Here is a 60,678-nt window from a genome sequence, read left to right as displayed (position 1 = left end):
ATGTGAAAGGATGAATACTTTCATTCTTGGTGTGTATGTGTGTGTGTCATGCGTGTTGTTGCATTCTTGTGATCTGCGATAGATTCCTATCTGTCTGTCAGTCTGCCTGCCTGACTTCTTGTCTGTCTGTCTGTAAGCTTTAACTATCACCACCTCTTCCATTAAAATCACTGAAGCGTTACTGCCTGTCTGGTCTGTGTCTGTATTCTGGTTCACCCTCCATGTAGTTTACAAATTTAAGGCTAATTATAACATTACATTCATTCCTGATATTCCACATATATATATAAAACACCTATTTTTTTGTTTTTGCTCCTTATGAAGAGTAAAAGATCAATGAATAAAAGTCGGCACATCCACAGCGGGTTGCCAGGTTGTCCGCCAAAACAGCCTTTCAGAGCTGTGGACCGACTGAACACACAGCCTTTGTCTGGCCCATTGATAAAAACCCAGAATGCTGACTGGGCTGAACTGCAGTCAAACCGAATCTACGTCTGGTCCGCGGCACCTCGCAAACCCCGTACCCCGACAAACTCCCCAAACTGCCCCTGAAACCGCCCCTGGTGTCCAGCCCAGTTTCTCTTGGCCTGCACATGCATGGAGCGGCTAAGCCCCCGTGCTAGCCGGCCAAAGCCCTGCGGGATTAGACTAATGCAGGCGGCGGGAAGCCATTGGTGGTGAAACAACAGGCATGGGAAGTGAGCCTTATCTTAAATTAACTCTTTTTTTTCTATGCGACAGCTCTCATCTGTCTTTTACTCTGAAATGCCCTTTTATCATTGTCTTTTGGTTCTGAATCATTTTTCATATATCCCTTTGGTGAGAAAATGGGCTGACACTAATAATGGATGGTCTGGTTGGCCGACAGGTGAGGGCGGGGGTGTCTGCACACTGACCATCATGGTTTGAAACTGCTGGGGTAAATGGTAAATGGACTATAGAGCACTTTTCTACTCTTATCAAACACTCCACAACTTCATAGAGCACATCAATAAGCTGAGCTATGCAATTTGGGGAATCAGTATTTTGCCCAAGGACACATGGGTTAGTCCCATTGACCCTCTGGTTATAGGCAACCCCCATGAGCCACATAATGGTAGTTTTTAATTCCATTGACCTGTTCACACACATATTCATACAGCACTTTTTTTGTGAGGAGCTATTCAGGGTTCAGTATCTTGCCCAAGGACATTTCTGGCATGCTTTCAGCCGGGATCGAACCACCGACCTTCTGGCTGGAGGACGATATTAGTTAATGGACAGCTGCAGATAGAGGTCAGAAGCAGTTCACATCTGATATCAGATAATGAAAAAGAATCATCTGGTCTGAGAGTTTGGTCATATGCTCAAAGAATCATTCAGAGGCCCCTCATATAGATGTTTCAACTCTGTGCTCCATCCCTCATCCTCACCACCAGTGTGGGAAGTCTCCTTCAGATCAGAAGCTGCTAGTACATAACATCTCTTCCATGGTGTTCTACTTCCTGCCCAAGTCCAAGCGCCAAAGACTATTTCACAACATATTCTTTTTTATTTTATTATCTTTCTCATCAGTTTCTCAAGTATCTCCTGATTGAAATGCTCCACACGTGTGTATGTGTGTGTGACGGATATATGATCACTCAGGTAAAATCCCTCTGTGTCTTTAGTTTGGCTTCCCGACCTCATTGTCTCTGCCATGCTCTCCTTCGGTGCAGTTTGTTTTGGCAGCTCCGGGGTGTCTGGTGCGCGGGTGGCACTGGGTCGCAGCAGGATCTGGACCTGGCCGTGCCCCCCCGCCCCCCATCCTCAGCCCTGATTCTGCTGACAGGGCCCAACCCACCATGAGATAATGTCATTCCAGAGGGATCGTGGCTAAAGCCCCTCTTTCTGGCTCTCAGGTATATAAAGAGGAGGCGGCTGTGGAGCAGAGGACAACGCACCCTGGGAACACACATCCTGCTCGCTCTATCTCTCCTCACCTCCCTTCCCTTCACCTGCTGGACCCCGAGCTGAGCGAGTACGACAACCCGAGCCGAGTCAAGCCAGATCCAACTGTCTCCTGCAGTCACTATGGATATTGCCATCCAGCACCCCTGGTTCAGACGTGCCCTGGGCTCGGTCTACCCAGCCCGACTCTTTGACCAGTTTTTCGGAGAGGGCATGTTTGACTACGACATCTTTCCCTACACCACCTCCACCATCAGCCCCTACTACAGACAGACACTGTTCCGCAACTTTTTGGATTCTTCTACCTCCTCCGGCATGTCTGAGGTAACGTGACTCATCAAGCTGTATTTAAGTTTATAGGAGAAGAACCTTTTCAGTGATGTTTAACACCAAGGTTCATAATTCTAAGTAGTAGCCGCATTTACTATCTTTATAAAGTTGCACTTTGTTCGTTACCAAAGAGAACGATGCATAGTTTGAGACTTTAGGATGGATTTTATCACAAGTATCTTTAATTATGATAGTTGTAAGATTCTTCTATCTTTGTAAGTATACTTTGTATCTTTATTCTGTTGCGTTTGAGTTTAAGCAGAACTTTTACTGAACTTAACACACAAAACTACAAAAAGTAGTCAGTAGTCAGGGCAGTTTAGATTCAATAAATATTAAACATGTTTTTTTGAAGTTGACACTGTCTCTGCTTTTGTTTGTGTGTGTCCTTCAGGTGAGATCTGACAGGGATAAGTTCTTAGTCTACCTGGACGTCAAGCACTTCTCTCCTGATGAGCTCAATGTGAAGGTCACTGACGACTACGTGGAGATCCAGGGCAAGCATGGAGAAAGACAGGTAGTGCTACACACTCACACACAAACACACACACACACACACAGACACACATTATTGACGTTTATCAGTATTGTAGAAAATTGTGATATCTCGCAATATTGAAGAAAGTGAAAAGAAACACCCTACACCCAAAAAGTAGATTTTGCATAATCCTGCTAACAATAAAACAAAGGCAGATGAATGTGAATGTGCCCTGTGATAGGCTGTCGACCTGTCTGGGGTGTGACACGCCTCTCAGCCATATCTGCTGGGATTGGCTTTGCCCTCCCTCCCTCAGAGGGTGTGTCTCACTTAGATTCAGACATAAATATTATTATTTCAGCTCTTGTTTGGGCGGGTCCTTTGTTTCTAGCAGAATGATGGATAATATTGAGGTTAAATGTTTGGGTCCCCTGCTGGTTGGTTGGGGCTGGAGAGGCCTCTTGGATGGGAGGTGGGCGTTCATCTTCTGATTGTAGTTGCCTGTGGTCACTTGTCAAAGTCCTGATGGTCGGTGAAATATTGTTTTCCTCAGTTCCTTCCACATAAGACAGTTCTTCTAAATACAAATCTTACGGTTGCAGTTATATTTTGAAGCACAACTGTGACATCTATGGCGTTTCAAAGCATCAGCAGTGAGTTAGGAGGAACATTTTCTCCCTGTGTGCTCCTGGAATAAAAAAGGTTATTTATCTAAAAAAGTGAAGTGTTCCTTTAAACCTCTGATCCCACCCTGCCTGTGTTAATCCTGGTTTTTTTTCAGGACGACCACGGTTACATCTCTCGCGAGTTTCACCGCCGCTACCGCCTCCCCTCCAGCGTCGACCAATCGGGGATCTGCTGCTCCCTGACAACTGACGGTCTGCTGACTCTGACTGGGCCAAGGGTCGGCGGGGGGAGTGAATCCGGCCGCAGCGAGCGCAACATCCCCGTCACCCGTGACGAAAAGCCCAACGCCGCTCCCTCCTCTTAAGAGGCCCCGTGGTTGACCAGAAGTCGGCGACCTGCGTCTGCTCGCAATTCTTCCTCTCTGTTTCCGAGTCCTCCTCGCTTCACTTTCTCCTCTCTAGATTCTGCTTAGCTCCCTCTTACAGTTTGAGTAGCATTCTAGTTTAACAAACCTCTGCCTGTGAGGGCGGGTCGGTGAGGGGCGGCTGGAGTGTTTCAAGGAGAAGAGTCATCCGAGGGACGAGACGTTCACACGACCTGACGCTTCATTCCGCTGATTGTTGTTGATTTGTTTCCGAGTGGTGCCTCTGATGGTGCAGAGTTGAGCTTGGAGGTAAATGTCAAACACCTCCGGCCCCAGATTTGCCATCAGTGAAGTCCTCTGAGCCCTGGCTGCTGCCGTTCTTCTTCTTCTCTCGTCTTGAATATGTTCTGGTACTGTAGTCGAAGGCCTTGTTCAGTGGAGACCTGCTCGTTACTGAGAAGTCCATACTAAAGAAACATATAATAAAGCTGTACAATTAACAAAAGGCAACTCCTGTGTGGATTTGAATTCTTGTCCCAAAGCAATCTACAGCATAAAGGTTCAAGTGGAGGGGTTTGTATAAAATATATCATAAATAATCAAATTGTATTAAGTGATCTCATACTTTCAAATAGACAGTGCTCTGAAAGTATGCAAACATTATCTTTTAATAAAACTTGTACAAACAGGTATCATCATATTCACAATATGTAATAGTAACGAGAGATAACACAAAACAAATCTTAAAGCTGAAAAAGTTTAAAATTTAAGCTTTTAACTCGAACAAATTTAATCGAGACCTATTTCCCTCACTTCTTTGGACATGAAGAGTTAATAACAAACGTGAGAGTCTTTCACACAGAACAAGGACTTGGCTGAAGACGCTGAATCCACATCAGAGGCCATTCTGTTTACATCCCTGAGCCTGGAAACACACAAACACCGACTGAGTCAAACTAACTCACCAATGCTTTTGAATCAAGTCTTCAAACCTTTATGTTTAAATTATGGAGAGACGTCTTTCCACACTGAGACACCTGAACAACATGAAAACTAAGCTGCGTCTTCGCACACTTTGCAGGTGGAAAACAAAAAAACTGAATATTGAAGCAACACAAGACTAATAATACTATAAGGATCTAAGACAGTTTTAGATTTTTAGATTTTAGAGCTGAAAGATTGACTTTTACTGGCAGTTGCCCGTCTTGCCACAATTTAGGTCAAAAACCTACTGTCCTGCAGACTGAAACTTGTATCTGGACACTGATCCCAAAACAGCCTTTGCAGGAGCAGATGGTTGGACATACAATGTGTGTGTGGTACCTCTTGGAGGGCGTGCAGATCCTCCAGGGTCTGCTGGGCGGCCGCTCTCAGGCTGGGCTTGGCGCTGGACGTGAGGTGGCTGACCCGAGCCTGGAAGTCCGGGTCGAGCAGAGAGGAGCCCAGCAGGAGCAGCGCCTCCTCCTCCAGCAGCACCGACTGCAGGAGACGCAGAGAGTGGAGACACACCTCCCATTCTCCATCTGTCCAACAGAGATCAGAGGTGTCTTGTTTTGTCGATAAAATGAGATCCAATCATCTTTGAGATATGATGTTCAAGAGGCCGTAAACTTGGTCTGACCCTTACAATCCTAATTAGGTCATCCTTGAGTCCAGGTGATATATATAGATATTTACTTTATTATCACGTGACAAAGAAAAGCATCAAAGCCATTTACTTGATGGATTAGAAAGAGCATATGTTTAAAAAAAATTATATAAAATTACTGATTTATAATCAAAATAGCTGCTAATCAATTTTTCTTGATAAAATAATTGATTCATTGTTTTGGCTCCAGAACTTTGTGATGTATAGAAAGTAGTAAATAAGGTCAATGATATAAATTCTCCTCACTTTTCACTGTTCCTGTACCAGCTGTGCCTTTGACGGACACACTCAGTGTATATGATGAAGTTGACCCGTGTTAGAAATTACACTGTAACGTTGTAATGTAATGTAACTTTGGCGTGTGTGTAAGTTGATAGCAGAGCCCAGTTGTTGTGAATGAGACTGATGCCTCTCCACATGCAGGGTGTCCTTACCGTTCAGCAGGCTCCAGATCAGAGTTATGAGTCTTGGGTTCTCACTGATGTACCTCAGCCCGCTCACACTGATACTGACGTTATACAGAGCCATCAGCATCAGCCTGCAGGACACAAGCACAGTCGGTTAAACAAAACAAGAGAACAACACTGACACCTGCTGGCCACATCTAGATACTGACCAGACTGACTGAACCGCAAAGTCATTTGAGTTTATGAGAACTAGTTGCTGGTGGATATGCTTATATATAATGTGATATGTACGTTTCCTTATTCTGGTTCCTGTTTTTCTGTGCTTTTTACTAGAATACTGCTGTCATTGCAGCTATGAAGCTTCCATTAAGTCATTCTTTAAACACCCTGGTTATGAAGTCTAATTTTAATATTGCTGCCTCTTTATGACCTAAAACAACAAAAGAGATAATCAGGGAGATAATTGGCTTTTTCTTTAATCTATTCTCAATGTCAATTCTCAACAATTTACAACAGTCTGGCTGGAAAATCCTGGCTGTTCTGTTTACACAGCGGACCGAACCAGGGACTCAGGGAAGAGCAGAGGAGGGAGGGATGTTCCTTTATCCACAATAAGAGGAGGATTTCTTGTACCTCGTTCTTTCTGATTAGAAAAATGTTTATGAAGACAAACCAGAACTGATACGACAGTAACTCCCAGTGGTTTGAGTTTGTACTCTACCACAGCTCCACGTACACTTTGAGTTTGGGGAAGACCCCCGGCTTCATCTGCTCCAGAAGCTTCATCAGAGTGTCCAGGAGGATGTGAACCGAGCTGGACAGGAAGTTCCGCCCACATGGTAAAGCTGCTATGTCTGATTGAATGGGAATAAAGACAAGGCAGGTGACGTCTGGCCTGCAGCCACGGACACATTTAAATGTGTGTGTAATAAAGAAAAAGATGCACCCAAAGAACATGTTGTGATTTATTTTGATTTAACAACAAGGGACAACGTTTAAAAATGGTTTAGGCAGCTAATTGTTGAAAATCGGGGAGAGTGGGAACCAGTGGGAAGTCACACAACAAACACACTGTGAAAAATATCAAGACAAGTACTGGAAACACATTTTCTACTGGAAAGTGGAAACACAAGGGAAAACACACAAAGACCACACTCACTGGTGATGGTTCCAGCCAGAGCCAACACAAACTGGTGCTCCTGGGAGTTGTGGTCCTCGGTTTTCACCTCCGCGTCCAACGACCCGACGAAGCTCTCCAGAGTCTGAGCAGCTACAGCCAGAAAGGACTGAAGCTTCCCCTGCACCATCAGCACAAAAACACACACACACACACACAACCATACAGCTCCACTAATCAGTTGCCCGATATTGTACTGTGTCCCAGTTAAAGGCCATTTACCGACTTTTACAACTCACGTCAGCCAGCCAGTGTGTGATGGTGTCCTCGGAGGCCGAGCAGCTCCACAGCAGGCTGCAGGTGGTGGATCCCAGAGCAGAGCAGAAGTCGGCCTGCTGCTGCAGCTCGGTGCCGCTCTGCCACAGCTGGTCACGCAACAGCAGCTTCTCCTGCAGACACACAAACACACACACAAGTGATAAGTCTCTGTTATTTTGTTTAGCTGAAACAACCCTTTATAGGTCCAGTGTGTAAGATTCAGGTGAAAAGGATCTATTGGCTACCACAGGCAACGTGCAACTTCACCACTAGATGTCACTAACTTCCACACACTGATCTTTTAAGGTGCGATCACTGTATTAAGGAATATTCACACACACAGTTGTTACACTGCCGGCCCTCTCTCACCTCTCTCTCTTTCTGACACTCGGTCTGCGCTGCGTCCAGTCGCGACTGAAGGTGCAGAAGCTCCTGTCGCAGCTGCTCTTGCTCCTTCACAAGCTGCTCCTTCACTGCATGCACACACACACACACGTTACACACTGACAATGCACATGCAATACACTCAACAAAAATGTTTAACCGAAGGTGTAGATTGGGTTAGTTTGGCCGTTAAAGGTGTTTCAACTGCACCACCTGCATTTCTACATGCAAATATAACAACATACTAACCCTAACACGTTTAAATGGGTGAAACATTTAGAAATACCACATTAATTTGTGGATTTTTTATGATGTAAACGTATGGAACATCATTGATTAATAACGTAAATACAACTTGTAAATAAACACAATAAAAATCCACTTCTATGATATAAATTAACTTAGTGGTGAGCCGCATGGGTCAAAGCTGATAGGCCAAGTGTCCTCAGCTGTCATCACTTCCTGTCTTAGTTATAACTATAGTTATTATTGACACACGTAAGCTGTGACAGGTGATGTTTGAATAGAAGCCTACCCGTCTGGGCTGTTCGAGCTTTGTGCAGCTTCTCCACCAGCCCCCGGTTCAGGACCCTGGGCAGGAACTCTCTCAGCTGCATGACCTCGGTGGTCAACTTGTCCAGGTCCCGTTTCCTCACTCTGACAAAGTCGTCCTGGAGGAAATCGAGAGAAAATAGAATGCAAACATGAATCTGGTGCTTTTGCAAGTTTTCACTAATGAAGACAGTGCTAAATATTGAGGTCTACGACTTAAAGACCACGTCAAGCCATTTTGATATTTACAAGCTAACTTTATCTATCCTGTTAATACAGATATTGTCATTTTAACTTATCGCAATTACCTTGTGACTGGTAAATGGTTAATTATCAGTTTTTTGCCATTAACCCATAAACACGTATGTGCAACGTTTTATTCTTTGAGAAGAGCACGCGGAATTGAACTTGCCCGGGATCGAACCGCTGACACACCGGTTTGGAGGACGACCCACTTTAACCCCTGAACCTCATTTAAATAATCGAATTTTGAATTGAGGGGAACTAGATTGAACTTGAATTAAGACTTGTCGGAACTAAATGGTTGAAATCTGAAAGTATAAAGAGGGAACTCTATTATTTGCAACTGAATTAAAGACCCTGTTTGCATGAACGACAAAAGCTCTTTGATTCATATCAGTCAAAAGCTAATGAAATAAATCTTGATCTTTGATTCGGCCTCGTGAAAATATAATTATCTTGAATTAGTGATCTGAACCAAGCCGCTAGCCATAGCAGAAACACCTGTTATCTACCTGGAGGGGGGGACTTTAAATGGCTCAACCACACATGTTATTGATTTTTCCGTGATTCATCATCATCGACATGATCAATACTCGACATTTACCTTTGCTCCATAACTCTGAGCCACAGTTTTACCGCCTGACATCTTCCTCCTGGTCTTCCTCGTCTTCCTCCTACTGTCTCCTTGTGCCTGTTAGCATCGATGCTACAAGCAACAGCTAACCTAGCTCCAAATGTCTCAGTGTTTACTTGTTCGACTCTTTTATTGATTCCCCTGAGTTACAGCACCGGAGTATCCCTCCGACCTCCAGAGGGGGCCCGACGGGGGGATGTAGTCCCCGCCCGGCTCCAGACGCCGCGGTGAGCTCCACTCCAGTCCGGGTTTTGCGCTCCCCCCGCCGGCCCCAGCAGCTTACCTCCGCTCCCTTTGTGCTCGAACCCTTCTCTCTGTGGTTCACGGTTATAAAGGAGCCGGGAAACCTGCAGGGAAACGTCTCCGTCTGCCGCCTCCTCCTCCGCAGCTCCCTCATGTCCGCGGGACACGAAGCAGACTTCCCCGGCGATGAGGTGCTCATGGGCCGGTTCCCTGTGCACCTCGCCTGCCGGGATGGAGACGTCGGGGCTCTGGTGTCTCTGTCCGAGCAGCACCGGTCCCACCTCTCCGCGGAGGACCCCTGCTACGGGTGGACCCCCGTGCACTGGGCGGCTCACTACGGACAGGTACGAGAGAGATGAACCGATCGCCTCCATTTTGGCTCAAACTGTCTGTGATGTGATCGATTTATTGATACATTCGCTCCCCACAACTTTAATACAGTTAGTTTCCTAGCAACACTTATATAAGATGTAATAATGGCTTTGTTTGATTCTTGTGTTAAGTGATTAAACTTTATATTTAATGGAAATAACGCGTAGTTCTTTATTCCTGTCGCATGAGACACGAGGGGTTTTCCTGTCTGATCGCCCACTGTTATGTTTAATTATCACTGTGTAATAAAGTTTTACTGTACAATAAAAAAATTCAATAAGTGGATTGCAGGATTTTCATTGGTTCCGTGTAGCCAATGGCCGCTCAGGCGCCAAATCACCTGGAGGTAAACAGGAAATGTAGAAATATACACACAAAATATATAAACACTTAAAAACTACTTGTGCCATGATTCAAGCTTTCAAAGTGATGGATCAGTAATAACAACTTTATTAATATATAGTACATTTCTGCACAAAGAACTACAAATTTGTAAAGAAAATACAGAAGGAAGTGCATAAATATTAATAGCAATAATAATAAATCAGATAAAAGAACTGTGATAAACTGGCTCCACAAGTAAATTCAGGAATTTGCCCCCTGAAAAAAAGTCTAGATATAAATATCTTTATAATCTATAGTGTATTAACCACACATTTATTGTAAAAACACACTTTCTTAAATATAACTCTTTCAACAACACAACAAAATCTTATTTAAATCTAAATTCAGCCCTGTATCCTTCAGCTCTGCGTTGACTCGAGCTTCCTGGTTGTTCGACGACTCTTGTTTTTCAGTATTTTACTTGCCACTCCTCACCTTGTTGCCCCGCCCTGTGTGTTGCAGCTGGAGTGCGTGGTGCGCCTGGTGCAGATGGGCTGTGGCGTGAACGTGGGGACCAGCCGCTTCAACCAGACACCCACGCACACCGCGGCGTTCGGGGGGCACCCCCACTGTGTGGTGTGGCTGACCCAGGCCGGAGCGGATGTCAACAGGCAGGTCAGTGGTGGATGTGACCTTTGACCTGTGATTCACACAACAGCATGTTGGTTTGTTTGGGCTTTTTGCATCATCGTGGAGGATTATGCTGTAGCAATCGATTATCAACATCAAACTTCACTCCAGTGGAGAGCAACACTGATATAATCCTGTTCAGCACCAGAGGAACCTTTATTGTGGATTGAATGGATTTATTAGTCCAGTCCAATGCGGCACCACTCACAGTTTTCATCTCATTTCATCCCTCAGACTCTGTCCCTTGAGATTTGTTTAAAAATAGTCACATTCCTTTTTGTTCCTTATCCAAACCGCCCTCGCTTCGTTCCAAACTGACAACAGTGATCTGAGGAACCTCATCAAAGCTGCAGCGACTGAACGTCTGACAGCGACAGTCTCTGCAGGTGTTTTGGATCCACGTGACATTTTGGCTAATCTCTATTAAAGCTATCTGAATATGATGAGCAGATAAATTACAAAGCAACCGTTGCATTTTAATGTGTTCCTCCTGTTTTGCTTCCCTCTTGGTCTGTTTACCTAGAAATGGATACCACAAGGCTTCCATACCCAAACCCCCTCTGCCTTCTTGTTTGTGAAAGCCTTGAATAACACCTTTCTCCACGTTGTGTTCCCAGGACTTTGTGGGTGAGGCCCCCATCCACAAGGCGGCTCGGTCAGGTAGCTTGGAGTGTATCCAGGTCCTGCTGATAGCAGGTGCTAAACCGCAGTAAGTACCCCGCAGTCTGAGCCGTGTGTGCAGCAACACAGCAGTGCTGTCACGCTGAGTGTGACCCACAGCAGCAGGTACACTTCTCTTCTCACGGGGGTTTGTTAACGGGGAAAAATCAGATTGCTGTTTAAAGACACTGTGGGGTTTTGCACTGCCGCTGTTGTCAGATGTGAGTATAGCTTTAAACTAACAACAGTAATGATAAATACATGCAATATACACACTAATTTGAATTTTTTCATATATACTGAATAGGGGTGGGAATTGGCAAAAAATTGACAATTCAATAGTATTGTGATATTTGGGCCACGATTCAATAGTATTGCGATTCTGCAAAAAACTGCTACACTGCAAGTATTGCGATTCGATTCTGCGATATATTGCGATTCATGTCCCCCATATTATTCAAAGGCATTACAAAAAATGAGGAAAATAAGACTGCTCAACTCACTTCAAATGTCACATTTAATTCTGTGAACAACATTGTCTTCTACACATTAACTGAAGTGCAAAAACTAAGAAAGGTAGTGCAAAAACTTTGTCCTTGAACATTCAGGACACAGGACCTTTGTAATTATTTTCTGAATAGGAGACCTCTCACATGAACACTGAGCTCAATCATATAAATAAGAGTAACCTAGAGCTTCAATCAAATTGAGACCTGCAAGGTCATGACCCAAAATGTTAAATTCATTTGGGAATATTGGCATTTTTGTTCAGAAAAAGGAGTTGGTCAACATGCTCAGATGTTAAAGTTCCTCTGGGCCGTTACTATATCTCCTGCAGTGGAGAACATCCTTTCCTCATACACACTAGGTATCTTTTAAACTCTGAAACTCTCCTCATCATGCTTTGCCAGCCAGGGGCTGTTACATATATAATTGTAAATAAATATAAAAAAATATAATCGCGGGCGCAAAATATCGCGATACTGAACAGAATCGTTTTTTTCCCCCACCACTAATACTGAACTCTAACATCCACAAATTCAATGTGACATAGATAATGATAGTCCTGAATAGGCAACATAGGTTTGACATCTGTGCATTTACACTGTGTTTCCTAACATTATAGAAACGCTGCTGCTGTGGTGTTGATATTTATTGCTCATGTAACATCAGCTGGTTTGGAGGAAACCGGCCACACTGGTTTACTTTCCCTTATTGTCATCTTCTTCTAAGTAAGAATTCCTTACCAATAAACCATTAATACTAATAAACAAAAATTTGGAAAAATCACTAATGATTTGAAGCCTGCACCAACCTAAGTGTGCATCGTAAGTTTCTAGGATTAACATTGTATTATCTGCAAAAGCTTACAATAACATTAATACACCAGCTTTAAATCCCCATTTTGGGATGTTTTATTTCTATTTTTTTAAAAAGCTACCACTCCTTTTTATTTTTCCAACGTGTAAGTAGTTGGTAACTCCGCAAAATGTCCATTCATGTCTACGTAATGCAATAAAGGTCAGAATACTCCACATGTCTTAATTAGCGTATTGATTAGTCTGAGTATGACCTTATTCTGTGCTGTTGTGACCCACATCTACAACCCCACCAGTCAGAATACACTGCTGATGCTGGTATAGGGTTTACATATAGATATCAGCACTGGTGTGTGATACTGAGCACACAATGTGACATGGAGTGTTAATGTCCCTTAAGAGAGTGACTCATTTCTAGAAAGTTTGTGAGGAACAGAAAGCTGCGGCGAACACTTGAGCTTTATCTCACTTCAAAACATGAGTGTTAGATTCAACACTGCCTCACATGATCGGCTCCCACACACCAGGGGGTCGGGGGTGTATTCCAGATTTCTACTGGCAGCTCTCCTCCAAACCAGCTGATTTGAAAGTGGGCTAAGATTTAATACAGTCTTATAGTTCACAATGATAGAAAGGTTATTTGTGTGTGTTTTTTTATTTTCCTTCAGGTAGAAATGTTCTTATAGTCAAATGTTACGAGTTTATTCTTGAGATTGTTGAGATGATGCAAAGGCTGAAAAGCTCACGTGTTTCCATTTACATGTGGCCCACTGACAAAAAGGCGTTTATATACATATAAAAATATAATAATATAACTAAAATTTTTCAATTGTTCTCCTCAACTTACATTATATCATAACATCTGAGAGGGAGAGAGTGAGATCAATTGTTTCGGATGATTTTGCTTTAGAAAATGAAATTTAAAATCAGAAGACAAGAACACTATGACCGAAGCGAACAAGCTAAACGTTTTAATTTGGAGTTACTTTATTTTCGAGCAATTTGATCAAAAATCCCTCATGTTGAGCACATATAAGAATAAAGTTAGTCCACAGACGGACAGATGTATCAGGCTGCTGCTGATGATGCTAAGAGTAAAAGATAAAACTTCAGATAGCTGCCACCAAGCCTCTGTCCTTACATTTTACTTATATGTGGACAGGCTTTGGATTTGTCTTTTATTTCTCTTGAACAGCAGATGGCCCTCGTACTTTGTCATATTTAGTAAATGCTTATTTTCTTCAGTACAGTTGGTAGAGGATCGAACTGAGAACGATATCAAACGGTTCCTGGTGGATTTGAACTCGGTGTCAGTAAATATACATCGTGAGCTTTTCAGCCTCGGGGGCTTTCACAATCAGCCCCAGCGAATAGGTTGTGTAGAAACGTTGTGCTACTTGTGACTTTTAACCTGACACTGTTTAACTGGTATGTTACATTTTGTTGCTTTTGCACCATGTTCTCTATTGTGTAAAGAAAGGATGGACTGTGCTGGCCGAGACAAACACCCCTGCACGTTCTGATGTTTTGCAGCTATTGAATTTGAACATGATTGTCTCAAGTAATCCCAGAAAGAGGGAGCAATCCATATAGGCACTGCAGAATCTGGCACACGTGCATCAGCGAGCATCTTTACAGTTGTGGCATTGAGTGTTCACTATCGCTTCCTACAGTTTCTGCAGCTGGCAAACTGGCGAGGTATTTCCTGCAGTGATTGGTTTCCATGCTAAGACAGCACTGATGATGATAGCCATGTCCAGACATGCATGCCATAGCTTACCACTAACTGTTTTCAGACTCTGTGCTAACAAACTGTACTGGACGTGTCTCAGGAGTCAGCGTAGGAGTCTCAGATGGAGGATTAGTGTGACCGTGAAGAATCGCAGCAAAGCAGGAGATCACACATGAAATGAAATGCCTCCTTGAACTGTTTACTGAATCAAGATTATGATGAATTATTAATTGTTTAACTGATGGATGTTATTAATACAGGGTTTCTACACAGTCTGGAAAGTGTCATATTATATGTGACAAAATAATCCCACCTCAAAGGTCCACTTGTCTCGACTAATAACTGTATATAATATAAAGAGGGATGATGGCTCTTAAAGTCAAAACATCAAGATCACCCCCTGGGGGCTGGATAGAGGAAGTCATGAACCCTGCCTCCTCCATGTTAGTAAATGGGCAACAGGACAGACACTGAAGCTGTGTAGGAACTCTGAAGCTTCTCTCAACACCAGACAAGACACATTTTTATATACACGAAGAAGAGGATCAAATAATAAATATCGTATTTTTATCTATTGTGTGACAGTAAACCAAACGTGTGAGTAACTAGCCCTAATCTTGTAGTGATGCTGCTTTCCCTTTAGATGTGGGGGTTCACCCTGGACAGGTTGCCAGTCAAGTTGTAATTGTGCTGATAAAATAGACGAGCACTAATAACAAAGCTAAATAAAACAGTACTTGACAAATCTGGAACTTAATTAAGAACCTAGTGAAAGAACTAGTTAATGGAGAAAGTGCCTGAGGTGGAAGCACAGCAAAATATTCTCATTTACTCTTATTACTTCAGAGAGTTTTTAGTTTCCAGTTTAACTGAACTGTATGTTTTTGTTCTGTTTCTGCACAGAGAACTTTAGCTGGAACACCCAATCATAAATCATCATAGGTTCCGCCCAGTTTCAGTGTATTTCACTCAAAATAGAGCCTGATCTATTAAGCAATATTTTTTGTCTGTGGTTAAATAACCTTCCACAGATCGAGTTGTTGAGAACAGAATAATCTGAAAATAGATCTGAAGCTTTTCACTTACAGCTATATTTGCCCTGAGCTAATAACCATGTCCCACTTACAAATACTAAACTTTACCAGTTTAGATTTAAAAAAGTCCAATAAAAATATATAGGTTTTGGCCCTCGTTTAAATTTTGTCTGGTTTTGAGGAAGACTAATTAATTACTGAATTTGATTTTCCCAGATCCCAGTTAGGAGACATTTCATTTGATGTAAATGACCTAGAGTGAGGATGTTTCATTTACCAGGACAGTGTTATTTAAAACTGAAATGTACTTGATTATCTTAGCCCTTTTTTTTTGTCATAAACCCTGAGATAGCGTTGATGTTAGACTTTATTGATTTAGCGTTGCGGAGGGAGATCGTCCCGACCGGACCACGTTGAGGAGACGCTGTGTTGTCTCAGCTGTCTCTCGTGACCACGGCTCTGGTTGATGAGCACAGGGTCCTGGCGACCTCTCTCTGCAACACGTAGGCCTGTTACATGAGAGCCGGTCAGAGACGAGTGCAGGATGCAGTCAGACAGTTTGAGATGAGCTGCTGTGACACCTCCACAGGAAGTGGTTTTTGTTTGACTCTCCCCTCTTCTCGTTCAGTGTAAGAAATGCCAGCGGGCAGACGGCGGCGGACCTGGCCCACGCTCACGGCTTCCTGGACTGCTTCCGCTTCATCTCCAACGCCCAGAAGCACCTGCTGCAGCTCGGCGGCGTGCAGAATGGGGGCGTCGCCTGTGGCGTCGGCCGGCTCAACAGAAAGAGGCTGCCGACCACCGTGGAGCCCGGACACCTGAAGAAAGCCAGGAGAGCAGAGGGTGAGAAATGGGATGGTTTCTCATTTTTTGTATTACAAGTTTCTTTGAAAATGAATTTATGTATGTATTTGTAATACATATGAATGGTGTTTGCCTATGCAAATTAGGACATATTCAATAAGTGTGGAGCTCATGTGCTTGTCAAATTCATTTCAAAAGGAACTTGTAATACAAAAAATGTTACGTTTCATGGTTACTTTCATTGTGTAAAGTTTTATTTTGATTGGAGTAAAGGAAAAAAATAGTCTTTTTGGGGTGTATTGTTGCGGGGCCTTATTGGCACACATTGATGAGAATTAAACATATTTCCTCAACTAGGATTTCTTAGGACTTTTAGTATGTTGTTCTGGACACCTCATACAAATGATCTATGCTGAAAAAAATTATTTTACAATTAGTCGGTCGTAAAACGCTACTTTGCCTGGACTATTGTTGCAATCGTTCAGTACCTTAAGTTCAAAATACTGAAAACCACGTCACCTATAATATATATTCCCAAATTTAAAATACCAGTACACTAGTATTTATTTGTAAATAGCCCTAACCACATAAATCCAGATTCCAGACCATAGACTGTTTTTAAAGACGAATAAATAAAATGTGTATTTTGACTTTTCATTTTGATCCCTGTCCCGTCCACTAACCTGTCCCTGTGTCTGTCCCTTGCAGATGTATTGGCGCAGATGCACAGCAGTGGAGGGGAGGAGGTGGAGAGCATGAACATGGAGTCTGCCCAGAGCCTCAGCTCAGGTGGGACTGGAGCTTCTGTGGCTTTATAACATCTGTATTTGATTTTTGAGCCGATTGAGCTTAACTTTATTATGTAGAGATCACAAATAGAGAAGTGCAGTGTTGCTGCTCGTGAAGATTTACTGTGAGATTTCTTTTTAAAAGCAGACGATGACACCAAAGGCGTCGCCAACGGCCATGACCACGCGTTGCCTCGTGCGGCCCAGGATGAGCCCGAGCCCCCCAAAACCACCCCCCCGCCTCAGCGCTCGTCGGCCGACATGTGCGGCTCCCTCCATCAGAGCGGCAGCCCCAGCAGCTGCGTGTCCCAGCGGCCGGCCTGGTGGGGCCTGATGGGAGGCGAGCGGGGGGGGGACTTCCAGCAGTACGGACACTACCACGGCTTCGGGGACACGGCGGAGGAGCTGAACGACAGCATCCAGGCGGAGCTCCGATACAAGCAGGCCGTGGCCAGCAGCGTCCACCTCTACCACGGGTCCTAAACATGGAGTCAGCGTCCCGAGCCCGGCCCCCTGGAGACATCCTCTCCAACACGCTGTCCTGTAACCTTAAAGGATCTGTTATATTTTGGGAAAGATCCTTTAGCCGCTAAATCTAGAGTCACTACTACAGATAAGTCATTTTTGGATCATCTTTAAACAAAGACCCCAGTTCAGACCTGGTGTAAACATCCGTCCTGAGAGATGCAAACACACACACTTAACGCTGACCACCTAGGATCAGATCTCTCATGACAGATGTTAATACCAGGTCTGAACAGGGCCAGAGAGGGGGGGGGACCATTCTTACTGTACCTGTCTTGAGACAACTTTGATGTTTTGTATGTTCCTTTAGTGACCACTAGGGCTGGGCAAGTTAACTCGTTTTAATCGAGTTAACTCAAGTGATGAGTTAACTCTATTGTTTATCCGCCAATTATTTTCTTTTTTCCTGTTCTGCAGCAGTCAGCAACAGACTTTCACAAAATAAAAGCCTGACTTTCACAATAAAACAATAAATAATCAAACCTGAGTTAATGGGAGATAAAATAATTAATCGAGTTAACTCATAACTTGAGTTAACTCGATTAAACGAGTTAACTTGCCCAGCCCTAGTGACCACACATTGCACAATATACCCGACTTAAGTTTTATAGCCTCTACTGCTCTCCAGGGTTTTTGTAAGAGTTGACCTGGGACTCGGTATCTAAAGTCCTGTCCTCGTCGTGGGGCTGCCAGGTCCGTGAAACCAACAACCAATCAGACAGCTTGGATTTGGAAGGTTTCACACACACGATTTCCTATTTTATTCCACATTTACAACGTTGATTATTTTTTTTTTGTTAGTGTACTGCTACCGCTGGCTGGTTTTTTCATTATTAAGAGCTATTTAGTTTGATTGTATGCCGTTTTGTGTGTGTGTGTCTGTGTGTGTGTACGGTGGTCAAGGTGTGTAGGTTGAGGCTGTCCTCTCTGAATTTGCCGTCCTTCAGTCGGTGAGGAGCAACCACACGGGAAACTGAAAACCTCCCAGCTCGCCTCGATCCACCAAAGGGAATGTGTTTGCATTAATTTGAAAAATCATTGGTTTGTTGTATTTATACTTTAGAGCAGGTGAATGTACTGTCATTTTTTTATAAAGGATACTGTTTGTTGGGACATGTTGGGAAACTGCACTAAGTGCCAAAGGCTGTTTTATACTCGTTCTGGTTTAGCCTCTTTTCCTATTAAAACTTTTTTGCAGTTTGATAAAAAAAATATTGACGTGAGTGAGTTTGTTCTTTTACAAATGTGTCCATCACAGCCAGGAAAAATACTGTCAAAAAAAGCTTTATTTCTTATCTTAAATATCACCTCAAATAATACATTATTAAAAAGAGCAAAGTGCAGGTTACAGCAGTTCTTGATGAGAGAGCAGCTCACGTAACAGCTCGTCACCGCCTCAGATCCAGCTGCATCGTCTTCTGCAGACTGGCGATGCTGGCGTCCAGAGCGGCGAGGCCGTCCCTGAACGCCGCCTCATCCCTGGTGTCGAAGGTCGACCCGGATCTCATGCTGCAGTCGGACCACAGAGACTCCACCTCGCAGTGGGACTCGGTGGCGTTCAGCCGCCGCCCGCATGGCTCCGCCTCCCTCAGACGCTGGGACTGGTCGGTCCGAGGGGCTGGGGCGTTTGAAGGTTTGTCTGGGCTGCTTCTCTCCCTGTCTGCGACCACGTGCTCGGCGTGGGCGGGGTCAAACCGGTCGAGAGACATCAGGTACTGGGTGACGCGCTCGTTGGAGGAGTGGTGGGGCGTCGTCGGAAGAGACTCGACAACTGTAGAACAATCTGATGACCCCTGACTCTGAAGCATCCTGAAACAGACGAGACGTAGAGAAGAGAATCATAGAATCCATTGCCCATGACTCAGCACTGATATCACACATCAAACACGCACCTCTTCAAGTTCTCTATCTCCTCCAGTCCTTGTTGAGCAAGGGACGCCAACTCGCTCTTCTGTCGCTCCGTGTCCACCAGCCGGCTTCGAGTTGCTTCCAGCTCTGCACACAAACACACACATCAGCACAATAAAAGCACACGTATCAGGCATCTCCCTCACGTCAGCCACTATCAGGTGAATCTATTTTGTCTGGTATATCTAAACGTTGCTGGTAGGACGAACACGGAGGAGATCACAGAACCTGTCCTGACGGCCGCGCTCTCTGCCTCCCGCCCTCTCAGCTGGCTCTGCGTGTCCTGGAGATCCCTCCGGAGCTCGGCGAGGTCGTGCTGCAGCTCTCGCAGCCGGCACTGAGCTGTGGTCACCTCCTCCTGCAGGATGGTCACTGTGGAGACACACGGGTCAGATTAGTCACTATACCCCCTTGACTCCCCATCTGTGATCGTGACAGAGAACCCACACACAAATCACCTTCTGAGTTACTCTCCGTGTCCTGTTGTCTCTCTTTCTCCATCAGCTGCTGGTTCAGGATCCTCACGCGCCTGACACACAGAGACCCACAGTTTAATGGAGCCTACTTATGTGAGGAAACACACAAAAACTCAAGAGTCGGTGAGGGTCCGTGTGTTGCTAAACCTGCGGAGCTGAAGGTTTTGGTCGTGCAGCGACGACGGGTCTGCAGCGCTCTCAGTGTGGATGTTCAAACCACCGTCATTCAGCAGTGGTGAGGACACAGCCTGCTCCAGGTGGTGGAGCAGCCTCTCTGCTACACTGCCTGCACACACACACCGAACACACACACACACACAGTGGATAAGCTGTCAGCTGTAACATCTCTCTCTCTGGGTTAGAGTGTAATCACCACTAGACAGACAGGCTGAGTCTAAATGTGTGGATTTCAGGATGTGTACTACAGTTACCTTGTCCAGTGATCAGAGCCTTGAGTTCTCCCAGCAAATACTGAACCATCTTCTCCTTCTCGTCTTCTCCTGCGCTGCACATTTCCCTGCTGTGTGCGTCCTGAGGAACTTCCTGCACCGGACCGGGTTCCAGACGCATGTCCGACACCTTCGCGGTACAACTGTGTGTGTATGAGGGGGGGTGTCCGACGGCTGCATCCGTGGCAGCGCGTTGGGTGTCGGTGTCTCTCACCGGGACAAACTCCTGCTCGTCACTGGACGGGCACTCTGTCTGACCAGGAGGAGGCTGAGAGGACGACTGGTGCACCGACAGGAGGACGGAGGTGTGGGGCGGAGGGGTGGAGGCCTGGGGAGGAGGGGCGGAGGGGGAGTGGTGGGCTTTGGTGTGAACTCGCCTCAGAGTCGGATGCAGCTTCACCCCCGAGTGTGCAGCCGGGGTGGGGGACTGGGGGGTTGGAGCAGAGCTGCCTGCTCCACGCTGGCCTGACGGAGGATTCTTGTGCACTGGAGGTGGAGAGAAGAGAAATGAGTCAAAGTTGTGAGAGGACTGGGGAACCCACTGGTTTCTAAAGCATCACCACTGACCTTTCTGCTCCTGTCTGGTCCCAAGGTTAAACTGTCAGAACACACTCACACACACATCTCCTTATTATATACCAACCCACTGTCCATCCCTTTACTGGCTTTACCCCATGCACGGATTTTACCACTACTTATCCTTAAATATTTATATATTCATATTTGTATATATTTTTGTTGCTTTTTATATATATATATATATATATATATATATATATATATATATATATATATATATATATATATATATATATATATATATATATTTTTTTTTTTTAGTGTACTTTCCACTCCAGCAGCACAAGAACACTTCCCTACCGGACACTGACACAATCACATCATTGCATCCCATTCCTGTATCTGTATATATATTCTCCGTATGTGATTTATGTATGTATGTCAGTGAGGTGTTTTAAGTGTTTACTGTATAAGCTACTGGATGTTCTAAATTTCCCTCGGGATTAATAAAGTATCCATCTATCTATCTATCTATCTACCTGTCTTTTTAAGTACTTTCTTCATGGGCTTCTTCCCCAGTGAGGTGGGAGGTCTGGATTTGGCTGCTCCACACGTCCCTGCTCCATGAAGTCTTGGGGATGCTTCTACAAACACACACACACACACACACACAAACACACACACAGTGTCATAATGACAGAATAGGATTTCTATACTTGACTAACACCCATCAGATTAATGAAACTCCTCCGACCTGTGGTGTCAGCCTGAAGGATGCCGCTGAGCAAGGCAGCACAGCGGTCCAGACCCTGGTGGAGGTTGGTGACCTGAGAGAAGAGGACACAGCTGTGAGCATCACATCTGTACCGACTCCGTGCTTTTCATTATCCGTTCTCTCTCATGTCTCCTTTATTGTTGCAGATCCACTCACTCCTCTCACCTGCTCCTCTGGGTCTGTGGAGTACAGGGAGTAGGCCGGCTCGGGGGGGCGGGCAGGCGGCCCCGGATTCACTCTGAAAACACAAGTAAAACAACATGTGCTGTCGGTGCACTGAGGATGAAGAGTAAAACGTCAAAATAAAATTCAAAGAAAGGGCCGACGTGCTCACTGTCGTCTGGGCGGCTGAACTTTGGCTCCTCCCATCAGCCTCCCTGATGTCACCGCCTGCCAATCACAAGCCATACATTTCAAACTGAGTCTTACTAGTTCAGTGCAGGTGAGACACTGAGGAATTTCGAAACACAGTAGACACCACCCTCCAGCTTACGAGTGGTTGAACTAGATATATGATTTAATGATATTTAATGTGTCATGCAAAAGGTGTGCCCCGCCTAGGGCAAGACACCACGGTTTCAAAAAAGAGAGAGTACAAAAAAAGAGAAAGCAGAGACTAGCAGCAACAAACACTGTTGTCAGGGATTTTATTTAATCTAACTTTTCAGTGCCAGAGGAAGGATTCCTGTTTTTAGCAGAGACCCCTTGATAAATTTGCTGCAACATAAGATTCAGTGTCATAAGTTACACAGTTAGTCATTTTAGTTTCTTTAAATTCAGCAAAAAACTTCCATCTAGTTGTGTTGAAACTGCATGATAAATTATAGCTCTGCATATATTGTATTTCTGCTCTTTAGCACATGGAGAATCTTGTGATTGACTCTTATTGATCAACTAGTCAATTTGCATTAAATAAAATAGTTTTCCTAAATTTCAATGATCCTATTTGCTGTTAATGCAGACAGTGTTTATTGTATTTTTAACCCCAGGCGGCTCATGAAGTGTCCCTTCACCCAGCCCTACATCCCATAATGTGAGTTTACAACCAGCAAATTCACTATATTATTGAAAGTGGACGGATTTAAACATGCAAGTCCCGGTCATGGGATTTTTGTATGTTATAGATACGTTTGGCCTTCATCATTTTACTGATAACAAGTAGAAAGTAAACACACAGACTCTTTAATCCTCGTCAGTGGTGTTGACAGCGGTCTGTCGTCACTACTGACACACGAGTAGCAAGTGTTAGCATCCAGAGGCACTGACAGTTAGCTCTGTTAGCTCACCTTGTGTTTAGCTGTAGCTTTCATGGTGAACGACGCTTCCTGTTCCAGCTGCTGTTCCCTTCATCCACGGCTCTGCTCCGTGCCCGCAGCTTCCGGTTGGTTTCAAAATTGGAAACATGCAGTCAGCCAATCACAGGGGAGGAATGCGTGGGCGGAGCTAAAGAAAGCAGGAAGCTGTAGTTCCGTTGGTTAAAAAAAACGTGCGTCTGTGACCAAGTGATTCACGAACAGCTCAGACTTAACGTCACTTCCTGTAATGCGTTTTATCCGTTGTTCATTCCACGTTAACTCAGTACTGCAGTACGCATGCGCCACACTGGCAGTGGCTATGGAGACACCGCCAGGCCTTTCTTCAATTATATTTTTTCCAGAAATCAAATACCATTTTTAGAATATTAAACATTCTTTATTGGAACAACGTAGTGTTACAATAGATTCAATATTGTATTTAAATTATAACCATGCAAATACAAATGAGCCCTCAGATAGTCTGTCCCAACATGACAGCTGAGTGACAACATCAGTGCTGAGGGATGGAATGTTCAGAAACTTTTAGTTTACATTTGTTTCATGTTAAATTAGTTACGTTGAGCATGAAGACTCAAAGAAATGTTTTCATTCTAATTAGAAATGGATCAATAAGAACACCTTTGATCAGTTGAACTTGTTTAAGTCTTAGCTTGGAACACAATCACATGCAAGTTACAATTAAAACATAATAAAACATAACATAACATAATAAAACAAAACAAAAGCTCTCCACAACATGCACAACAAAACGCTCAGGAGAGATAACCAGGTCAACAGGTTTCTCAAATGCAAGCTGATTAGCAAATTAGAACAGGTCAGATGTGTGGGAGGCTGCGCTGCACCAGGTCCTTCTACCCCCAGTTCTCCTCTGCATCACCACCCGCTGGCACCTGGCTCTGCACTGCGCTGTCCTGAGAGAATCCTCCGCCGGGACCCTGAGGACAGAGGACAAAGTGAGTACACTGAGGACATACAGCCACACTCTCAAAGATTATGAAACTGAAAAGTCGGGCCTGATACCTTTCTGGAGTCTGTAGTGGCAAAGTTCCTCTTCTGAGAGCTGAAATCATTGCTACCGGGAGCATTGAACGCATGCTCCTCCAACCACGGGGGCACGACTTGCTGGGCCTGTAATTCCAGATCATACACAGACAATAAGGGCCAACACTGTACGTCAAGTCCACCCACTTGTGATGCACAACCTCTGTACTGCGATGCCATCTTACCTTGGACAGGATTGTAACCAATGAGCGAGCCAACTGTCCATCTACACCTGGGTCGAAGAAGGCCACAGCCTTCCCAGTGTTACCACAGCGGCCAGTTCTCCCAATACGGTGAACATACTCGTCAACGTTGCTGGGAAGGTCATAGTTCACCACATGCTGCACATCTGGAATATCCAGACCGCGTGCAGCTACGGAGGTCGCGACGAGGACTGGACAGGTGCCAGAGCGGAAGTCACTCAGGGCCATCTCTCGCTCGCGCTGCTCACGGTCACTGCCAGACAACACCACACGTTAACCCTGTACATTAAAACAAACTATAGAGTCCTGAACACGTCACCTACCCGTGTATGCTGGTGGTTGGAATTTGCTCCTGGCACAAGTAAGCAGCAATAAAATCTGCTTGTCTCTTTGTCTCCACAAACACCAGGGTGCGCTCCGTTCCTGCAAGCACACCAGGATCACTGATCAACACCAGAAGAGACAAATTCCTCCCATCATTCGTAAGCCGCCAGAGATAAATTACCTGTGGCCTTCAGGAGGTCAAAGAGCTGATCCCTCTTGGCGAACTTGGTAACCTCAATAAAGGTCTGCTCTACATCAGTGCAGGCTCCGCCCACCACACCCACAGCTAAGAACAGGTAGTCTGGCCTGAGGAAATCAGCTGCCATCCTGTAAAAAAACATGCTTTAGGATTCATAGATACAAACCAACAATCCAGCTCACGTAGAGAACAAGTAAAGCAGTAAAAGTTGCAGCTGATTGGGGTCCAGACCTCTGGATGTCCTCAGGGAACGTGGCACTGAACATCAGAGTGTGACGGTTCTCTTTGGTTGGCATTCCAGGCGAGCCCACCAGACGGCGCATGTCCGGCTCAAAGCCCATGTCCAACATGCGGTCAGCCTCATCCATAACCAAGTACCGCAGCTTCTCCAACCCTACCTGAAGCACAGACATTGACCACTTATGTGTCTGAGACCTTAGCTGAAGACAGAAGAACTGAAAAATCTTAATTCATTTACCTTCCCTCGTCCAATCATGTCCAACAGTCTTCCTGGTGTTCCACACACTATATTGCATCCGTTTAAGATGTCTCTTATTTGGTGTCCAGTACTGACTCCACCATAAACAACCACTGGACGCACACATGTCCTGCAACATTCAACAAGCCAGGAAAAATGCATCGTTTCATTCATTAATGTGTGTTGGTGGCAATTGTAGCGTTAAATAATTGTTTATCAAAATCTGAACTATACCCAAAGGCAAACTTCCTGGCCTCCAGGTATATCTGGCAGATGAGCTCCCTGGTCGGGGCCACAATGATGGCTTCAGGCTCCTGCACCTCACTGAAGCGACTGGCTGCCACACCGTCGGCCATCAGCTGCTGCAGGATGGGGAGGAGAAACGCAGCCTGGTGGAGGGAGGACACATTAAAGCTCCGTCCACACTTACAGTTCAGGGGGTCAATTCACTCTCATCTCACCGTTTTACCAGATCCAGTCTGGGCACAGGCCATGAGATCTCTGCCAGAAGAGATGATTGGTATGCCGTGCTTCTGCACAGGGGTCGGCTTCAGGTAACCAGATTTCTTGACGTTTCTTGCCAGGGATTCGCACAAGTGTGCCTCTTCAAAAGTCTGAGCAGAACACATAAAACAAACCAGCTTCACGATTAATGATTTAAGATTAAATTATTTGATATCCATTCAGTTTAGACTTTGTTTGCTGTATCTTTAGCCTTTACTGTATCAGGGTGGCAAAGAGGCATTCATCTGCTGGTTAACAAGACATTTTGCACCTGTGTTGATCTGTTGACCCTTTTTTTTTTAAATCAAACTTATATTGTCTTTTAACTGTTGATTTTGTTAAATAAACCCGTTATCAGTTATTAGAATTTAATCAAATGATTAGCACTTCTTACCATGATTGCCTGCGGTGGGTTGGTCCCACTGATTTCCACCGTAATGTCATCATACTTGTCAAAGTTGATGCCTTTTTCATAGTGGGCAAAAACAGCCTCTTCCGCCTCAGAGAGAGTTGGTGGAATGTAAGTGACCCTAGGTCCTGAGGGTGAAAAGACATTCAACAGGTGGAGAAATCAAACTGCTGGACTGTTACAATACATTTACAGGGAAACCTTCATCAACTTACTTTCCTCCTCAGTTGGATCCGTCTGTTCTGAATCTCCACGTTCACCTGTATCTCACACACACACACACTCACATCAGTGAAATGTTTAAAACTATATTAAGCAAATTATGGAGAAAGAAAGAACACTGATGTAACCTTGAGAAAAGATTGCTTCATCTTTTCCACGGTAGCCTGCACACACAAATCACCCAATATTAACAAACATGAATAAAAAATATACATCACTTTAACAAAAAGTTTAATGATTGCTCACTTACCTCCTCCAAGTCCTCCTCTGCCACCCTGGTCACCTTCAACAAATCATCAAGTATTAATATATAACTATATGACTTAAACAATAACATATTTAAACAGGGGTTGAATCAAATACCTTGTCTGAAGCCGCCTCCTCTTCCTCCTCTAAATCCTACTCATGACATACAGTGATGAAATGAAACAGTCACATATGGTGGATAAAATTTAGTGTGTATGTAGTTGGTGCTTAACAAAAAACAATACACTTGCCACTTTCACCCGTTCTGTCATCGTCTCCTGTAAAATCAAGATAGTTCACATTATTTTTAAGCTCTTTAGGAGGACTTCAAATTGATCTGATTCCAAGTTTCCTCTGATCCAAACATAAAAAATTACCTGTCCCTTCACCTCGGTCCCCTCTGCCAAACCCTCGGCCACGTCCTGGTAAAATAAACATGAATTCATGAACAATTTCAAAATAATTCACTTGTTCTTTGAAGTCCACCAAGCTCACGCATCATCATCCTTGCTCTTCAAAGTTTGATTTGATGGATGACTTCTATAGATTGAAGTTTTAGAGCCACCTTTCAGGCCTGCAGGGGACTTGTGTCTGATATTTAACCCGTTTTCAGAAGCGTCAAACTTCTGTTCTCAAAACCGAAAGTTATTGTAATTATTCACTATTGATAAGTTTTGGTCTTGTAGGATTTTACATTTTGTTTAGAAAACTCAAATCTGAGGCAGAGCAATACATTCTTAAAAGTGGGTTGATTAGTTTGTGTTTCACCTCTCCCTCTGAAACCACCCCTCGTGTCTCCTGTGCTGTTCCAGCTGTTGCCATCTATAAAAAAGCAAATCTGAGAATCAGTAGCATTCAGGCCTGAGCTAACATTTGGGGCTAACAAGGCTGCACAATGCACAGCTCTTAATGATTTTTTTTTAGAAATATGAGAGTGTCCTGTCATTCTGGTACGGTTGTCAGAAAAGTAATAATGAATCAGAGCGGCTCAAACACACAAAATAAAAAAAGGATTAAAACTGTTAACTGGTTTTAATTGTCTATAATTCACATTACAGGCCATTGTATGCCCTGCAACATGAGAAATAAAACATTTGACATCCAAACTAGTATTAAGCTTGTGAGTTGGAAAATCACATCCGAGGTGCTATGCTGCCACCTTGTGGTAGAAAACGGCAAAACAGCAAATGGCAGCTCCAATCAAGCTGAACAATGTGACTGCTACTGGTACTCACCACTTCCATTCTCATCCCCACCTTAAACAAAAGAAAGGGCAAAGAAGCTAGTTAATTTCTCTCCACAGTAGTAATGGAGCTCAAGTCCTCCTACTCAGGGATTCTATTATCATGTCCACACAATACCATGTTACCACATTCCTGATGTATGGATCTGATTGTGTAGAAGCACCTATTGAGCTGCCTAGTTTTGTGTCTTCCTTCACAAGTTAAGTTGTCTTATGATTAGTCAGTCAACTAACATTCTTCTACTTATTCAATAACATGTGATAAACGGGCACCTGAGGAAAAGGATCCTGAGAATCCTCCTCGTCTTCCTCTTCCACCGCGGCCTGGAGAGAAACACAAAACAAATATCTATCCATGTTCCCAGGGTAGAGATAATCACTGCTCATTCTTTATTCAATTACCTTGTCCAAATCCTCCTTTGTCCCCATTCCAGGAGTCTCCTTTTGGGGCTAAAAATAGTAAGATCATTTGTAATAATGCATTATTTTAGCTTGATAACAGAGAAGTCAAAAAAGCCAGAACTAGTCATTTTTACAGGTTCAACGTGGATGTGAAACTGGATCAGTGAATAACATTAGAGTGAACAGACCTTCACTTGATGCCTGGCTGGGGGGTGCATCACAAGCTCCAGTCGTTTCCTACAATCAGGGGTAAATGTTGGTCGGGCTATGGAGTTCTTCTTCTTTGGTACTTTGTGAGTAAACTGACTTACCTTTTCATCCCACTCGTCCATTTTTGTTCACCGATTGTCCTGGCAAATAATCAATCTGCAGAAATTATAATTAAAGAAATGTACAAAAAAAAATCTTTAAGTACACTGTAACACTGATTTGCATAGGGCGTGTAGCTAGCTGCCTTTCGTTAGCGACATTTGAAAAGATCAGTGAAGTTACCGAAATACCGCGAGATTTCCATGAGCAGCGAGATCAGCCAGCCTCGTGGTTTTTTAGCTAACCCACGTTAAGCTAACCCACTTTAAGCTAAATCTACGAATTCAAACTGTGGGCGAAAAATATTTAACAGGTGGTGTTCTCGCCCGGTTCTTTCTCCTTATTCAATAAACCTGCGACCCCAAAAAAAACTTTCATTTCACTAAACTAAGCTAGCCCACGTGGAGCTAACCCCATTGCTCCCGTTAGCTTGCTAGCTTGATGGCTAATAGCCCCCGCACACACGAAGAGCGGGTCAAGCACCTGCTCCATGATGGAACCAACGAAAAGTTCAGTGATCTTCAGCAGATTACGAAAAAATACGCAGAAGTGACGCTAAGTAAAATTAGCTGACGTGGCACTTATAGCAAAAGACAGCGAAATACGAATTAGTGTTTCACGAACTAAAAGCGGGACGTATAATGAAAGTAAACGTATAATTAAAGTAGATGAATAATTAATCTACCAAATGTCGTCAATGATGATGATGATGGTCGATGATGGTCAGTGGTGGTCAGTGGTGCCGGTGGTCGTGCCTCCTGCAGTCGGTGCAGCTCAGCTCGCTGTTCTCTTCTGTGGACGGGACCGTGTGCAACGCGTGATCAGCCACAGGTGCACTTGGTTACCAGTTCCGCTGTTCCCGCCTCCTCCCTCCTCCAACGGGTCTGTTTCCGAATAACAAATTAAAAGTCAATTCTACCGCAAACTAAACACACTGTTGTGTCCGATGGTTGTAGCCAACGTGTAGGACTCGCGTTGATTTGCGTTTTGCTCGCTTGCTAAACACCTCCCGAGTGAAGTGTCCCACTTTCTTACTGATCAACCCAATTTTCCTTTATTTTGTAAAAATGTTTTAATGGCACCCATGACAAGTTCCTTAACTAAATAAAATGTATACACACATATATCATTTCATACATCTGAATTAGATTAATTACTGTTGTTCACTTGATTTACATTTGTTAAATAAAGTTCTTGAAGCTTGTGGGTTGAGGACAGAAATAATGACATACTATCCTGTGACACAAATTGTGATCTATGAATGTGGGCTGTACAGATCAAATTTGATTGATTGATTGATTGATTGATTGATTGATTGATTGATTGATTGATTGATTGATTGATTGATTGATTGATTAAAAAAAAAAGCATAACTCTATCGGCAGTGCTCTTCTACCAAAATAATAAAATCTCACCTTAAAGCTCAGTCTACAGAAGCCCTAGTTAAATGTATTTCTCAATCAACAACTGATGGATGACATGAACACTCATGTATACGTGGAAGCCTATTTCTGCATTTGTTTTGTGCTTTATAAATGCTTTATCCTGAATTAGATTTTGAGTAAAAAATAAATAAATGAACGTAGGTGTTCGGGGAAACTGGAATAAAACTATTATGTGATGATCCAGCTCTTGCTTATGTCACATTCCTACTCTGATTGCAGGGTAAAATATGTGTGGCCCTCTCTCTCATTAACGTTGCCCATGCCTGGAGTATGTAATCTGCACACGTTATGTAGTGCAAAGGCACTGGGAACAATGGGATCTATGGGGCTTCTGTAGCAGGAAACAGTGAACATTGAGATGCATAGATAGATAGATAGATAGATAGATAGATAGATAGATAGATAGATAGATAGATAGATAGATAGATAGATAGATAGATAGATAGATAGATAGATAGATAGATAGATAGATAGATAGATAGATAGATAGATAGATAGATAGATAGATAGATAGATAGATAGATAGATAGATAGATAGATAGATAACTTTATTCATCCCCGAAGGGAAATTAAGTCGTCATAGCAGCCGGTATATTTGAATACAATACAATACAATACAATAGAATAAAATAAAAAATATTGAGGTAGAAAGAATAAAAACAGAAACACAAGATAAATAGGTAGATAAGGTGCAGTGGCAAGATGATGGTAATAATACTGATGATATGATGGTAATGTTATTGTTAGACAGTATATAAAAATAGTACAGTATATATAGTATATAATATAACATAATATATATTTATATATGATAGTAATTATACCAATATAATAGCAGTATATAGTTATAATGGCAGCAACAGTATATATAATAATAATAGTAATACAATAATAATAATTATAACATGTACACATGTATAAATATGTGTATATAGACTATACAAAGAATATACAGAGTATGATATAATATATATAGTAGAGGTATTAATATAAGTATTTGACTATAAAATAGATAATATAATATACTATGAGTGTAAGAATATGTAGACAGAGTGTGCAAAAGATAATATTATTGTATAAAATGATGTATAATATCAATATGGTTTATATTAACACATATCACATATGATGTGAAGTAAGTGTATATTGAGCGGAGTGTTGTACAGGGCACACAGTGCAAGGAGACAGGTCATTTAGTGCAGTTCTGTGATGGTGGCTCTGACAGAGGGAGATGAGTTGTACAGTCAGTGCAAACAGTGAACATTGAGATGCATACACATACTCCATCCATTCCACAGTGGGGGGGTGTTGTCAGGAGCCCACTGGATGTGACTGTGCAGCCATGATGCTGTGATGAACTTTGAGAGTCCAGGTCCTGGCAGCACCGCGATCCACTTCCTCTCCGCCGGGTCTTGTGGCCGGGCCGCAGTGCATTGTGGGACGCGGGCCGACGGTGAAGTCAAGATGGCTGTGGACCTGAAGCAGGGTGAAGAGCCTGCAGTAGAAAGGCCCTGAATGAAGTTTCACACCGAACATCTGTCGTCGTCGCCGCTGGAGAAGTCCTAACCGACCCCCGGACCCGGACTCTTACGTGTGCAGACCCGCAGCAGGATCACACGGACCACGGAGGAGGAAGTCTCGTATGAATCCCGACGAGCAGGAGGAGTGTGAGTGTGCGCCACCACAGGCCGAGGCCAGCCCGGCAGGAGGAGCCCATATGCGGGGAGGCCGGGAGGAGAGAGCCGGGGCTGCCGGGGCTGCTAGGAGGGAGCTAGCTAGCTAACCTAGCTGCTGCTGCTAGCTGCGTGGAGGCTGTTGCTCCGTTGTTTTTATATATAAATATTAAGGCAAAGCTCCCAGTTAGGCACGGGTTGGTTTAAGAATAATTAAATCGTGGCTGGTTTGGAAACGCCAGCTTTTTGCATGGGTAATATTTGTGCTCAGGCTAGCGGGCTTGCTACGTTAGCATGCTAAGTCAGCGTTAGGTTAGGATGTGCAGGGACCTGACGTTTCTCCTGCCTCCCTGTTCTGTTTGTTGCATTCAATCCTGTGCTGTGGGCTCTGTGCTTTGTCAGTCAGCCACAGGGTTCACTTACTGGTCATGATGGTTTTGCATAAATCTATAGAAACCTCACTGATTATGACCCCTAATCTCAACCAGGGCAACCTGGTGGTTTCCAGCCACAAGCCTCAGATGTGGCTGTGTAGCCAGCATGTCATTTCACTACTGTATTGCTTGTGATGCAGTTTCTAGGTTCACACATGCCCTGATTCACCAGTGCATCACATTGTACCAACTGTTATTGTCTGTCTACCAATCAGAGAATACGAGGAGCCTGAAATAGAAAACCCAGAAGCAAGCCGAATGTAAGTCCTTTTCGTTTTCTACTCGTATTAACACTGTTGTTGTTATAATAAGCATGTACCCGATGAAGCATATGCACCAGACTGTCGGATCAATCCTGCTGCAGCGCTGGCTTTGCTTTACCTTGAATAGTTTGAAGATCGTCTGAATTATTCAAACGTCGTAGTTCAGTCTCCCCTGGAAGTAAATTTTTGCCATTAACCCGTTCACACCCACATTTATACAGTCGATCTATGTGCTGCACGTTGTCACACATCCCTCACACACTGTCGACACATTTGGGGTTCAGCATCTTGCCCAACGAAGGGGGGGGTGGGGATCGAACAAACCGTCTTGTTTGTGGCCGACCCGCCCTTTCTCCTGAGCCACAGCAGCCGTTCTCTCACATGGGAGCTAATTAGCCTTCTTAGACTTGTAAGTGGTGTTTGCCTCATTAAAAAAAAAGTTAAATCTCCAATATAGCTGACTTGGCTCCTAAAGTTCGCATATTTAGTCCAAGCACAGGTTCATCCTACGTCCAATTTGCCGTGATGAGTGAATTGAAGTCCCGCTGTTCTAACTTTTTGTGTCTCCCCTCCGAACGCAGGAAGCGAGCGGCTGCCAAGCATCTAATAGAGCGCTATTACCACCAGTTAACGGAGGGCTGTGGGAATGAGACATGCTCCAACTCGTGGTGTGCCTCGTCCGTCGGCTTCAACCGCATGGATAACAATGCGGCGGCGGTCAAGGCCCTGGAGCTCTACAAGGTCAACGCCAAGCTATGTGACCCCCACCCCTCGAAGAAGGGCACTGCCTCGGCCTACCTGGAGAGCAGCGCCCGCAGCAACTCGGCCTGCCTCAACCGGAAGATGAACCATAAAGACGTCCACTCTGTACGGGACAATTTCAAAGGTGAGTTCGTGCACAACATGAGTGAAATTTGTCATTCCTTCCATTCCGATTGTTTGGTTTTCATTTTCCTTTTTAACAATGCAACGTGTGATTCTGTGTGCAGATGTGAATTACCTGACAGAGGAGAAAGTCTATGAGATCTTGGACATCTGCGGAGAGAAGGAGGATTATTCGCCTCTGATCCGGGTGCTGGGTCGGGTGTTCTCCAGCGCCGAGGGCCTGGTGGAGAGCTTCAGGAGATCCAAGCCTCACACCAAGGAGGAGCTCAAGTCCCTTCAAGGCAAAGACGAGGACAAGGACGAGGATGAGAAGGAGGCTGCCGCCTGCTCTGCCACAGCCATGGAGGACGACTCCCCGGCCTCCTCCTCCTCCTCGAGGCTGGGTGAGGGCTCTTCAGAGAAAAACGACGTCCAGAAGCTGGCCCCGGACGAGGTGTCGGTGGACATCGAAGCCGTGCGCCGGGTCTACGAACGCCTCCTGTCCAACGAGAAGATTGAAGCCGCCTTCCTGAACGCACTGGTCTACCTCTCACCCAACGTAGAGTGCGACCTGACGTACCACAATGTGTATTCACGAGACCCGAACTACCTTAACCTGTTTGTTATCGTGATGGAGAACAGCAACCTCCACAGCCCAGAGTACCTGGAGATCGCCCTCCCGCAGTTCTGCAAGGCCATGAGCAAACTCCCGCTGCCAGCACAGGCCAAGCTGGCCCGCCTGTGGGCGCACTACAGCGCCGAGCAGATCCGGCGCATGGTGGAGACCTTCCAGCAGCTCATCACCTACAAGGTGATCAGCAACGAGTTCAACAGCCGCAACCTGGTCAACGACGACGACGCGGTGGTGGCGTCCACCAAGTGCTTGAAGATCGTCTACTATGCAAACGTGCTGGGCGGCGACCTGGACATGGAGCACAACGAGGAAGAGGACGAGGAGCCCATCCCCGAGTCCAGCGAGCTCACGCTGCAAGAGCTGCTGGGCGAGGAGCGGCGGAACAAGAAGGGCCCGCGGGTGGACCCCCTGGAGACGGAGCTGGGGATCCGCACCAACGACTGCCGGCGGCCGCTCATCCCCTTCGAGGAGTTTGTCAACGAGCCCCTGAACGAGGTGCTGGAGATGGACAAGGACTACACTTTCTTTAAGGTCGAAACCGAAAACAAGTTCTCCTTCATGACGTGTCCCTTCATCCTGAATCCCGTCACCAAGAACCTGGGCCTGTACTACGACAACCGCATCCGCATGTACAGCGAGCGGCGTATCACGGTGCTCTACAGCCTGGTGCAGGGCCAGCAGCTCAACCCCTACCTGCGGCTCAAAGTGCGCCGAGACCACATCATCGACGACGCCTTGGTCAGGGTACGTGTGAGCAAGTTCAATACAACACATGAAATGCATTGCTTCCTTTTTAATCATTGTGGTTTGGCTCGAGGCTCATTTCGCTGATCTTGTTTTTTCTTTTGACTCCGTAGTTGGAAATGATAGCGATGGAGAATCCTGCAGACTTGAAGAAGCAGCTGTACGTGGAGTTTGAAGGAGAGCAAGGTGTTGATGAAGGAGGCGTTTCCAAAGAGTTTTTCCAGCTGGTGGTGGAGGAAATCTTCAACCCAGATATTGGTAAGAAAACACACCACAATCAGTAGTTGGTAAAGTTCAGTGTAGAAACCACACGCCAAAAGCCCCTGACAGACGATCTGAACATTGTGTTTGTTTGCACGCCGCTGACACTTCCTGTCAAAGATGTGAGAAGAACTTTTTCAGCTGAGCTTTCACTCATGTATCAGATTGGATGAAGGAGCTGATAGCTTCACAAATTTCCATTGTGTATAAATGTCATAACTGTAGTGAAATCTGAATTCACTCTATGGTGAGCTAACCAGTAACAATACCTTTCCAGGTCAGAGGCTTGAACTGTAATCATTTTCTTGTTACAGCTTTAAAACCCCTGAGTACCATTCTAGGTAATGATTTCAGATCTGCTCACAGAAACTCATTTATTTCCTTTTTACCTCTTGCAGGCATGTTCACATACGATGAGCGCACCAAAATGTTCTGGTTCAACCCGTCCTCTCTTGAAAACGAGGGCCAGTACACTCTGATCGGCATCGTCCTCGGTCTGGCAATCTATAACAACTGTATCCTGGATGTCCACTTCCCCATGGTGGTCTACAGGAAGCTGATGGGCAAGAAAGGAACGTTCAGGGACCTGGCCGACGCCAACCCGGTGAGAAATGACGTGGTCACGCAGTTCAAGTTGCAGCCATGTTTGAAACCTGATAAGAAATGCTTACTATGAACTGTGCTTGTGTCGGGAAGGTTCTGCACCAGAGCCTGAAGGAGCTGATGGAGTACGAGGGCAGCGTGGAGGAGGACATGATGATCACTTTCCAGATTTCCGAGACCGACCTGTATGGGAACCCACTCATGTATGATTTAAGGGAAAACGGGGATAAGATTCCAGTCACGAATGAAAACAGAAAGGTGAGAGAAAAAGACAATCTTTCATGCAGTGAATGTGCAAACTGTGGCAAATATTCAAAATCCACTAGGTTAAAAAGGGGGAATTTAACTATGAAAGGTTAAATCCCCTGTCAGCATTTTAAAATGGAAATGAACTGTGTTGTTGTCGCAGGAGTTTGTGGCGCAGTATGCAGAGTACATGCTGAACAAAAGTGTGGAGAAGCAGTTCAAAGCCTTCAGGAGAGGTTTCCACATGGTCACCAACGAGTCGCCGCTCAAATACCTGTTCAGACCAGAGGAAATCGAGCTGCTCATCTGCGGAAGCAGGGTGAGAGATTTTCTGTTCAACCACAGATTTGATTATGTTTTTATATTTGTTTTAATGCTTCATTAACATCTATTTTGTCTCTGTCATGTGCTGCAGAACCTGGACTTCCTAGCACTTGAAGAAACGACAGAATATGACGGCGGTTACAACAGAGATTCTCGAATCATCAAGTAAGAATATATGTGTGACAGTGTGTTACTGAGTGTGTGAGAGGGAGAAAGAATTTCAAGCAATGGTCAGGATTACCTGGCCAAAATATCGTGTAGTGTGAAATATTCTCTAGGTTTAATCCTCTTGTGTACATTGCCCACACTCTAACCTGTCCTGTGTGTGTGTCTGCATCGCAGGGAGTTCTGGGAGACGTTGCACTCGTTCGGGGAGGACCAGAAGCGTCTCTTCCTGCAGTTCACCACCGGCACGGACCGAGCACCTGTGGGCGGACTGGGCAAGCTGAAGATGATCATCGCCAAGAACGGCCCTGACACAGACAGGTGAGCTGCGGGAATATTAATGCGACACACTTCTTCCTTTTTTTTTTTTCTCCTTAAATTGTTCCATTAGCTGCATCACTCTGTTCCACTGGTTTTTCAATCACTTCACTGCATTTAATTAAAACTAATGGAGCCTTTCCCAAATCCGCAATCAAGGGAATAACTGAACCTGACTGACTTGCTCTTATTAGACGCCTTAGGCCAATCGTGCTGAGGGAAATGTTCAAAACCGACCTGCATGAAGAGCACACACTAGTGAAAACATCACTAGGATTTTTTTATACTCAATTCCTGCTAAAGGCTTGAAGCTTTTTCCAATGTCCAAGATGATCTTGTGCTCTTAATTTGTCTGTTTTGAAGAGTGATATGATTTCCTCTGTTTTTCACGTTGCCTTTGAGCACACTTGGAATAGAGATCATGCATGCGTGTCCCAGTCTTGTCTGTGTGAGAGGGAAACTGACCCGCTGTGTCTCGTCCCCTCAGGTTACCGACGTCTCACACCTGCTTCAACGTGCTGCTGCTGCCCGAGTACAACGACGTGGAGAAGCTGCGAGAGAGACTGCTGAAAGCCATCACCTACGCCAAAGGGTTTGGCATGCTCTGAGCCCCCCGCTCCACACACTCGGCAAAAGGGACTCCTTCTCAGCAAGCCCCCTCCCCCCCGCCCCGCCCGGCCCTTCCTTTATCAGACACGATCCCACCGGTGACAAAGACCGACAAAGAGTACGTTCCCGAGGAAAAGCAAGTCAATAATACGAGAGGAGACACGGCTCCGATAGAGCGCTCTGGTAGTTCTTCTGCTGTGCCTGCATCATCCCTCATCAGTCAGTGTGAGCACAGAGACCTCCTGATCAAAGCCCCCCCCCCCCCCCCCACACACACACACACACACACACATCCACATTAAGTGAATGTGCCGCAGCCTCCCCTTCTGTCTTTTTTTTTTCTATGTACAGAGAGGATCAGTTTCCTTATTATTTATTTGAAGGCAAAAATGGGTGATTATTTGTTTATTTTTTTTCATGCCTGCCTGTTTCTACCCTACTTGTGGAAAGGGATAGAGGTTAATATTAAACTATGTAAATTTAGGACGATACATTAACAAGTCAATATAAAAAACCCTGTATTGAACAAAAAGCTGTTAGTGTAGCCCTGAGGTCACGGAGCGCTGACAGAGGAAATCTAGTTCTAGAATAGTCCTGAATACAAAGTATTGTATCCCCCAGTGAGGAGAAGAGCTCTCGCTGACCACTCCACTCACAGCTGTCACTTGTTGTTTCTACCAAGGTAAGAAATTTGGAAATATTCTGTCATTTGCTCCAAATTGGCATTATACCATAGCAATTTTTCTGTTTTTGTTTTGGGACTTTAATATCTTTTTGGGGAGGGGGGGGAGCGGACAACGCAGGTTAGATCCAAACCTTGTCAGAGCTGTGTAAGTGCACTTAGACATTTTCAGAATGTTTGTTCTTTGGCCACAGGTCGCCACGATTGTTTGAGGCATTTTTATTTCCATGTCTTCCTGTGTTGACAATTCTAACTAAAATTAAAAAAACGAAAAATCGCAGTATTTATATACCAGTGGGGTTGGAGCTGTGATGGCGTATCGTGCATGCTCTGGAGGATGCACACATGTAAACCAGTCACCGATGATGTTCTCAGATTAAGACCTAGAGCTCTTCTTGTGCCAACCTATAGTCCCATCCTAGGTGAAACCCCAGTGAGCACTTTTGTGTTGTCTGTTTCTGTCTCAGTCTTGTGTGAGTGGACAGCTCACACTGCGGCCTCTGTTGCGGCCTCACAGTGTAACTCCAGTGCATCTCTCATACAGTCGGGGGGGCGGTGTGTACGAGAGGACACGTCTGCAGACCGTTTCACCGTCACTGACGAGCTTCTCTACCGTGTAATCTTTAGTCCACCGGACCCAGATCTCTGGCTTTGGTTACACCTGTCATATTATCACCTGGCAGCATCACGGGGGGGGGGAAGTGCGGTCACGCCACCAGCCACAGATCCCAGTACGGGCTGGACGGCCCTGTGATCGGACACTGGGCCCATGAGGACACCAGTCTGAGCCGAATCTGAGCAAAGTGATTGTTCCGTCCAAACTGCAGAGAAGGGTCAGTCCACCCTGAAGCCCCACAAATGTCCCATCAGCCCCTCCTCAGCTGTTAGACCCACAGTCGTAATGTGTCGAGCTGTGGTTTGATCTGCGCTTATGAGAGGGGGGGGGGGCAACATTTAAAGGAACAGCGACGTTTTGATTGACTGCGCTCGATGAATTCTAATGTGATATCTCCTTTGAGTCCACTCGAGGCCAAACGGTCAAACCTCGCTCCGTAGAACAAGAGGAAGAATGCCGTCACGTTCATGTTGTGTAGTTTTAGTTTTAATGGATACACAAAGGGGAGGGTACCTGTGTGTCCCCCCCCACCCCACCCCTCTGTACACAGAGACAACACTGCTGTGGATTGTCTTCTGTGACTCCGGGGAGACGGTACTGTGTGATCCCCATTTCAGTTTGGATCTTTCATTGAGAATGAAAACAGGTGTAACCACTGTCGATGAAGAAGTCGTTTTTGTGTGTTTTGTCAACATGAGTTGGAATATCAGCTGTGAAATCAACCCCCCCCCTCAAAGAACAGGCAGACATTTTCTTTATTCTTTTATAATTCTGTTTGTTCACTTAATTGGGCTGTAATTTTTCTTTATTTTCGACCTCTGCTATTTTCAAACGGGCAAGCAACACATGTCGTCAGACGCCCCCTGCTGGGCTTTAAATGACTCGACAGTTGAACCAAGGTATTTAAACCACTTATTAGGAAGAGAGAGAAATCTAAGTGGACCCAACTGAAATATCAGTTCATTGAATTGTTGAATCGTGCACATACAGTAACTCTGGGTTTGTACATTGTTTCAAAGACGGTCCTCTGCACAAATCTTCTTTTTTTTTTTTAGCTCATTTACTAAAAAGGATATATACCCAGATCTGTTCCAAGCACAAGCTGTGTTCTTGAAATCCAAATTTTTGTTTTCCAGAGTTCAAATCATTCAGTAGAAATTGAGACTCAACGTAACCCATCGCATCAAGGTGCAGCCAGTCTTCACTCAAACTTGAGACGGATCACAAAGCTCAAGCACAATGTAATAAATGTAATCTAGTGGTATAAAGAAAGTCACGGTCAGTTAAATATGGTTTTACTTCCAAATAAGTGGTTGAGATCATTTGGGTGAACTGTGGATAAATGCATGTGGCTGTAATGCTTTCGAACAGTCCCCCCCCCCCCCCATGAGGTGGTTCAGGTTTTATGTCACGGTCTGCTCACCAGCTTCTCTAAACTTTCAACCACAGCTCACTGTCCTTATCAGTAAATGAAGCCGGCTCATCCGGTCAAGTCACAGGATACCAGGTGGTCATACGTGGGGGGGGAGGAGTGTAACCCCAGCCTCTGTTCAGAGATGGTTCACCAACGTCCTTGATCTTTCTCGGTGTCAACTTCGAGGACCATCCAGAAGTCAAAGATCAGTGGAGAGGCAGGGCTTTCCATTTCTCCCTCGTAACCAGCCGCCTGTTATCATGTGACCCGTTTGATTTCATCCCAGCAAACTCCATCCACTGATGAAACCCAGGAGATGTGGTTGAAAGGCCGGGGAAATTGCTAAATGGACCTTCAGTTAAGATTTCTTAGGATAATTTAATGAACGTTTCCTTGAACAGAACCTTGTTCAAAGTGTAACCTTGTTGAAAGCATCAGTTTTCAGGGGAGGGGATTTCTGTGGTGGTGGGTGGGAGGTTGAATCTGTCCTGTGAATCAAGACTACCTGATACTTTGAATCTCTGCTCAGCCTTTAGGGAGGGGGGGTGACGGCACTCTGCAGCACGCCACTGAACCACGGTGCTCAGACCGCCGCCGACACCACAACCCTGAGCCATTCTTTGTGTTCCATTGCTCTTTATTTTGTTCGTGGTCACGGTTTCAACCAGAACTGGGCGAAAACGATGTTGGAAACTTTCCTTCCCTTATTGTTCTGTTCTGAGACGGTGGACAAACACTGGACTGTGTTGCAGAATCACCTCAGCACTGTAGTAAACTTTGCTCATGTTGTTCTTAAGTAAACCTCAATCAGGTGGAAGGTTCAAACTAAGTTTTAAGGATGAGTTCCAACAGTTATCGAGCCCAGATCTGGTTTCAGCTGTTTTAACATTACTCTGTCCCTCCGTTTTGTAATGCTGAAGATGCTGCTCACCTGGGCTCCGGAGCCTTGTGAAGGTCAAAGGTGAGAGGGCAACCCGATCTTGGAAAGGGGAGCGGTTTTCTGGTGAATTGGTTTTACTCGACAGTTCCAAACAGTTTCTAAAAAGATAAAGGCTAAACTGATGAAAGGCTAAAAGTATTCAGTGTTGTGAAAACATGCTAAATAAAGATGACTGCTTTTTTCCAACCTGTGTCGCTGTCGATCCCTGATTTGAAATTATTTCTGCTGGATAAACTGAAAGATTAACATCAGGCATATTAAGTGTATGTTACAACGAAATCTGACATGATGGAATAACTAACCAACAAGTGAAATAAACCCAAACTATTGCTGAAAAGTAAGATTATGTTATCTAAAATAGAAAATGCCCGCAAATGTGAATAAAGGTTTGTCCTTATCCAGCCTTAAAGGACATCAAGGAATGGACAAATCAGACCAGTGTACATCGTAAAAGAAGTCATTCAAATTTTATTATGATCATTTGAAAATGAAGTTACAAGCTGAGCATTTTCACATTTGGTTTCTGGAATGTTGAAGGTGTGACTTCAAATCTACTCATTTCAAACTGGTCTAGAAAAACAGACCCATCTTATGCTCTTATTTAAAAGTGTCACTTTAAAGCAGGGGTGCCCACACTTTATAGGCTTGTGAGCTACTCTTGAAATGACCAGCTCAACACGATCTACCCCCCCCCCACGCACGTACCACTTCTGTTTTCTTGCGCCAGGAAACACACTGAAAAATGATTTTAAACGATATTGATAACATATTTTGTATGACATAAATGATTAAATATGCATCCCATAGTTTGTATTCCCCTTCTGTTGTCCTGGAGATTTAATTTGACCAATTTTACCAATCACATTATTAAATGTCCCCCTCTGCCCAGCCACAAGCAGTCATATAGATAAAAAGAGAGAGAGAGAGGGGGGGGGGGGGGGGGCTACGTATTCTCCACATAGGTTTGAGTGGAGAATACGTAATTTACCCTCCACACCCGACATAGCAAACAGCGGAGAAGTTCTTGAAGATGGATGATATTAAATTAATAATTTAAGTGGAGAAGTACAGTGAGTTGTATGATCCTCAGCACATATGAGACAAAGAAGACACATGTTGGGCTGTGTTGCAGTTAATGTTGGAGCAACAAGTAAGTATATGCTTGAAAAAAATTATTAAATGCCGTTTTTACTGCAGGCTGATAACAGCAAAAGTATGTGATATTATTAGCGTGGCGCTTCAGCGTCCGGTGTGAACAGCAAAGCGCCGGCGCTCTAGGGATTAGCGCGGCGCGCTTCGGCGTCGCTTCCGCATCCGTTTTGAACCCGGCGTGACGAGCAGTCCGCCGCGTTGACGTTTGCAACATCGTCCAGGGCGGGGGGCGTGGCGGCGGCGGCAGGGGCGGCGGCGGCGGCGGCGACGGCAAAAAAAAAAAAAAGTGGGTTCGTGCGCCGGAGCGTCCACGTGACTGCCCTTTGTCCAGTCGCGATCGACCCACACTGCCTTCGCGATCGACCGGTCGATCGCGATCGACGTATTGGGCACCCCTGCTTTAAAGAATCCATGCTACAAATAGGACAAACTGAAAGTACAATACATTTTTCATGGTGGTAATCTTAACAGTATTCTTGTCAAACTTAGGACAGGTGCCCGGAGGGGAACTGCATTTTATGGAGAATCTAGGCAAAGTGGTGCTGAAAGTACTGGTTATGTAACAGATTGCTTTATATGCTCAGATGAATACACACTTAAATTATTCTTTTAACATTTATTTCCAGGGCAAATCAAATGAAAAAATATCAATTCTGAGATCAAAACAATACCTTATTTGATACCTTTTGTTACCTGGTACTATAAAGTATGTTTTACTTATGTACAAAATTAATTCAGTGATGATCCCGCCGAGCTTTACTCGTCTATCGTGAGGGTTCGGACCTGGTTTGAAATATTACTGAGCCGCTGTTTGAGTTTACGCTGGGAGGAATCATACTGGTCTGACAGCTTCCGAAATTTGATAGTCATGACCTCCATAGTGGATTGGATCTTGTTGACTTTGTCCTCCAAGTCTTTGGCATCAGTAGCATTGACCAGTGACTCGTCGATGAGATTATCCTTCATCAGGATGGACCTCCCCTTTTCCTCCAGGGCGTTTTTAGCATCAGGATACTCCGTGAGCGCCTCCATCAGATCGTCTTTGGACAGAGCGAACAAATCCGAGTAGCCCACACTTCGGATGTTGGCCGTTCTTCGGTTTCCCGCCTTACTGCCCTTGATCCCTAAAATGCTAATTTCGCCAAAGTATGCCCCGTCACCGAGAACCACAAACTGGGTAACCCCATCGTCTGCTACCACGGCCAGTTTTCCTGCTTTGATGATATACATTTCCCTGCCGATGTCCCCCTTCTTGCAGATGAAATCACCAGGACTGAAAACCTGAGGCTGAAGCTTGAGGACCAGCTCGATAAGCAAACCTGCTTCACAGTCCTGAAAGATGCGCACTTTTTGTAGGGTCTCCAGATGCACGTTGATGGCTATCTCCGCCTTCAGCTTGTCTGGCAGGTTCTTCAGCACTTGCTTTTCATCACAAGTTTTCTCCTCCGTCCACAGGTAGTCAAACCACTTCACCACCCTCTGCTCCAGGTCCTTGGTGACCTTACGGAACTCCATGTACTGCTTGATGGAGTCAATCTTAGCCTGGAACTCTACACGTGCCGCGTTCATGTTGGAAATCATAGCACCAACATTTCCTACAATGGTGGCAAAGATCAGAACCCCAGTGAGGAAGTCACACACGACAAAAAAGTATTCGACATCTCGGACAGGGGGTGGGGTCTCGCCAATAGTGGTCAACGTAAGAGTGGACCAGTAAAAGCTGTAGACGTACTGTCTGGCCAGACGTGCATACTCTGGATTCTTCATGGATGGATACACCCAGGTGTCTGAGCCAAAGCCGAGCACCTTGGAGAAGGCAAAGTAGAGGCAGGCGTTCCAGTGGATGATGATGATGATGTAAAGCACAAGATTGCCAATACGAAATATGTTGGGGAAGTTGGTTCGCGTCTCAGTCCGATCGAAGAACTCAAAGAGTCGGGCCAAGCGGAAGAGACGGTTGAACCTCCACTCGGGGTTGTTGAGTCCAATTTTCAAGAAAACAAAATCAGTGGGAATTAACGACATTACATCCAATCTGAACTGCCGGGTCTTTATGTACTTCTCTTTCAGGACCTTTTCGTCCCTTACGAGCAGGCCTTGCTCCAGAAAACCTGTTGACACATGACAACGTGATCAGCATTAGGGTTTCCTGAAAATCACAAACGTCGCACAGTCGCCCAATGTCCCATCACTGACCTGTTCTGGATCTCACAAACGTGTCGGCTAAGTACATGACGTCTGAGCCGTAGTCCAAGTACAACCACAGTGTTACGTTAGCAGACTGAAGTTCATTAAAACAAGACCTGCAAGGAAATAGAAACATAAGACAAGGACCTCCAGAACAACATTAAGATTAATGGAGGAAAAGCAAAATGCCATGAGGTCCGACCTGGCCACCAGCAGCATCAGGTTGTAGAACACTGGGATGGAGATCAGGCTCAGCCAGTAGTAGTACATATCTGTGGCAGGGTCCATGATCCACACCTCCTTCTTTCTGAATGAGAAAAAGTACTGTAGGTTTATGTCCTATTGGAAATGACACGAGCCAGTTTAGAAAAGATCAACTTCTGGCAAAGCTCTCAGAGATGCTTTACATCCTCTAGGATAAATTAAGGAAATAATCTATAAACTCTCTTATACAAAGAAAATTATAATAATGAAGTACGATAAGAACAATTATGTCCATAGGTGCATTTATTACCTTGGCCAAAGACGTTGTGTCAGTGGACAGATTAACATTGCAAAATTGGTTGTTTCAGCCATGAAAATAATTAAGAAGTACTCACGGCTCTTCCTTCTTCTTGTCGTCTTTCTTGTCGTCTTTCTTGTCGTCTTTCTTGTCGTCTTTCTTGTCATCCTTCTTCTCATCTTTTTTGCTGTAAATATCCATAAGCAGAGACACACAGTGGGGTTAGAAAGCCAGAGGGAGGCGCTGTGACGCTGTTAAAACAAGAAGCCAGTCCTTGTGATGCCAGTTTCAACAACTGATGTGACCAAGACGTTTTCTGAGCTCAGTCACAACATAAACACCCAACCTTTAATTTTAAGAGTGACAATATTTTGAACACATGTATTCAAGAGAACTTGGAGCAGACACCATCAATTAACCAGGTAGTGTTATGAAACTGTATCTTACACATCCTTGTTGTTGCAGTTGTTTGTGTTGTATGCAGCAAGAGGCCAGCGGCTGTCACTGTAAGAGGAACAAGTACATGTAAACAAAAAAAAGGAGAAATAGACAGATATAAATATATATTGTGTTAGAGAATAAAGATAAAAATGAGGCTTTTAAAGAATTAAGTCCAAATGCCGTTAATAAAGTCAAACTACTGACTTTTTATTTGAAATGTTTTCAAGAAGATTTTGATCTAACTTCTAGCATTAGAGCATATAACCTTCTACAAAATCCTTAATGTAGATTCCTTGATGAAACTATACTTTGCCATTGGTTTTAGTAACAATGAATGTCTTTGTTTTCTACCCAGTGTGGTGACCAGTATCTACCAGGTTTAAGAGACTGGGCCAAAAACTATACACCTCTCCATCTATATCATACACTGTCTTGATGACATCTTCAAACCTTTTTTTAAATTTATAAATGTTTGCATTTGAGGATTTAATTGTGCATCAGAGCTTTCAGAGGCTGGACGTGGCTGCAGGTTCCCAGCTCACCTGCTCCTGCTCCTCGTGTCGCCCTCTGTGCTCTGGCTGCCAGAGCTGGACTCTGCAGGTCCGACACTGCTCCTCCCCAAGTGCCTCATGCGGGACAGCCTTGGGAAAGAGATGGATGTGAAGTTACCGGCAGATGAAATGGCTGCCCGGGACACAACACCTGTAAATCCTGGACTTGCTTTGTTCTGGGACTGCACTCAATTTTAGTCATTGGTGAGACTCACCTTGACAGCAGCCCTGTTCCCGCAGAACATGTCTGATCCTGGGTGTCCATCATCCTGGAGACACAAATAAATTGTTCACTCTTATTGTTCCCACTTAATAAACTATATTCAAATAAATCTTAATGGATTTCAATGTCAATATCTTTACATTAGCTTTAACCTGAGGGAAACCTTCTTATAGATTGACCCACATAGACTCTATTATTTTCTAACATTACATGTAGATTCTCACACAAACATATTACACAGAAAAACTCTTTCAAGCAGATATATGTAGATAAATGAGCTTGTGGCGCACACACACAGACACACACACACACACACACACACTAACACACACACACGCACAATTGATATGATCAATCAAGTCAGAGTTATTATCTTGGCCTGGCCTCATTAATAAATTAGATCACGCACATTCACACAAAACTAAGAGAAGTCATACATTCATACTAAAGGTAAACTGAAGGCTGTCAGTTTGTGTTTAGTCTCATTAGCTCGCCACGTTTCTTATTTAGCACGTTAACTCAAATCCTCCTCTCCCAGATTACTTCAGCTAAAATTAGACTTTCAGCCGTGTGGGACTATGAAAAGCTCCACTTCAGACAACTTCTGTTCTTTCAGTCCCACTGCAACACCAACAACAATCACTCTCTTCCCCGAGTGGGTAGTTTACCTGAATGTGATTGATGAAGACGAGTCAGGAGAAGTCAGGGTGAGCTCTGAATCGGTCCCATACTGCTCCTGGTCACTTCTTCCTCCGTCCAATCAAACAGGAGTCGGGCCACAGGATTCAGATGCAGAGATCAATCACACTGTTATCGTGTTAAATCCTCTCACGTAAGACACAGCAGAAAACATTCCACTCCTGCTTCTCCAGAGACAAACTCATTCTCTGCCGTGGAGCAACTGCTTCTGTTCATCCACAATGTACCACCTCTCCAGCAGGTGATGGAGGGAGGGGGAGGAGGGGGAGGGGGGGGTGTCCTGCTCCTTTCTGAGATCTGCAGGTGGAGTCTGATGTCTCCCTTTAGCTGCACACGCTCTAAGAGGATTTACTCAGACTGGGAAGGAATATAAATAAGGACTCAGAATCCAAGCTGTCAACCAGGGAAAGGGAAGATAACACCCCCATCATATAGTTTCCTATGTCAGTCAATATTAAACTGTGACAGCATAATTAAATCAGTTAAAAATATAAAGGTATACACAGATTTATTTGTCATTTTATACTGATCAAATTGAGTCATTAAATGACAAGAGAAATCATTTGATTTGTATTGCACAAAATACAAACTATGGCAGACAGATATAAAGTTTTGGGGTATAAATAAAGATATATATATTGTTATATATGTATGAATGTGTGTGTGTGTGTGTGTATCATTGCCACTGGGGCTGGACTGCAGCCACACAGCAGAGTCAGATTAGCTGCCGTCCATGAGATTAGCTGTAATCTGTTGATGCCTCTTGTGGAGCGGGCGGAGGAGAAGTGATGGATCACAGCTCACACTGATGAGCACTGGTTGGTGTGCAGAGAGAAACAGCTGCTGTCTTCAGATCATCCCTGTCATCCTGATGAGGAGCTTCTATAGACATAATAATAATTAAAAACATAATAACACATAATTCCTAATCCTCAATGTATTTTTACTTCAGTTTGTTCCTGAACTGGAAAAACATGTTCACACCTCTAGTATAAGCCATTGTTTGAGTGATGTTTGTCCAGTATGTTACGTCATGAAATAACAGTGTCTTTTTTTATCTTTCTTGAGAAGTAATCCTTTTGTATTCAAAGTATTTTTACACCTGTTACTGACCACTTAAACTTATCTCACTTACTCCATTTGAAGACAAGCTTAACTCCCAATCTGCCCTGGGTGTGTTGAACACGTCTGAGTCCTGTGAATCAGGAGCAAAGCATCTCAGGCTAGATATTTATGACTCCACATGTCATTTAGGATTTAGTGTTGAGTTCCTCTGTGAAAAGAGGATGTGAACTTGAAATATTTGTCTGTTTCTGCTCTTCCTGCAGCCTCCCTCCGTCCCTGGTGCCTAAGAGCTGCCTGCGACGCTCACTTCAAGACACTGTCGATGACCCATTGATAATGGCTGGCCCCACGTGCATTTATAATTGCTGAGCGGCTCTGGATTCAGCTTGTTGTCTCCAGTGTCTCCCAGGGTGCACTGCTCAGCAGCTCAGAAAACAGGGGACTCATCTTTAACAGCATTTGTAAATATCTTGTCAATTGTGGGATATAATGAACGTTTAGAGCAGGCACAGTGTAGAGGACACTAGTTATTAATAATTCTCTTATAGTAAAGGAAAAAGAGTTGGACTCAGCGTCCTCCACTGTATTAAAAGTCATTTTCTAGAACAGATGACCTATGAATAAAAAGTTACGAGTAAAAGTCTATAAATCTCGATCTACAAGATTAAAACAGGTAACAGAGAGAGGCTCAGTCTCAGCCCATCACCACTGTTGATAGCAACTCCCAGTGCTGCTGATGTGTTAACAACCTGCTGACAGCTGCCGCTGATCTGACTCACCAATTAAACTGGTTTCAGCATGAGTGCCAGCTCAGCGTGGCCCCCCCACGGGAGCTCAACCATCATCTGGCATCTTCCTGCGTCTCTGCTCATGTTCACCTCCGCTAAGGAGACGGTCCAGCCTCACAGAGGACAAATCTATGGTGCATTCAGGCGTTCATCTTCCATGTGTAAAATCACCACCAGGGATGAGGATAAACAGGGATGAGGTTTCACACACCATTCATACATCCTGTCAAGACAGCCATCAAGGCCAGTATGGTGTTCAGTCTCTTGCCCATGGACGCTCCGGCATGGAGGAGTCGAACCAGCAACCCTCTGTTTAGTGGACGGCCTTCTCGAGCTCCTGAGCCGAATCCGCCCGATGTCTGGCTTTCAGCCACATGCATGGTGAGGAATTTCAACCACGGTCAGGGGTGTTCTGTCAGAGTAAACAAAGCAAACAATGGCCTGGGGCCCCCCGAGCTGAGAGGGGGCCCCCTCAAGACCGGCTGTCCACATCAATTACCTCATTAAATTCTATGATCGGCCGTCTACAGGACACTGCAACAACCGCATGAAACCACCTAACGAAGTTTAATGTAAGGCCCCCAGGTCCATTGAACCTTATAGGGCCCCCAAATTCCTTGAAACGCCCATGACCACAGTTCTTAAACTCATCAGGAGCTAGGCAAGCATCGGCCTAAAAAAACCAGAGGTCCTCTGAGTCCAGTCTGTCGGCCATAAAGTTTTGGATTTTAAATATCATGAAAATCTAGTATCTACAGATTCATGATATATTATCTTTGAATGTAGTGAACTAATCTTCCCAGCATCCTTCTGTTTCCTCTTGTGTCAGCTGCTGTTGTCAGCTGAGTGACATTCGCCCGCCCTTTGATTTATCAGGCGGTGCTGCCCTCTTGTGCTCAGACGTAATACATATATATGTAGTTGGTAAAACACCTATACACCATACTGTTCATCATCCAAACAGCCAATCAGGAAGCAGCAGTGCAGAACGTCAGTTAATGTTCAAATCAAACATCAGACTGATGAAAACTGGGATTCCATGAAAGTAGTGAGGTTGGTTCTGAAAGTCCTGCTATTTTAATGTGGCTTTGCAGTATTAGAAGTCTGACTCACTGCAAAAGCCTCAAATTGGCCTTTAATGAACGTGACAGTGAGTTGTCGTCCCCCCCCCCCCCCCCCCACTGTCGTGAATCCAGCAGAGGCTTTGTGGTGTGGTAGAGCAGGCGACTGGCAGCATGAATCTGCAGGGATGACGGAGTGTGACGTTCCTAATAATGTGCTCGATGGGTGTGCGTCTCAGAGAAGAGCCTCAGTAAACCAGATTCTGTCCTTGTGTGTGTGTGTGTGTGTGTGTGTCAGTAATTCTGCAGTGTGTGTTCCCACAGTCCGCAGCTAATCATGTGGGTGATATCAGAGCGAGACAGGGACGGAGCTATCACAGGGACTGTCCCCTCCTGCCTGCCAACCACGCAGCACGTGTGTGTCACATGATGCAGTGTAATCAGCGAAGTTGACCTTGTGATGCTTGACAGTGTGTGAATGAGAGCGGGGGGTCGGGGGGGGTGTGTGAGTGCGGCCCCTGCAGACAATAGACTCGTCCTGACATTGCGACACATGCGGAGGAATTTGGCCGAGATGGAAACGATGACAACATTTCAATCCCATTACATTAGTGGTGGGCCTGGCTTGTTGCCATGGAGCCTGCTTGGTTGTGTGTGGTATACATTGTGTAAGTGAATGAGCTGCAGCCTGCAGGAAGTGTTGGGTGAACACCCGGGGGCCCAGCCGGCCTGAGGGCCCTCACATTCAGGTTATAAATCCACGCCACTAACCAGGACACATATATTACTTAACCATGAACCCAGGGGAGAAGTTGCTAGAAAGTAATAGTGTAGTGGTTCTGTGGTTTTGTGTGGTTTTCTGGTACTGCACAGTGGTAATTTATAAGGATCTGATCTTTACCTTGAGAGAAAAACAAGGCTTCATCAATTTCTCTATCTTATCTCCTCAAACGCTGTCTAACTCCTGCGTGAACTCAGCTGCCCGAGATCATTGTCCATCCACAAAGAAACAATAAAAACAGAAATGCTGATTGACACCTCATGGCCAAACCTCTAATGTCTTAATCTTGTGCCTTCCTCTCGGACGTGAGACGACCCCTGGCCTTCTCTCTGGTGCTCATGTTTCCGTCTGCCTGCATGTCAGGTATCTGGTGGGGTGAGGCGGGGGGGTTTGAAAGCAGCTCGTCCATTACATTACATTACATTTAGCTGACGCTTTTATCCAAAGCGACTTACTTTAAGTGCATTCAACCCAGAGGGTACAAACCAAGAACAACAAGAGTCAAGAATGTACAATTTCTTCAAAAATAAAGCAAAACTACAAAGTGCTATAAGTAAGTGCCATTTAAGTGATAATAAATTGTTAGTTTAGTCCACAACCCAGTCTCTCCCCCCAGTCCGTCTGCCTAATTGTACTGAATTTCCCTAAATTGCCCCTGGAATGTTTGATAGAAAGTGCCACACAAACTTTACTGTGAAGTGCTTTGAGTGGTCTTCAAGACTAGAGACCCTCTATATAGATAAGATAAGATAGAACTTTACTGATCCATACACGGAGGAAATTCAGCACCAGGCAGGTCCGAATAATTAATAATTAATTAAGTACAATGATATATTTTTATATGCAAAAAATATATTCCGCTAGAAAAGTGCTGATTTGCAACAAATTAAAGGAAGAATGAATCACCAGTTACTTTGCTTGTGTGGGATTTCGCTTCAGCGCTGTTTACCCCGGAACCGCCACAGGCGTGTTCATTACTGACACACGCAACTGTGCTCTCCATGCGACCACGTGGCCTAATGGATAAGGCGTCTGACTTCGAATCAGAAGATTGAGGGTTCGAGTCCCTTCGTGGTTGATCTTTTCCTTTACTTGAAAATCCTCGTAGCGGGAAAGGTTGATACAAACACGGCTGCTTAAAAGACAAAGAACACGTTTTCAACCCCAGTGCATTCTTTAAAATGACGTTCTGCAGAAGGGAAGTGAACCTTTTAACGCTGCATTTTTGCAAAAACAGGACGTCAGCCCGACTTGATAACACGATGCATCAGCAAAGATTTAACCGCAACAAATCAGAAGCAAAGTTCACAAAGCAGTTTAAACACTGTTTTTATATGTATTTCTTGCAGCTACTTTGCTGACAGCTGGTGATTCTTGTGAGAATGGAACCTGAGACTTTGGCATAATTAGCTGGAAACTTGACCCATTTGGGCAAATTGAGCAATTTTAAGCCTGCAAGAAAAACAATAGCTGATATGCTGCATATGTGATAACCATGTGGTGAATGATCTTCACAAGGGTCGAATCATATTTCCCATTCAACCAGTTTGGGAGCATCTCTGCCCAAACGGTGGCGAGCAGCTCCAGACTGCGATCTGGAGGAGGGACACGCTCTGATCATTGAGGCACAAAAACGACAAAGGGCCGTCCTGTCTGATCCAGTCTGACAGAAGGGAGGCATGGGAGGAATGTGTCACAACACATGCTGCTCATCATGTTGTGGTTCATCAGTGTATGTGTCGCAATCTAAAACGACAAGGGGCTTTGTGGCCGGGCGCAGACAGAGGATCCCCGTCTTTGTTTTCATCTACACTGTTTTGTAAAAATAGGACTCTAGCTTGATTTAGCTATTTGTGTCTAATTTACTGTTGTTGTGTTTTAACGCTTTCTTTCTCTTTTGAAAATCTCCTTAACAAGAGACAACACATTTGGTTTAAGAAAGGTTAGGATGGGAATTCTGTTATTCACATTTAACTATGCTTAGATTAAGTTAAGTTGTGTTCATAGTGCGTGTTGTAACCTCCAGGTTTCTGCTTGTGTCTTAATCATCTATGAGTCAGACAGTTCATTCCCATGCATTCAAAGTTTGTGATGAAGACCATATGTCCCATGAAAAGCTCCGGAAAAGGTCAAAAATTGGAAACCAAACCCACAAGCCTCTCTGTGGAGGTAACAGAAAGAGCCTGAGTTAACAAAAAGCCTCTGATTGGTCGGCTCTGCTGGTCCATCTGGCTCTTGGTGACTTTCTACCTGCTCTGTGGTGAAGGCCGAAACAACAACCCTCTGTTAGCCACTGCACAGCGGCGGCCTCCTGTAATTACAGAGCGGCGTGCCTGCAACCGATCCGGGGGGGGCCGCGACCTGCCTCTGCACTGAGAGCCGACTGATTGAACAGTAACAGAAATCGTGCGGTCACTCTGCTCCTCTGCCCGAGCCAACAAGCGCTCGTTTATCCATCTCTGGGCTCAAACGGGACTTTGTTAGAAAGAGAAGAAAAGAAAGTGAAGACATGACTGAGTCTCTTTGTGTTCTTGTAATATAAAGGACTGCTTTAAAAGCCCCTCCGGGTCCTAGTGGCTAATTTTGAAACTGAACTGTAGGGTTACTCATGTCCTATATTACTCATTGAACAGACCAGTCAGAGTCCTCATCAGCCACAAGGCTTCACACAACCAGGCCCCTCCCTACCCTTGTAAACATGGCACCCCTAACACCCCCCCTCTCGCAACTTACGCTTCTCTAAAGACTCCTCTCCATACAAACATCAGAGCTGCACTGATCTGTCTGTTCTGGAGAGCTACTTTCAATGTTTAATGATGTTATGGTTTTATCTTTAGTGTTTTTTATTCTAATTATATGTAAAGTGTTTAAGTTTCCTGAAAACGCTCTATAAATTAAATATAGTGATGTGTTACCTAAATTACCTTATCTGCTCTCCCTACACATTTTCATGGACAATTTCCAATTGGGAGCGAGGTGAAATGTGATTGGATGATTCAAAACAGCCCCAGTGAGCTGATAGGACAACATGAAGAAAAACACCAGAAAAGGTCCATTAGGATTTTATTTGTTTCTATCTCTGAATGACAGAGGTGGATGAACAGTTGTGGATGAACAGATCCCCATGAACATTAAAGCCGACATCTCCTAAAGCCTCGAGCTCTGCAAGAACTCTGTTGTTTTTTTCAAATGCATGAAGATCAGGTCAGTGTGGAATTAAACTGCCTGTTACTACATTCATGGCAGAAAGATGAGACATTGACTTTTAATCACTTAACATGATGAGATCCTAAAAACGAGTACTGCATTGCTTCCAATTGGACTCTCTCCAATGTGTCACTTTGGTATTGCATTTATACATTAAAACATTCTGCGAAGAAACAAAATGTACAACTGCATAAATATAAAATCCTTCCACTGTGTTAGATGACATTCGGGTATGTACAGCAGAACGCTGTGATGAGTCCAGCAACAAAAAAAACGAGACAACTTAAAAACGTGTTTAGCACCACTGCCCTGACAGCAGGCTAAAGGCTGGACACACAACTCTACATTCAAGGCAACAAAAAAGAAAAATCAAGAGTAAAAGGCATGGAACCAAGATTTAAAAATCCCCTTCACACACTTTAGGTGATTTAACAAAGCACAGAAAGAAAAAAGGCAAAAAGTATAAAGAGTCTCCCTTGATCAGGTGTACAACAAATAAAACGAGGAAAAGGAAATTCCCTGGAGTGCAGCTTTTTTTCCCTAACACAGATCAGAAGAGTGTTTCATGTCAAACCATTTTTAAAATCATTAAGTAAGTGGGATTGTGTGTGTTCATGTCGGAAACACACACGTACACAAACACACACACGTGCGCGCTTTATAACTGCTAGAACGACGTGGGTTGGAAGGGCCGGAGTTTGATGACTGCACGCTCCGGAAAACATCTACTAAAGCCACGGATGGCAGCGATACGCAGAGGGGACGAACACAGCTCGCTACACATCAGAAATGGAATTACACTTAACACAATTCATCGATGAACAATGTCCCATGGCTTGTGGAAAAGTCTCATTTACAGCAGAATAAATACTTTTATTAGGCCTAATCGCTACTCTTCCTCTAAATTACATTCTAAATGCTAGTGACAGTAGAAGCTAGTGATGAGAGCAAGACGGATACACATCGGTCCTCTATCAGTTTTTTTTCCCATTTCATTATTAATTTCAAGACTAGTCGTGATTGCCATAGCCGCTACAACCTACCCCCCCCTCCTCACTTATCTCCTATATTAGATCGGTATTTAGCTAAGGACAAAGGGGCGGAGCAGGTGGGGGTGGTGGCGGTCAGACGAAGTATTATGCTTTCCGATGGCAGTCATTAACTGTTAATCAGGAACTTGACCTCAAAGCGTCCCTGGTAGCGGTCCTTGTCGCTGTAGTGAATGTTCTCTCCGAACACTTTGCACTCGATGCGCACTTCGCCTTTCAAGGTCAGGTTGGTGAACTGCAGCGCCACCAGGGGCTGCAGGTAGTGGGGGTGCAGCAGCTTGCCGTAGTAGGGGTAATACTGGAGGGGGAAGCCGCCGCCGATTCCGTAGTACTTGATCTCGCCGACCTTCCCAGCATCCTCCTCTTTCTGGAAACACGGAGAGATGAAAACATGGAGTGAGAAGACTTCAGAGCAAGAAAGAAAGAGCTGAGACAGATTCTAAGGCTTAGAATGTGTGGGATTGGTCACTTTTAACAACAAATAGACAAGTCAATAACTGTTTACCTTGTTAGTGCAGTAGATTGGAATCAAATTGGGCTGCACCTTCGGCTGAGCCTCTTCAGGGATGCTGTCATTCGTGGGTGGAGGCTGAACACAAAACACAAGTTAGGAACTGGATTCAAGGACTTTCACACTTCACAGCTTAGTTTGCAAAATAGCCATTTAAAAATGTACCCTTGGGCGGAAGGACACGATCCTGTTCAGCTTTACAATCAGGCAGGGCTTGCCCTCCTTGAAACCAAACTCGCGGTCCTCGATGCCGGAGCAGGGTCCCAGCCAGGTCCTGGAGAAACGACAGGCCTTCCTGATGCCCACATCGCTCTCCAACTCGTCCCTGTACTTGATGTCTGCAGGCTCCTCTGTGAGAGGGGGGGAGGTAAGGGAGAATTAACCATCACACAGGACATGTAGATTATATGCATTTTATATTTATGAAGCAGCCATGAAACAATACCTCCACAGTCCTCAAATTTCATCTGGTCCGTCTGCTTTTCGTCGTCGTACTTCTCCAGGAACGTCCTCAAGGCTTTGGTGTAAGGCAGATACGTCTCCAGTTCCCCGGTGTTGAAGGACAGTTCAGACTTTTCTGACTTTGGGGTGTGTGAGAGGCCTGCAGGGACAACACAGCCATTACTTGTTATTTATCTATATATATATATAAAATACTGTGGGGACTGCTACAGCTACAGCATAAGTTGTCGATCACACATCAAGATACTGCATTCAATCTTCATTTTGCCAATTTAATCGTCTTATACCATCCTTTTATGGATTTACAGTTAGTCGGTTTGACAACATGTAACATATTTAGGTCATGTTTCCTTCAGGGTTCATGGTCGTTCTGAGCTGAAGCTGAATTATCCACAGCAGTTTTCTTCCTCTCCAGCTTGGCAGACACAGTGTGTCCGGGGAGGATTCATCTCATTAAGAGGATTAGAGTTATAAGGCAATGTGAGTGGGAACAGAAAGATTGAAGGTTGAAACATTTTTTTTGTTTGCAGTCATCTGGTTGACAGCCGGCGTTAATGAAAAACCCTAAAAATGTCCCGTTTGCACAGTCACAGGAAACACGCTTAGGAAAACCAACTATGTGGAGAAACGGAGGATTGTTGCCAACTTCTGCAGCTGATGCGATGAATATTAAAGGCAGGTCTCAGCTCCACAGATAGTGTTTCCTCCTGCTTGTAGCATTCTAGGTGAAGGCAGGCTGAACAGGCGGAAAGCGGTACAGAGGAAACTGTAACTGATAGATCTCATGTGACTCTGGGTAAAGGAAGCTAATGACTGACTGGTCCTTTGGTCCAGTAAGCAAACCCATAGAGGAGTGCATTTTAACTGCTGTGACCTCCTGAACACCAATCAAATCTTTAATGATTTCATTTGGAAAGTGTGAGGCCGACCTGCAGACAGACAGGAGGCTCGATCCCTCCGGTCTTCTGCACATGCTCAGTTTGGTTCTGTCACACCCAGCAGCCCCTCACCACCATGGAAACCAGTCTGGAGGGTGTCCACAGAGGAGGCTGCACTGGGACCACCATGTGCAGATGTATGAATCTTTCCAAAAAGAAAAGTTCTGAAGGCGGTTATTGATCAGAGTGGGAGAAACCTGTTTATGTTCAAAACTCATTCTTGACCTTGGATACAAAAGGAGAAGTCCATTGAGTTTGTTTTTTAAAGTCATCATGACTGAAACTATAAATTATTCAGGCAGACTGATGTTATTTGTATCCAAGGACATCTGGTTTTAGAACTCACTATAAGACATCATAACACAATCCCTTCTCCAGTATGTTTTACATCTGTATTCATCCTAACTATGAGCAGGTTTGCGTGGAATCCACTTCTTACCGGGGGGTGCGACTCTGTCCTGCCATGTGGGCTTGTAGTCGCTCAAGGTGAGCAGCAGGGCCTGGATGGTGCCGATGAAGATGCCAGCCAGGCAGCCGTAGAAGACCACGTAGAATGCGAAGATTTTAACTGCGGAAGGAAAACAAAAAAAGGAGAATCATCATTTCTGGTCCATGAGGGGAAACAAAGACACTGGTCCAAGAGGGCACAGTCACACACGAATAAAACATTTGCCTTCTGTGGCCGCTTTGTCAACTTTGACCCTGATATTCGACCTATGATTGAAATCAATATCTAGTAATACACACCTGCCACCACGGAGCCTCTGAGCCCATTGGTGGGCCCTATAAATATGGGTGGCTCTCTAATGTTTAATTTAACTCTCTGGGTGGTATAAGTGTTCAGGATTCATTTTGTTCCTATTGAAAAACTTCAAACCGCCTTGCACCTTGTGATGTATAGTTTTTTCATTCCCCATCATCATCACAGCATTAGAGGTTGTTGTGTATTCAAGAGCTCTTCACCCTTTAATGAGGCCAAGTCTGGTTGTGATCTCTGCAAATTGATGAAAGATGGACCGAAAGCCAAGAGAAAAGTCCCGGAAATGTGCAAAGAAAGTTGCTGTGAGCTGCAAAGTCGGCACTTCTAAGAAGAGGGCCGGAGATAACGTTATCTCAGTCTCACCCCGGGTCCAGGTCTGCAGCTGCTTGATCCCGTCCCCGCTCGGAGAAGACGAAGGGAAATGATTTTATCTGCGAGACCAGATGTGAAAAAGAGGAGCCGTGGACTTCTAAGAACCCGTAAGTGCACTGAACCCTGACTGACCTAGGGGCCAGCGCTGGTACCTAGTAAAGGGGAAATGTTATTCGCCCTTTACAGCTGCACGGTGGAGTAACTGCTAAAAGGAGAGTGGCACAGAGTGGCAGATGATTTAATGGTCTCACAGGACCATTAAATTACAGACCACATGTAATTCACTTGAACTCTTTGGCCACTGAGGCGGAGCTTTGATTGGTTTATGCTACAAAACCACAGAGAAATCCCTGCATGAAGTCCGCTAGCGGCAGGAAGATGGACTTGGGGTCAAAAGAACGAGTGTGAGAAGACACCAACTCAAAAAGAATCCCAAAGTTAAACAAGAGCAGCCTCATCTGCATTTGTAGCAGCGCTCAGTCCCCATGGACCTGAATGCTTCTGCAGAATCAACCTCTGCACAATGCAGATTATAAATGCTGACAGGGGAGCTTTACTGAATATTAACTTCTGCTGATAAATAACTTGTGCCTGTTATCCTCATGCTCTTAAATCTATGCCAACAGCCATCGACACTAGTTTGCGCAGCTTCTCCGGCTCCGAGGATCGTCTGCCGGCCGGACATGCTATCGATGTAAGAAAAGTACAAAGGTAGCATTCATCATAAAACAGTGGCAGCCATTGTCTTTACAGATTTACAGGAATTCGGGCTGTAAAGCTTGTGCACGGCAGACAGTAATCACCAAAAGGCACTGTCGTCTCTGCTTTCTAATCAATTTGGAGCACGAAGACGGTTCAGCGGAGCATTGGAAATCTATTATCTGGAGGGAAGACGTAGAGCACGGGTGAAAGTCAAGCACGCAGCCATACGTTGCTGTGGCGAGGGCCGCTGCTGCTGCAGGAGGCAATGTCAAAAGGTCACGGCTGCCCGAGACACACGACACATAACGTGTTCGATGCAGGGACGTGGACTGAGGGGACGGCTTCAGCTCAGGAGGTAGAGCAGGTCTTTAAGTGGTCATCCGGACTAGAATAGTGCTTTACACCTGACGTGCAGATCTGAAGCACCTGATCTGAGCTGCAGCACGAAAAGGACGAGACACATTCCGCTCGTGCATGTAAGAAAACTACAGAAATGGCCCCAAAAATAGACATGCGACATATTTCAAATCTGATGCGTTTGAGGTGCCACACGTCCCTTTCCCTCCGGCACAGCACTGCGCATGGCACACCTCGCAGATGCATCAGCATTTTTTCAGATGACCTCAGAAGGACAAACATGATCCAACCACCCCCCACCCCCCCTTCCCTCCATCACCACCACCACCACCTTCCTCCTCCTCCTCACTCCTGCACTGATCCAGCAGACATGGCGTCACTGGAACAACATGTTACCCAGGTGTTAGTGTCTCCTCGGCGGACAGGGGATGCGTGTTTGACATTGGGAGGGATGGAGGGCTGGAGGGAGGGAGGTGGGGGGGGGGGACAAGGACACCCTAGGGGGAAACGGTGCTCGGGAAACGGGAGAAGAAGAAAGGTCGCACACACACACACACACACACAAGTTAATCAGCGGGTATTGTTGGGTTAAGATCGCAGAGACATCCGATCACAGGAGGAACCCGACCCGGATCGATGCTCACACCCCCCCACACCCACCCCCCCGGATCCCGTTTCCCGAGCCCGGGCCCGATCACCTTGGCTCACCTTGGACTGTGATGCAGTTTTAACCCTTTCACTTCCCACTTCCAAAATAAAAGAAGACAAGTTTCCCCAACGACAGGCAGGTCCCTTCATTCATTGGCTCGGAGCAGCCAGTCAGAATGAATGGAGATCAGGTCTCACACACATTCGATCACCTGGATTTTTTTAGTTTTATTGAACCACATCTTATTATTTAAATTAAATTCCAATCAGCCAATCAGAGGGTTCGATTCCCGAATGCAGCAAATCGAACAGGTGGTGGTGCTGCACGAGGCGGACCGGCGGGCGCGCGGCAGGTGCCGGGAGCGCGCCGGACCCCCCCCCCCCCCCCCCTAGTCTTACACCGTCTCTATACTCACACCAGCTCCCCCCAGTGCGACCCAGGAACTCCTTCTTCTCAGAGTCCCACACGAAGCCCTTCCATCCGCCGCCCTCTTTATCCGAAGGCATCTTTCTGCTGATTTAGGATTTTGTGGGATTTTTTTGTGTTGTTCTTCTTCTTCTTGTTGTTGTGTTGTGTTAATTTCCTCGGCGGACTGCTCCTCCAGTGATGTCAAACCCAAATGTCCCCGCAGCAGACAGAGGAACCCGGCTCGCTCCTGTGCAAGGTCCCCCGCATATAAAGCGTCCCTCCCTCCCCTCGACTCCGCCCCCTACCCACCGACGAGTGGCCGGCGGAGAGGGGCGGGACCGCGGGTGGCTGATTGGCGGAGCTTGGAGGGGGGCGGGGCCGCGGCCTGCGTCACGATGACGGACGGGCCCCCCCGCGGAGGCTCCTGCAAGCGCCGGCTCCGCTCTGCAGATACCGCTCTCTCCCATCCTCCTCCACGACCAGGACACTATGGTTTGTCACATCAGCACTTTAATACACATCAGATTGTTTAGTTAATTCATCCCAAAAATGAAAATGCACTTATTGTCTCCCCATCACTATGCAGATGGAGAGGGTGGGACCACAAACACACTTGGGGAGTTGCAGCCAAATCCAAAAAAGATTGATCTACATGGTGACAGATTCTTAAAACGCAATAAAAAGACAAGAGAGAAAAATCATTCAAATTCACCCTGAAACGGGTCATTTACACCATTTTTGTTGCTTGATGTCCTCTGATGTCCTTCTGTGCATCGCAGAGGACATTAAGGCTAACAAAATTGTGTAAATGACACCAATTTGAAAGTTGGGGCTTACGGACACTTTGACGCCACCTCAGGAGCAGAAGGTTTTTATTTCTGTTGTTTTTATAAGGTCTGAAGAAGTGGTACCCAGCTACTTCAGTCGTATTGGAATTGGCTGCCGCTCTGTTTACCCCTGAAACTCCAGAAGTGGTTTCACCCACCCCTCCACTGGCATGTGTGAGGAGATAATGAGTGAACTTTCCTTTTTA

At 44.9% G+C, this 60,678-nt stretch overlaps 8 protein-coding genes and 1 non-coding gene across 9 annotated transcripts; 4 read left to right on the top strand and 5 right to left on the bottom strand.

Moving 5' to 3' along the window:
* The first annotated feature begins 2,052 nt into the window (after positions 1–2,052).
* cryaa (crystallin, alpha A) lies at positions 2,053–3,728 on the top strand. Its single transcript, XM_061067256.1, has 3 exons — positions 2,053–2,253; positions 2,654–2,776; positions 3,519–3,728. Exons 1-3 carry the CDS (start codon positions 2,053–2,055, stop codon positions 3,726–3,728), a joined length of 534 nt encoding a protein of 177 aa, XP_060923239.1.
* A 316-nt stretch (positions 3,729–4,044) lies between these two features.
* hsf2bp (heat shock transcription factor 2 binding protein) lies at positions 4,045–9,043 on the bottom strand. Its single transcript, XM_061067377.1, has 9 exons — positions 9,002–9,043; positions 8,138–8,273; positions 7,588–7,691; positions 7,200–7,349; positions 6,943–7,081; positions 6,520–6,637; positions 5,811–5,914; positions 5,052–5,251; positions 4,045–4,155 (listed from the first exon to the last, which is right to left on the bottom strand). Exons 1-9 carry the CDS (start codon positions 9,041–9,043, stop codon positions 4,045–4,047), a joined length of 1,104 nt encoding a protein of 367 aa, XP_060923360.1.
* A 322-nt stretch (positions 9,044–9,365) lies between these two features.
* LOC132996877 (ankyrin repeat domain-containing protein 10-like) lies at positions 9,366–17,843 on the top strand. The gene is made up of 6 exons (XM_061067242.1): positions 9,366–9,618; positions 10,493–10,645; positions 11,278–11,369; positions 16,034–16,248; positions 16,918–16,998; positions 17,143–17,843. The coding sequence occupies exons 1-6, from the start codon at positions 9,427–9,429 to the stop codon at positions 17,478–17,480; spliced, it is 1,071 nt and encodes a 356-aa protein (XP_060923225.1). The 5' UTR covers positions 9,366–9,426; the 3' UTR covers positions 17,481–17,843.
* A 1,023-nt stretch (positions 17,844–18,866) lies between these two features.
* On the bottom strand, positions 18,867–22,959 carry ccdc14 (coiled-coil domain containing 14). The gene is made up of 10 exons (XM_061067376.1): positions 22,936–22,959; positions 21,984–22,039; positions 21,815–21,887; positions 21,629–21,701; positions 20,338–20,841; positions 20,054–20,192; positions 19,889–19,959; positions 19,659–19,802; positions 19,415–19,517; positions 18,867–19,331 (listed from the first exon to the last, which is right to left on the bottom strand). The coding sequence occupies exons 1-10, from the start codon at positions 22,957–22,959 to the stop codon at positions 18,911–18,913; spliced, it is 1,608 nt and encodes a 535-aa protein (XP_060923359.1). The 3' UTR covers positions 18,867–18,910.
* A 990-nt stretch (positions 22,960–23,949) lies between these two features.
* On the bottom strand, positions 23,950–28,568 carry ddx4 (DEAD (Asp-Glu-Ala-Asp) box polypeptide 4). Its single transcript, XM_061066858.1, has 21 exons — positions 28,548–28,568; positions 28,425–28,473; positions 28,237–28,284; positions 28,108–28,158; positions 27,827–27,847; positions 27,360–27,413; positions 26,969–27,013; positions 26,837–26,869; positions 26,709–26,747; positions 26,596–26,628; positions 26,474–26,509; positions 26,339–26,383; positions 26,109–26,251; positions 25,672–25,824; positions 25,445–25,599; positions 25,211–25,340; positions 24,964–25,130; positions 24,715–24,860; positions 24,533–24,632; positions 24,192–24,462; positions 23,950–24,093 (listed from the first exon to the last, which is right to left on the bottom strand). Exons 1-21 carry the CDS (start codon positions 28,566–28,568, stop codon positions 23,950–23,952), a joined length of 1,884 nt encoding a protein of 627 aa, XP_060922841.1.
* A 2,995-nt stretch (positions 28,569–31,563) lies between these two features.
* LOC132996553 (ubiquitin-protein ligase E3A) lies at positions 31,564–40,966 on the top strand. The gene is made up of 11 exons (XM_061066848.1): positions 31,564–31,657; positions 32,313–32,357; positions 32,942–33,246; positions 33,350–34,602; positions 34,716–34,860; positions 35,262–35,467; positions 35,560–35,724; positions 35,876–36,031; positions 36,128–36,201; positions 36,379–36,522; positions 37,007–40,966. Coding segments are annotated over exons 2-11 (2,571 nt in total). The 5' UTR covers positions 31,564–31,657; positions 32,313–32,355; the 3' UTR covers positions 37,128–40,966.
* A 1,722-nt stretch (positions 40,967–42,688) lies between these two features.
* Positions 42,689–48,768, bottom strand: LOC132997004 (cyclic nucleotide-gated cation channel alpha-3-like). Its single transcript, XM_061067374.1, has 9 exons — positions 48,609–48,768; positions 46,763–46,862; positions 45,829–45,882; positions 45,605–45,703; positions 45,069–45,125; positions 44,719–44,808; positions 44,322–44,426; positions 44,129–44,235; positions 42,689–44,043 (listed from the first exon to the last, which is right to left on the bottom strand). The coding sequence occupies exons 1-9, from the start codon at positions 48,766–48,768 to the stop codon at positions 42,689–42,691; spliced, it is 2,127 nt and encodes a 708-aa protein (XP_060923357.1).
* Positions 48,769–51,235: 2,467 nt separating this feature from the next.
* trnar-ucg (transfer RNA arginine (anticodon UCG)) lies at positions 51,236–51,308 on the top strand. Its single transcript has one exon. It is a non-coding gene; the product is annotated as a tRNA-Arg (tRNA).
* A 1,968-nt stretch (positions 51,309–53,276) lies between these two features.
* atp1b1b (ATPase Na+/K+ transporting subunit beta 1b) lies at positions 53,277–59,891 on the bottom strand. The gene is made up of 6 exons (XM_061066791.1): positions 59,653–59,891; positions 56,837–56,965; positions 55,443–55,598; positions 55,163–55,347; positions 54,992–55,075; positions 53,277–54,853 (listed from the first exon to the last, which is right to left on the bottom strand). Exons 1-6 carry the CDS (start codon positions 59,741–59,743, stop codon positions 54,596–54,598), a joined length of 903 nt encoding a protein of 300 aa, XP_060922774.1. The 5' UTR covers positions 59,744–59,891; the 3' UTR covers positions 53,277–54,595.
* Between the last annotated feature and the right edge of the window lie 787 nt (positions 59,892–60,678).

This window comes from Limanda limanda, chromosome 23 (genome assembly GCF_963576545.1).
Source record: "Limanda limanda chromosome 23, fLimLim1.1, whole genome shotgun sequence".
NCBI classification, from domain to species: Eukaryota; Metazoa; Chordata; class Actinopteri; order Pleuronectiformes; family Pleuronectidae; genus Limanda; species Limanda limanda.
This window is presented reverse-complemented; position numbering and strand designations above follow the sequence as displayed.

Coding starts and splice junctions, on each gene's coding strand:
- cryaa (XM_061067256.1), top strand. CDS start 2,053: ATGGATATTGCCATCCAGCACCCCTGGTTCAGACGTGCCCTGGGCTCG. Junction 2,254..2,653: donor CCTCCTCCGGCATGTCTGAG/GTAACGTGACTC, acceptor TGTGTCCTTCAG/GTGAGATCTGACAGGGATAA. Junction 2,777..3,518: donor GCAAGCATGGAGAAAGACAG/GTAGTGCTACAC, acceptor GTTTTTTTTCAG/GACGACCACGGTTACATCTC.
- hsf2bp (XM_061067377.1), bottom strand. CDS start 9,043: ATGTCAGGCGGTAAAACTGTGGCTCAGAGTTATGGAGCAAAG. Junction 8,274..9,001: donor CTCAGAGTTATGGAGCAAAG/GTAAATGTCGAG, acceptor GATTTCCTCCAG/GACGACTTTGTCAGAGTGAG. Junction 7,350..7,587: donor AGTGTCAGAAAGAGAGAGAG/GTGAGAGAGGGC, acceptor GTGTGTCTGCAG/GAGAAGCTGCTGTTGCGTGA.
- LOC132996877 (XM_061067242.1), top strand. CDS start 9,427: ATGTCCGCGGGACACGAAGCAGACTTCCCCGGCGATGAGGTGCTCATG. Junction 10,646..11,277: donor GAGCGGATGTCAACAGGCAG/GTCAGTGGTGGA, acceptor TTGTGTTCCCAG/GACTTTGTGGGTGAGGCCCC. Junction 16,999..17,142: donor TGCCCAGAGCCTCAGCTCAG/GTGGGACTGGAG, acceptor TCTTTTTAAAAG/CAGACGATGACACCAAAGGC.
- ccdc14 (XM_061067376.1), bottom strand. CDS start 22,959: ATGAAAGCTACAGCTAAACACAAG. Junction 22,040..22,935: donor AAGCTACAGCTAAACACAAG/GTGAGCTAACAG, acceptor TGTGATTGGCAG/GCGGTGACATCAGGGAGGCT. Junction 21,888..21,983: donor GTTCAGCCGCCCAGACGACA/GTGAGCACGTCG, acceptor TTGTGTTTTCAG/AGTGAATCCGGGGCCGCCTG.
- ddx4 (XM_061066858.1), bottom strand. CDS start 28,568: ATGGACGAGTGGGATGAAAAG. Junction 28,285..28,424: donor CAGCCAGGCATCAAGTGAAG/GTCTGTTCACTC, acceptor TACTATTTTTAG/CCCCAAAAGGAGACTCCTGG. Junction 25,600..25,671: donor AGACTGGATCTGGTAAAACG/GTGAGATGAGAG, acceptor TCCCTCCACCAG/GCTGCGTTTCTCCTCCCCAT.
- LOC132996553 (XM_061066848.1), top strand. Junction 33,247..33,349: donor TGTACGGGACAATTTCAAAG/GTGAGTTCGTGC, acceptor TTCTGTGTGCAG/ATGTGAATTACCTGACAGAG. Junction 34,861..35,261: donor AATCTTCAACCCAGATATTG/GTAAGAAAACAC, acceptor TACCTCTTGCAG/GCATGTTCACATACGATGAG.
- LOC132997004 (XM_061067374.1), bottom strand. CDS start 48,768: ATGCATGTGGCTGAAAGCCAGACATCGGGCGGATTCGGCTCAGGAGCT. Junction 46,863..48,608: donor GATGGCTGTCTTGACAGGAT/GTATGAATGGTG, acceptor GAGCGTGTGCAG/CTAAAGGGAGACATCAGACT. Junction 44,809..45,068: donor AACTGCAACAACAAGGATGT/GTAAGATACAGT, acceptor GGATATTTACAG/CAAAAAAGATGAGAAGAAGG.
- atp1b1b (XM_061066791.1), bottom strand. CDS start 59,743: ATGCCTTCGGATAAAGAGGGCGGCGGATGGAAGGGCTTCGTGTGGGAC. Junction 56,966..59,652: donor TCGCACTGGGGGGAGCTGGT/GTGAGTATAGAG, acceptor TTCCTTCCGCAG/TTAAAATCTTCGCATTCTAC. Junction 55,348..55,442: donor GAAATTTGAGGACTGTGGAG/GTATTGTTTCAT, acceptor CCCCTCTCACAG/AGGAGCCTGCAGACATCAAG.